Source organism: Papio anubis, chromosome Y, assembly GCF_008728515.1.
Source record: "Papio anubis isolate 15944 chromosome Y, Panubis1.0, whole genome shotgun sequence".
NCBI classification, from domain to species: Eukaryota; Metazoa; Chordata; class Mammalia; order Primates; family Cercopithecidae; genus Papio; species Papio anubis.
In genome coordinates, this window is record NC_044997.1 from 1,086,162 (window position 1) to 1,157,946 (window position 71,785).

General features: G+C 42.7%; 1 protein-coding gene and 1 pseudogene across 1 annotated transcript; one reads left to right on the forward strand and one right to left on the reverse strand.

Moving 5' to 3' along the window:
• Positions 1 to 5,816: 5,816 nt before the first annotated feature.
• On the forward strand, positions 5,817 to 31,255 carry RPS4Y1 (ribosomal protein S4 Y-linked 1). Its single transcript, XM_031661094.1, has 7 exons — positions 5,817 to 5,933; positions 6,470 to 6,547; positions 8,366 to 8,546; positions 9,895 to 9,992; positions 19,030 to 19,201; positions 29,723 to 29,880; positions 31,098 to 31,255. The coding sequence occupies exons 1-7, from the start codon at positions 5,931 to 5,933 to the stop codon at positions 31,197 to 31,199; spliced, it is 792 nt and encodes a 263-aa protein (XP_031516954.1). The 5' UTR covers positions 5,817 to 5,930; the 3' UTR covers positions 31,200 to 31,255.
• Positions 31,256 to 53,182: 21,927 nt separating this feature from the next.
• Positions 53,183 to 56,115, reverse strand: LOC116272371 (annotated as a pseudogene).
• Positions 56,116 to 71,785: the final 15,670 nt, after the last annotated feature.

A 71,785-nucleotide genomic window follows, 5' to 3' on the forward strand; every position in this document is an offset into this window, starting at 1 on the left:
TTCTCCTTCATCAATAGAAAGCATGCAAACCAAAGACCATTTTGTTTTGGCTGAGTTTATAGTTTTATAACCTTCTATGCCAAACACTGACATGTCAAAATATCTAGCAAAGAGAAACATAAAATTCAAACAAAATGTATGTTGACAATTCAGAAAGCATTTCTATTTTTATTCTACCAATAAGTTGAAAACCAGCTTGTTCAGTAAAGTTATACTTGAGTCACATGAACTTGAAAATTGCTTATACTTATTTACTTAATTTATGAGCACTCTTTTTACTTATAAACCAGTTTGCCAGACACACCATATAATAATAAGTGTATATACTGATTAACACATTAGACCCGTATACACACACATAAACAAAGATCCAATAGCTTAGAACATTAGCCATGAGATAGCGACATAAGCTTGCTGATTTTACTCTGTTTGCCCTAACAGATAATTCAGTGAAATCTGTGAACCAATATTTCTGGTAAAGGAGTCTCCATGGCAGATTTTTAAAGGCCAAACCTCCCCAGACTTCAAAGAATACTGGGGCCAAACAACACCAAATGAGAGTGTCACACATTAACCAGGCACCTTGCTTAAGACAGCAGTACAAAAGCCTGGATACATGCAATGTCATCCCACTTTCCCATTCAACTGTGAGCTCCAGGTTCCAAACAATATTGGGGACGAGCAGTATCGCAACTCAGAAAATTTTAAGGAGGGCTTAGTACTAGACCTCTCTAGTACTCTGCCAAGAGTCTCTCCTTTGGAGATGTTGAGGTCTGAAGAATTCCCCTGCCTGTGCATCCCCCAGGGGGCTCCAATCTTAGAGTCAGACGTCTCTGACCTTAGGAGTATACCAGTGCCAGTTGCATGTTTTCCCTTTAGAGCGAGGGAGGAAGAGTTTTTATTTCTACAACCAGTTATAAGGAGAAGGCCTGGAAATTATTGCCAGGCCAACTCAAAATTACAAAGTTTTCCAGAGCTTTGATAGCTTCTAAGCTCTATATCTACATGTAAGTGTGCAGTCATCTAAAGACACACGTGATTACTTCTTTTAATCTATAAGCAAGGTCTGAGTCCTGAAGACCTTCCTCTGGAGTCTCAGCAAGTTTACTTAATCTCAGTGGGTATAGGTGCTGGGGTGATTACACTTGTTTCCTGCTAAATCATAAAGGTTTGGGAAGATCCTTCAGACCCCCTAATAAACTTGTTTGTGGAGGCCTGAGGAGTTTCTTCAGACTCCCATTAAGACCTGTTTAATTATGCTTTTAAGGTTCAGGAAAGGCCTGGGAAAAACTCTTGGTGGACTTTTGTTGCATTCCAGCCTTTGTATAAGGACATTGGTTTTTTCAGCTTTTAATATTTAACTTAACCCCTCAGTCAGTGCTGAAAGTGTGGTTATAGAGGCCTGTATTAGTGAGACGTGGCCTGCCACATTACCACACCCCTTAGCCTGTTTGGCTAAGGCTCTTTCAACACACTGAGGCCACGTGAAAAGTGAAAACGCATGCCTGGCACAGAATAAGTGCTCAGTAAACACATCAATTTGTTACTGTTTGGAAGGAAGCTTTATCATCCAATATCTGATTTAAGGTAAAAGCGTTTATTGCCAAGTTGTTACATTTTCTTATACCTTGATCATTTTGAAATTATGCATATGGCATTATTCAACTAAGAGAGTGTGAAAGGAAAAATAAATGTTGGAACCCCCAAATCACTAGGCCAAAGGGAAACGTCAAGCTGGGAACTGTGGCAGGCAAACCTGAGATGAGAATAAGACAGTTACAAAGCTAAAAAACGGCTACATAGGGCTGGGTGCAGTGGCTCGCGCCTGTAATCCCAGCACTTTGGGAGGCTGAGATGGGTGGATCACAAGGTGGGGAGATTGAGACCATCCTGGCTAACATGATAAAACCCCGTCTCCACTAAAAATACCAAAAAAAAAAAAAAAAAAAAAAAAATTAGCCGGGCATAGTGGCGGTGCCTGTAGTCCCCGCTATTTGGGAGGCTGAGGAAGGAGAGTGGCGTGAACCTGGGAGGCGGATCTTGCAGTGAGCCAAGATGGTACCACTGCACTCCAGCCTGGGTGACAGAGCAAGACAGACTGTCTCAAAAAAAAAAAAAAAAAAAAAAAAAGCTACATAGATTCCTCACAATTATGCCAAAAGAGAAATTCATTGTGGACCTCAAAGTCTTTTTTTCTGAGACGGAGTCTTGTTCTGTCACCCAGGCTGGAGTGCAGTGTTGTGATCTTGGCTCACTGCAACCTCTACCTCCCACGTTCAAGCAATCATCCTGCCTCAGCCTCCTGAGTAGCTGTGACTACAGGCGTGTGCCACCATGCCTGGCTACTTTTTTGTATTTTCAGTAGAGACAGGGTTTCACCGTGTTAGCCAGGATTGTCTCGATCTCCTGACCTCATGATCTGCCAGCCTCTGCTATGAGCTTTCATTTTTGTCACTACATGAAGGCCTTGACTGCTAGCATCCTTATAATTTGATAAGGCCATGATTTCCCACGCTTCCCATTCCATGAACTTTAATGATGAACTGGAGGCTGGGTTGGGTTTTTGTCCTTAGCCGGTTTAGTAGGATAACGGGAGAATAAGGAAAGGTTTACGCCTTCTGAAATATGCGCAAGTCTGCTTTGAGCTGCATCACACATAGGAATCAGAGACCACACCTGGAACAAATTTAAAAAAAAAGTCCTTCCCCCTTCTGGGCAGTACAATTATTCCCATTCACTCCTTGGCATTCAGGTAACACCAGGGAGTGATCCTAGCCAATTGCCCTCAATTTCCAAGGAGCTACTAGGAAACAGCCACTGAAAGACTGAAAAAAGAAAAGGAAAAAAAATCTGAAAAAGACCCAGATACCTTAAACAAACTGAGCAGTGGTGATTTGGTGCCTCCACAGGGAAACCCCTAGTTTCACTGCCCACAGCCAGAAACCTGCAGTTGACTCTGTGTTTAGGCGCTGCCCACCAAGGGTCACATATTGGAAAGGGCAGAGGTTCTGAGGTCTAGTACTAAGCCCTCCTTAGAATTTTCCCAAAGTGCTGGGATTACAGGCATGAGCCACCATGCCCAGCCATGCACCTCAAGATATTTACTCCAAAGCAGTTCTGTTTAATTTCACCATGGCAATGTAGCTCATCTTCATAGATGTAGGACAGAAAGTCCTCCATCTTCACATCTGCAACAAATGCGTATCTTATTGCTTCCTCTGCTACACTGTTTATGTAAAAATGTAGACTCACTGAGCCAGACTATGATAGTAACTGAGTATTCCTCTACCCCTCCTGTGTGTTTTTTTTTTTTTTTTTTGAGACAGAGTTTTCCAAGTGATTCTCCTGCCTCAGCCTCCTGAGTAGCTGGGATTACAGGCATATGCCACCATGCCGGGCTAATTTTTGCATTTTTAGTAGAAAAAGGGTTTCTCCATGTTGGTCAGGCTGGTCTCGAACTCCCAACCTCAGGTGATCCATCTGCCTTGGCTTCCCAAAGTGCTGGGATTACAGGTGTGAGCCACCTACCCGGCGTCTACCCTTTCTCTTACACTTAAATTGTGTATTTAGTGAAAGACTGATCAGAGACCCAAAAGAATGCAACCATTCATCTCTTATGACATCAAACTCTACCTCCCCACTGCCCCAACCCCCCACCAACCCACCCCAAACTCCTGCACCATATACATCTTGCATACATTTACTGAAGTCTCTTGTCTTCCTAAAATGTATGAAATCAACCTGTGCACCGGCCACCTCAGGCACATTTTGTCAGGACCTGGTGTGGCATCCTTAACCTTGCAAAATAAGCTTTCTAAATTGAGACCTGTGTCAGGTACTTTGAGTTCACCAGAGACACAAAGCAAACTGGGTTAATATATTTAACTTACTCCTACTAAGTGTTCAAAGCCTTCTCATTCTCAAAAGCTCCGAGGAGCAGCAGACAGTCAGGAACCCTCTCTGTTTAACAGAAGTGTAAACAAATTCTCACAGTAGAGTTTGGTGTAAGCCTGGATAGAGAGGATTTCATACAAATATCTATGAAAACTCACCGTCATCTGAGACACTTCATCTATCCCCATGCCCACATATGTATTTGACTAAGAATATTCTGAAAATGATCCAGTCAGAAAAGTCTGTATTAGTCAGAAAGCAGTATTCTGCACTATTCTATCTGGATGAGTGAATGCATTATTTGGGAGAACAACAAGAATGGAAAAGAATAGAAAACTGAGTGTGGAGCTGTCTGCTACCAAGAGTGGGAGGAACCAGCCCAATTAAGTGTAAGGGCTCTCCTTGGGCTGTCCAGAACAAGAACTGAAATCAGCAAGGAGACCTGAGAAATGGCAAAAGGAATCTAGGAATTTTGGAATAGAAGAGGTGAATCCTGTTACAGCACAAATAGTATGGAGTCCAAATCTATTCCAGCCTGCTCTCAGGACAGCTGGCACATACACTACCTGAAGCCTTGAGTCAAGGAATTGAATGCAAAAACAAACAAAACAAAACAAAAAAACACTTCAGGTACTGTTATGTGCTTACAAATTGGTAAAGACGATGGATCTTATGTTGTGTTCTTGCAACAGTTAAAGGAAAAGCAAAGCCAGGAAGTGATGACAGTCCCAGCACTGTGGGAGGCTGAGGTGGGAGAATTCCCTCGAGCCCCGGGAAGTCGAGGCTGCAGGGAAGCTGGGCGACACAGCGAGACCCTGCCTCATTCAAAAAGACAAGAAAAGAAAGAAAAGAAAAGGAAAAGGAAAAGAAACACTCAGAAAGGAACACAAGAAACTTTTGGAGGTGATGGAGATGTTCATTACCTCGATTGTGATGGTGGTATCGTGGGTTTTACGCCTACGTCCAAACTCGTCAAATTGTACGCATTGAGGAAATGCAGCTTCATTTGGCTGTTTTTAAATTTTATTTTTTATTATTATTATTATTGAGAAGGCGTCTCACTCTGTCACCCAGGTTGGAGTGCAGTGGTGCGATCTCGGCTCATGGCAAGCTCCGCCTCCCGGGTTCACGCCATTCTCCTGCCTCAGCCTCCCGAGTAGCTGGGACTACAGGCGCCGCCACCGCACCCGGCTAGTTTTCTTGTGGTTTTAGTGTTAGCCAGGATGGTCTTGATCTCCTGACTTCATGATCTGCCCACCTCTGCCTCCCAAAGTGCTGGGATTACAGGCGTGAGCCACAGCTTCCGGCTTGGCAGGTTGTGTTTTGTATATCAATTCTGTCAGGCGGACGCGCGGGGAAAATTCCACCTCAATAAAGCTGTGACTACACACACGCGTCCGCAGTGCAACTTACATAGCCGACTGTGAATTGTTTTGGAGGTTTTACGACATGCACAGAGCTGTGCATCCATCATGACGAGCTAATCCAAAGCAAGGTATTCAACTTAAAATTCACATGCCGTAAAATCTATCCTTTCAATGTTTACAATACAGACGATTTTAGTACATTCCCAAACCTGTGAAACTGGCCCCAATCCAGAACAACGAATGATTTGTCTCTGACCCAAATCATGATTTTGCAGTCACAGCATGTCACAGTCACAAAAGGACTCATATACGTTATTTCTTACCATTGGCATTTTTTTAAGGCTCCTAAATCGTGCTCTTTCAGGGCTTTTGCTAAATATTTTGAAGGTCGGTGACAGATAAGTTAAAGAGTGCAAACTGCGTCCTCCCAACTCAGCCGACCTGACGCAGGGGAGGCACAACAAAAAGTCCTGCGGCATAACTGGCACCTGTAAATCAGTATCAGAAACTTAAAATACTAAAAAGTGCAGTTCCAGGCTGTGAACTCTATAGCGGAAGAATAAGAAACCGGAACTGAACTTCTCACTCATCTAACTTCCTGCGGGTTACGACCACAGAGTTTCGTTGCACCGGAAAGGAAGAGGTTCTCTTCCGTTGCAGGCTTTCGCCATGGTAAGACTGATACGCCCCAACTCCGAATATATCTGCCTCCATCCTTTGAAAAAGGGCCGTTCCACCTTGGCAGTGTTTCGCTTTTTGGTCGCCCCTACTTGGTGGGTGGGAATGGTGCTGGTACTGCTTCAGGAAACCCAATTTGGAGAGCGGAGGTCTCAGAAGTGTGCGTCTAGTTGTCCTCGGCCTGGGGGCCGGCACAAGAGTCCCTCCTTGGCGCAGCCCGGCAGTGGCTTTTTCCCGTATTAGCTTATTTCCACACGTTGAAGCAGTCTCAGATTCGCTTGGAGGTCACTGTGGATGTTTTCGACGTGTGATAGGGAGACGCGCGGTTTTCAAAGGTCTGTACTTTACGCGGTCTGTGTTCTGGGGTCTGGCAGGAAGTAATATTGGCTCAAAACGGGGCGTTGAGTATGGGCTGGGCGATCTTTTTTCCTTGGATGAGGTATTACCCGTTAGCGGTTCCTGCAGCTGAAAATGAGGACGTTTTACTGTCAGCGGAGACGAATTTCTCTTGAGTTTGGTGTCCTTTTCAGGCCCGGGGCCCCAAGAAGCACTTGAAGCGTGTTGCAGCGCCGAAGCATTGGATGCTTGACAAACTAACGGGTGTATATGTGAGTATAACTTCATTTTTTTTTTTTTTTTTTTTTACTCGAGTACATGCTAAATACCTGTGGCTTGGTATTTCTTGGGAGCGGGGTTTGCTTATTTGTTATGTGGAATTTTCGTTGGTAAAGACTTCCTGCACCCGGAACTTGTCCTTGCACTTTTCTGTGCAACAAAGGGCCAGAATATCACGTCCTGGTGGTCTCCTTTGCTGTTTGAGCTCCCCACTTTAGAGGGCACTTGCTGAGCCCAGAGCCGGGTGGGTTAATGAATGTGTCCAATTTCACGTAAGAAAGGAGTTCAGTGAGAGTCCACTGAGTCCCCATTAATAAATGTTTAATTTAAAGTTACCCTTGGTTTTAGAGAGTGGAGTAACTGCTTTTTACGTTGAGCCCGAGTTACTGGTTTAGCAGTAAAGGCTACAGGAGCCACCGAAACAAGGGCAAGAAATTGTGTGAGAAACGCTGGATGCTCTTGAAGTGAACGTGAAGACCTGGCAGGATGAGGGCAGTATTCTCAGATGCACGGGGGGCAAGCATCTCACAAGGAGACTAGGCGATTTCCACATTGGTGGTGTGGTGACATTGGGAGAGAGTGGTTGAAGCCATAAAGTCTTGGTCTTCTGAGACTGAGAGGAGTCAGTGTGAAGAAGACAGAACCGAGGTGCCTAAGATGCCAACGGTTTTTTTGATTGGGAATAAATGTGGGGCATCCTTAAGAGACTGTATCTTCCCCTGAGGATCTACAGCCACATAGGAGGCACTTGGTAACTAGCTTGATTTGGCCTCTTCTTCGTACAGTTTGAACTCTGAACACAGTAGTAGAAGCTTGTCTTCCTTATCCTGATATTTTCGGAGACAACCTAGGCCATGTGTTGGCTGGGGACCTGGATTTGCAACCTGTCCTTGTCAGTTTCTGCTTCCAAGTGCTGCCTCTGCTACTGTCCACTACTATCTGACCTCCCTGGTTGGGCCATTGTTTTCTCTATTGTTATGTGGATGAGCAAGGCACTTTAAGAAGACTTGTTGGGAACTTAGTCCCTTAGTCTTGTGGGCTCCTCTCGTTTTCTCCTTGGCATTGATGAATGTGTGTGGTTAATGATTGCTAGTCCCTTTTAAGAGGGACAAAACTAAAGAGGGATCTGTAGAAGCAGCTTGAAGAACAGTCTCCATTAGAAGGGATTCCTGTGTGATCCAAGCTTAAGAGATAATTGGGGAGTGATGTTCAAGACAGACCTTGATTGAGGCTTTTGTAGGTACTGGCAGTAGATATCCAAAGGACAGTATAACACTGAAATTGCAAGAGTATAGGTTACAGGATTTGTTGCAGTGTGATTTTGATGACACTTAAGCCAGCAAGCAGCCAAGAAAGGAAGAACGCACATTGGGTGTTATGGGGTAGTCCAGCAACATCGGCAGGACTTGTGTGGAACTTTGAAGCCTGGAATGGTGAGAGAGTAGTAGAATATGTCTTAGTAGGGTTTTGGGTAAAGTATAAGTTACACTCGAGATACATGGGGTGTAGTGTTGTGTTCAAGGGAGGTTTGAGGAGGCAGTACCAGTGGCAGTGGTGCTTGGGGCAGGGCAAAATGGGGAGATTGTTGTGAGGCTGGATTTGGGGAAGGAAGGGGCATGAAATGGAATTTCCATGATTGGAGACATGACCTTCCTAACAAGACAGACCTCTCTAAATTGATGAAATAATTGCCCTCTTGTATTCCTCTTCCCCGCAAGAAGTTAAGTTCAGCTGAACTTATGCAGAGCTAAGATCTGATTCCCTAAGGACTTGGTTACATAGATCAGGTTACCTGCCCTTGTTTTCTACAGGCACCTCGTCCATCGACAGGTCCCCACAAGCTGAGGGAATGTCTTCCCCTGATCATCTTCCTCAGGAATAGACTCAAGTATGCGTTGACTGGAGATGAGGTAAAGAAGATATGTATGCAACGCTTCATCAAAATTGATGGCAAGGTTCGAGTGGATGTCACATACCCTGCTGGATTCATGGGTAAGGAAAGAGCTCTTTGTTTTGAAGAAGGAATGGGTTGAGAGAAAGACAAGGTGTAGGGCTTTCATGTTGCCAGTGATAAAACCGGACACTGAACTTTTGATTTGTACAGAAGTTACTGCTGATCCTTTCAGAAGGAGAATGAGGGATAGGGAGAGGAGTGGCAAGCCTGAAGTGAAAAGCAGGAAAGGGGTGGTCACTGTAAATGGGATGAGACAAGCAGTGGCTGCTAGCTGGTGCGTTATCAAAGTTAGGCTCCTACCCTCGCGTGAGAGATTGGGAGACAGAGCAGCTGTCCTTAGGTGTTGACTGGAACAAACAGTAAATTCTTGTGGCAGCCTTGAGTTTTCTCAGGTAGGCACTTTGAGGGGGATTGGGCTCCTCTTGAGCTTTTAGAAGCCGTGTTAGTGTTGAGGTCTTCATAGGCCAAGGTTGAAGCTTAGCCAAGAAGAGGGCCCAGAGGAATCTGGCTAATGATTGGTCGAGGAGAGACTCTGTCAGTCAACAGAGTTTTGGCTCTGTCTTCCCACTTTGTTGATGACTTAAGTATTCTGCATCTCCAAGGATGGATTTGCAGCTTGGTTTCGGGGGAGAGTGGAGGAGGGGCAGAAGGGTCACACACCTCTAGGGAAAAAGTGTACTGAGAGGGGAGGTAGGGAAAGGCGCTAAGGAATTCTGACCTAGTGGTTTGTTCACCCTTTTAATGGTGAAAGGCTCAATTTAGCCTCGTATTGTTCCAAAAGCAGGGGGATGATTAGTTTATCAGATGTGGATGCTACCAAGTGGATGGGGTTCCAGGCCAGACTTTCCCAGGATGCAGCCACTGAATTAGAAAAGACAGACCTTCCTTTTCTTACTTTCCTTCCTTCTTTTTTTTCCCCCCCATCTTGCTTTCTTCCTCAAAACCCCAAATCCCAAGTGAGGCAGGACTCCTGATAAGTCATAGAGGGAGTAAAGGGGGCCAGGCCATTGACTGCTGACCCTTGAGTCTTGCTTGCTTAAATGTGAGTTCTGCTTGTTCATTTGGTTTCCTGGTATGTGTGGGTGTGCTCATGTGTGTTTTCTCCTCAGGATCCTAAGTGCATTAACCCAGAACACAGTCTCAAGTAGCCATTGCATAAGAACATAGGAAGCGGTAGAGCAGCCTTAATTGTATTCACTTTCTTTTGCTGGATGACATGTATCGGGACAGGAGCAGGCTTTGGTTTCGTTCAAGCACCCCCATCAAGTGCTGGGTACTCCTAGCCTGCTAAAATGTTCTCAGGTTCAACCTGGCATAGAGTGTTCCTGCTGTGCAGGCAAAAGAAACTTTGTGTTAACAATGTTCTGTATACCTCTTTGTGATCAGATGTCATCAGCATCGAGAAGACAGGTGAACATTTCCGCCTGGTCTATGACACCAAGGGCCGTTTTGCTGTTCACCGCATCACAGTGGAAGAGGCAAAGGTATGTTGTACAAATTAAGTGAGGTTTGTAATTTCCAGACGCTAGGTCTGTTACCACGGTTGTCAGAGGGTGTTTAGGCCAGATTCTGGGAGTATTTCCTATCTCTGCTTGTTCATCTGGTTTTTTAATCCAGGCATGTAGGTGCCACTGATGGAAGGTAATGGATTTTTCACATGAGACTGTTTTAGAAGCAGGATACGAGTAAGCAGTTCTCTGAAGGACAAGGTGTTTCTGTACAGGAACGGTCTGTGATATTGGAACCAGGAAGGCCTGGGTACAAATCCAGACCTTTGTCATTCATTCATTATGTAACTGCAGGCAATAGTCCATAGAACCCTTTTTAAGTCTTTTGTTTTCTTTGTAAACAGTGATAATAATGCTTTCTTGCCAGCTTTCTGTGACTATGTTAGTAGTAGTGCTGCCTCGCACTTATTAGACATAGAAGATTATTGACTCCCTAATGTCTACCTCAGCCCTTAAAACTCCCTCTTCCCTCCCCAGATTTAATGGCTGAAGTTTCAAGGAAACTTTCACAGGAGCTCCTTTCTGTCTGTATAGGACTTTCCATTTTTCTGTGTAGGGAAGACCTCTTTGGAAACCACAATCACCCCTCAGTCATCCATTCCTCTTTTTCCTGAATTTAGGGTCGTGGGATGACTTTGTTTTTCACATAACCAAATCACCTTTACAGTGACTAGATGCCATCTGAATATGAGATGCATTCTGTAAGTGAATCACAACATGTTTTATTGGATATTGTTTCCACTTAGTTTAACCGGCTTGCCTTTTTCTCTGTATACTTCTTTGGAACACATTAGAGTCCCTACAGGAATTGACAAATACTTTCATCTCTGAATAGTTACTTAATTGATCAGTTGTTTGGTTGTTTCTGACTTCTTTGGTCATGTCCCTTGATAGAGTCTATCCTGTTTTTGTGGATTGCTCCCATAGGCGGTGCTTTGTTTTAGCTGGTAGTAGTAGGCCTTGAATCCTGCAGGGTGTTCAGTCGCGTAGGCTGTCACGTTCTGTTGTACATAAAAGCTAGAAAGCACGGGGGAAATCTTAAATCTGATGACCGGTTTCTGCTTTTGTAAGGAATTTGGATCTCAAGAGACAACGCACATTGGTAGTCCCTGTGAATTTTTAAGTAGGGAGAGGTGGAGTGGGACAAGGAGATACTTGTGGGACAAGGAGTGTTGTCATACCTAGTGCTTGCCCTAACGGATTGGCCAGCCACTGTGTAAAAATGGTTACCCTGGGTTAGGGTACGGGCCTTACCCTTGTATAACAGGTGAGAGACTTGGGGAAGTTTTAGTTGAGCTTACTTGTTTGCTGATTGTTTCTTTGAGCACCTGGAAGGGAGCATTCCTTATTACAAACCCAGGTTAGCTTGGCTTGAGCCAAGAGTTGAAGGACACAGTGAGTTCACAGTGGAGAATCACAGGCTCCTGGTTGTCAGTTATGTCAGGGACACACCAGGGAGCCTTTTCGTAGTTTATTAGTTCACCAGGTAGCATAGGTTAGTGGAGAGACAGAACATCCAAATAGCCCTCCACCCTTGAAAATAAGACAGAAAAGGGGTATTTTGTGGGTCTTGGGAAAACAGCCCGATGGATTTCAGACATAATTTTTCCCTTTAACAACTTGGTATTTGTTGAAGACCAAGGAAATAGAAGTCACTGGATTTAGGAGTGGGAGATTACATCTGTTTCTGTGGGTGATTGCCACTACAGTGGATGGGAGAAAAAGAAAGATTTTGGGTGAGCCCATGATGAGCCTGCACAAGAATAATGGGAACTAAGGCAGTGCCTGTTCCCATTGCGAGTAGGGGTAGAGAGCACAAGTATCACCTGGGAGATGCAAAGAAGACGGGGGTTTAGGATATATATCCCCTGCTGTGGTATGGAGGAAGCACATGTGGAACAGGGTGATTGAATATTTGGTGGTAGGATAAGGAGATGGTAGCTCCAGATCTTGACGAAATACACGGATGCTTGAGAGAGTTGTGGATGGAAGGACAGTACCATAATGCTTTCGGTTCAGCTTGCCTTGTAGCTTGCAAGTACATAATAAGACAGAAAAAAGTAGGAGCTGACTGAAATAGAGGACTGAAACACTGCTCAAAGGAGTTACAGTAGATGCTGTCTGAATAGTTGGCATAGTATCCTCATTGATGTTGGGCAGCTTGTGTTCAGTGATAGGTGTGTATAAGGAGAGGGAGATTTTGTATTGCAGAAGGTTTATGAACAGGATCTAGGTGGTGCAGGTTCTTTTTCCTGAAAAGTGGAAAACACTGGTTAAAGAAATCGAAAACAGGAAATCAGAGAGTAACCAACCAACCAGAGACTTGGGTTTATGTATTACCATTCTTGAATGTTGAGAAGACTGAATCTCATAAAGGTGACCGTTATTCTCAAAGTAGAAGATACAGGACAGTGGCTAGAAAGAGGCAGAAAAAGGGAGTTTCTTTTAAGATAGTGGGTAATGTTTGCTCATTTGTTTTAGAAAATTGGAGACTAGTGCAAAAGGAGGTGTTCAAGACCATGAGTGTGGAGACTAGTGCTTTTTTTGGTGGGCAAGGAAGAAGACATGTGGGAGGGAATAGGCAGTTGAAGTTTAAGTTTCAGAAAAGATGGAACCTGGGCAGTTAGATTTATTTCTAAGGGAGGCCAGCTGAGAAAGATTTCATATTGGTTTGTGTACGTGTTGTACAAAGGGCAGTGGAAACGTGAAGCCAAGAGTTAATCTTGGTTCGAGAGGGACAGGGTAGAATGCTCTCAGTGGAGCCTCACATTTGACATTCATTTTGGAGAATGACAGGAAGCCTCACCTTGCAGTCAAGATTGTATGGAAAGGGTGTCAGTGGGGCAGGCATGTTGCAGTAGGTGGTGATGTGATTACAAGTTATGACTGGGAGTCAAGATTGCTGAGCAGAGAGAAGGCAGAGTTGAGGTTTTCTTGTGGTAGAGCGCTATTCAACAGTTAAGAATAAACTCTTTTTCTCTGTAGTTCTTTTAAAAAAAAGAAATTTGAAAATATTCAGTAACTTTTTGGATACAAGTGTTTTTTGGGTTACATGGATGAATTATCTGGTGGTTAATTCTGAGATTGTAGTGCACCCATCACTGTAATAGTGTACATTGTACCTAATATGTATTATTTTTATCTCTGGCCCCCTCCCAACCTTCAGATACTCGAGAGTATCTGAAGTATCTGAGTATCTGAAGCCCGTTGTATCACTCTGTATGTGTTTGCATACTCATAGCCTGGCTCCCACTTACAGGTGAGAACATAGGGGTTTTGGTTTTCCACTCCTGTGTTATTTCACTTTGAATAATGGCTTCCTGGTCCCTTCATGTTGCTGCAAAAGACATTATTTTGTTCCTTTCAATGGCTGTTTTTCTCCAAATGTCTGTCTCTGTGAGTGCTCAGAAACTGACATGTTCTGGAGACTACCCTGTCTAAGCATTTTGCTTAGATACGCCCGTGGCTTACATATACCTAGGCTCAACTGCTTTTTATTTCCCTGGCTCCCACCCCTCTCCTTTTCTGTCAGACATTTCCATTTGTCTTAGACATTTTATTATAAGCAGTTGGTTTGTTGTACTCCAACTCATACTGTCTTGTTTTCATCCATTATATCCTTGCCTTCATGGCTTTTAGGCTGCCTCCTTGGAGGACTCAATGCGAACTCTGATTCCTGTTCTGGAATCATGCCACACAGAGGCTGAGCCCCATGCTAGGAACTGAGGATTGAACCCAGAGCAGTCTCCTGTTTGCTGTCATTGTTGTGCTTTGCTCACTGGCCGGTGGTGACCCAGAGGGCCCTACAGTCGTTGGGGCTGGAGGGAAGTCTTGGGGCTGGAGGACAGAAGGTGATGGGGGTATCACATCTTTAAAATCTGAAGTCAGTCTTTTCAGCCGTGGGACAAAGGAAAAATAATTGGTTTTCTGCAGATGTTGAGCTACCCCTGTGGTAAGAGGTTTAGCTCAACTGAAAGTTCCCCTCATGATACCGCCAGCCTTATCCTTAGTGAACCTCTAGTTTTCTCACAGGATGGGCCTCTACCAAGCAAGAGTACCCAAGATCTAAATCCTGAACGGTTTTGGCCACATAAAGGTTTGGTGCACAGGTAATAAAAGTCGTTTGAGGTGGATATGAGGAAAGCGTGCTGAGGTTGGCTTTTGCAGGAACTCTCCACCTAATAAAAGTGTTCAAAAGTTTTGAGCCTACTTTAGTCCTGGTCTTGAAGCACTGCAAACCTGGTCAGGCAGCTCTGTATAGAGATTAGACATGGAACTGTTACCTGTTAATGTGCTAGCATGCTTACAGGCATTTCGCTCACTCATGCATAGTTGCTCTCTGTCATCTCTATTTCACAGTCATCTCTGGATCCTTCAGGGACAGACGTGCATCGTGAAGTTTGGGTTAATGGTTCCAGAGGGAACCATCTGACAGGATGGAGGGGGAGGCCCCTTGGAAGTGGAGGCACCCGGAGAGGCCATGTCTTTTTCAGAGGGTGTTTCACGTGTGCAGTTAAAGGCAAAGGACCTTTGGGCCCAAGGGTTCAAGTTTGTTGCTGTGATGTAGCAGTGAACAGCATGGTGCTGTTGCTGTCTATGTAGATACTTGGTTAGTGAGAGGATCTGTGGAGGATACAGGAAAATAAAATGTTTTTACTTGTTTTGTTGTTGCTTTCTTTCCTTTCTCCTCACTGTCAGCAGTACCTGATGACTATTGTGACTCCCTTAGCACCATTCTCAGCTCAGCTGAGACAGTACACTGCCCAGGATGTATGTGAAAAGTAGAGGGCAGCAGGTAGGCTTTGAGGTGTGAATAGGCTTTCTGTGAGTTCGTAGCCATAGAACTTAGTTGGACTTGTCTTACCTGGGATATTTGGGGCTAATGAGCAAGGGTGGAAAGGGGAAGGGTTAACTTTGACTGGGAACATTTTAGAATCACCCAAGAAGGTTTAGGATGTCATGTACAAAAAATGTGGAGGGCAGTTGGGTGGCAAGAATGCATTCAGCAGGCCATGATGCAAAGACTTGCCTTGTGAAGTTGGAGGGGCAGAGGTAGAGAGGGCCAGATTTTATTCTGAACAGGGAGCAGTGATTGTAATAGGGGTGTCAGTAATAGTGACCTCAGTAACTGTGTGTAGAGCCATTTCAGAACTGGAGCTTGCATTTCAGTTCTTCCTCTGGTTATCAAAGACAGTGGGTTTCTTAAATCTAGCATGGAGGAGAGCTGGAGAGATTGAAAATTCCCCTAGTAGCCTTAGGTTGATTAAAGTAACACTGCATTAGTAAGTAGTCAGTGGGTTGGTACTGGATTGAATAGTACATTTTAAAGGTGAAGTGCAAGTTGCACTTCTAAGTGGGGATGGAAGAGTGAAGTCAACAGATTGTTTTCAAGTCTGGCTCCACTGGTTGCAGAATGTATGCTGTGTGTTGTAATCTTTCTTATGCTTTGGTCCCAGGGCCTTTGGAGGTATAAGGGGAAAAAGTGTTTTCTGTCTCTGCATACCCAGCTTTACTTACCCTGGACTGAAACAAGCTTAGATTCTTCACCCACTGCTTTAGTGCTTATGGACTATAGCTTGGTAGTTTTCCACTTTGTTTTTTTTTTTTTTTTTTTTTTTTTTTTTTTTTATTCGGAGCCTGGCTCTATCGCCCAGGCTGGAGTGCGATGGCCGGATCTCAGCTCACTGCAAGCTCCGCCTCCCGGGTTCACGCCATTCTCCTGCCTCAGCCTCCCGAGTAGCTGGGACCACAGGCGCCCGCCACTTCGCCCGGCTAGTTTTTTGTATTTTTTAGTAGAGACGGGGTTTCACCGTGTTAGCCAGGATGGTCTCGATCTCCTGACCTCGTGATCCACCCGTCTCGGCCTCCCAAAGTGCTGGGATTACAGGCTTGAGCCACCGCGCCCGGCTAGTTTTCCACTTTGAAATAGAGGGCAAAGAGAAGAATGGACTTTGATAGTCATATTATACCTCATCCACATGTATTCACCCTGAAGTTCGGCAGGTTAGTAACCCTCTGTGCCTGTGGTATACCATTTATTGTCTGAGGCAATTCTGCTTGGCTCCTCAGTGAACCTCAAAGACCTCCTTTCAGTACCCTGGACACTCTATGTCTGTGTCCATATTCTCCCTCTGCCTCATCACACTTAAGTATTTTGCCTACTGTAACACAATAGCTTGATGATTTTCTGTTCTGGCACATAATCTTATCAGCTGAATTTGGTTGTTTATTGGATCTGTCTTCTCTTATGGGGATATTATACCTGGTTGGAAGGAATGTGCCAAGTTGTATTCAGTATCTTAATGACAGCACCCCCTACCCTGCCTCTGCACACATTACCTTCATTACACTTGCTTATGGATGGCCAAGTACTTACATCCCTGGGTGGTGGGGCCATTCCTGTAGTCACCTTGGTTTGCACTGTGTTTGTTTTGCTTTCCTTCTGCCACCATTCGTTCTTTCCAAGTCCCATCCATACGTTCAAAGGGCTTCTGTCCTGCTGTGCCTTGCTGTGACAGGCAATAGAACAAAAGTTTTAAACACTGCAGGCTTTTTGTGTGTGTGCAAGCAGGTTTCTGATGTCTTGTCCTTTAGGGCCAAGTTCTGGACCCAAAGGCATTCCTAAAGTTAATTTGGGCGTGGTGCACACACTGGCAGGGCAGCAGGAAAGGAGAATGTGATTTTCCTTTTCCTTTTGAAGTAAGAGGGCTCAATCAGCCTAATTGTCCCTTGGAGTGCTTCCGACTTTTCTTTAAGAGCTTCAATTGGTATGTTTGCATGCAGCATCTGGGTGTTTCTTAAATTTCTACATTTATGTGTAACTTCTGTATTACAGTCTCTAAGGTTTTCAGTTGGTTGGTCCAGTAGGCAGCTCTGATTGGGGAGCTAGGCAGCTTTTGATTCTTTGCTTAATTCACTGGCCAGGAAAGCTGGAAATGATCTTGAGTTTGTATTTGTAGTGGTGGTAAATGTGAAGTGGTGGTGGTAAACAAACTGAACACTCAACTGAAGAATGCCTAGAGGAATGTGTCAACTGTGAAGTTTTGAGTTGAAGAGAGTGCTCTCATTAGATTGACTGCATAGGTTCTAGGCCTTAACATGGATAAGTGGGGTTGGATATGCCAGGCTGGTGAATTCCAGATTTACTTTAACTGATGGAGTTAATGTGGCCTAAGTTCCACATGTGGAATAAAAGTCTTTTGTCACCTTCTTGGACTGCTGGCTTATATTAAATGGTTTCACATCTCCATAGCACCTTGAATGGCGCTGGATCTATAGTAGCAGCAGGAATAATATTAGCTGACATTTAGTGCTTTGCCAGGTCCTTTATGTTCCATTATCTCATAAACATTAGATGTAGTAGTGTGCAATAATTATTCCCATCCTACACCTGTGAAGCCTAAGGGGACAGTATTTCAACTTGCACCTTTTTTATAGAAGAGTGAGCCCAAGCTCTGGTTACTTTACTTACTTTGCTTCTCTTTCCACTCCTAGGCAGGTCAAAAGCAATGATAGAGAGAAGCTGGCAAACCTAGTTAGTCCTGAGAGCCCAAATATAGGGGAGAGAGTTGAAATATCTGTAGAGGAAATGCAGGAGCTGATTAAAAAAAAAACAAAAAACAGTGGCTCCTTCAGTTCATTCATTGTACAGTTTTTGGACTGTTTCTGTCATCTTCAGGGGGCTCTTTCTGTCATCTGGCAGTCTGCATTTGTCCTTGTTATTTTTACATTTACCCAGAGAGTTTGTCCTGAGACTTCAGAGGACTGTACTCAGTTTAATTGTGGGGTTTTTAATATCTTTTAACTTTCTATAAGCCTTTTCTTCCAACAAAACTGAAAGAAAACCCACTTTGTCACTTCTGAGCAGTGACACTCTGTGGGGAGCCTGGATGTGGGGAGCCTGGTACGTAGGATGAGCATTGGCAACCACAAATGGATTATGTTTGTTTGAATTACATAGTGTACCATTTGAAGCTCCTGAAAATTGCTTCTAGAACAAAATGGGGCTTGGATAACTCTTGGGCTGATACTTGTATTTGGTATGAGACATTTTGAACTGCTCCTGCTGGTAGATGTCACAAGCAACACCAGAGTGGTAAATGTTAACAAGGAAATAAAGCAAGTATATAATGGGTTGTGCCATTTAAAAGTGAGATGAGGAAGAGCAGCATTGTGTACTGAAAGCATGTAGCTGGCTGGCACAGCTGTTTTTACCTAACCTGGTCATAAAAGCCTCATGTTTTTCTTTTCTTTTTTTTTTCTTTGAGACAGAGTTTCGCTCTTGTTGCCCAGGCTGGAGTGCAGTGGCGCAATCTTGGCTCACCGCAACCTCCACTTCCCAGGTTCAAGCAATTCTCCTGCCTCAGCCTCCCGAGTAGCTGAGATTACAGGCATGCGCCACTACCCTGGCTAATTTAGTATTTTTAGTAGAGACAGGGTTTCTCCGTGTTGGTCAGGCTGGTCTTGAACTCTCAACCTTAGGTGGTCTGCCTGCCTTGGTCTCCCAAAGTGCTGGGATTACAGGCCTGAGCCACTGCGCCCAGCAAAAGCCACACATGTTCTTAGCAGTTCTTAGTAGTGGTAGAGTTAGGTTTGTCTCTGGGGCTCTTTATTACCACCACTCCAGAGTTGCTGGATGAGAACTATCAATTGGAAATATGTCCCTGAGGAGGAAATGATATACCAGTTGACTGTGTGTTACCACTCAGATACACAGGCAACAAGCTTTTAGGGTGTGATAAAGGACCAGAGGTTAGTTCAGCTGAGCACTCTTCCAGTAGCCACTAGAGAGTTCTGAAACAGATTCCTTCTTGGTGAGATTTCCCAGATGTCTAAATTACTAAATCAGTATGGGAGATCATCAGCTCTGTGACTGGTTAATGTAGTTTTTCCCAGGAGCTTTCCTCTGTCTGAGGACATGCTGGAAATCGATGGGATAGGAAATATTTGGGTGACTGCTTTAGGCTGGCTTTGTGTTTACATATTAAATTGGTTTTCCTTGCTGTGTTTATAGTACAAGTTGTGCAAAGTGAGGAAGATCACTATGGGAATGAAGGGAATCCCTCACCTGGTGACTCATGATGCTCGTACCATCCGCTACCCAGATCCTCTCATTAAGGTGAATGATACTGTGCAGATTGATTTAGGGACTGGCAAGATAATCAACTTTATCAAATTTGAGACGGGTAAGTTTTTTTTTCCCTTGTGTTGTCTGCTACCTCTCTCCTTGTCTTTTCTTTTTCTATCTTTCTATTTTATTCTATTTTGTCTGTACAACCATTATGATTAGAGAGAACTAAATAAAACACATTTGGTTCTCCCTAAGAGAGAGCATATTGTGTCATGGTCTCCTGGGTTTGCAGTGGGTTCTTGATGTTGAGTAGGGGTGTGATGTCCCTTTGGGCTATCTGCAATAGCCTAGCGTCATTCAAGAATGTAAACCATAGCTGTGTAAACTCTGTGTCCATTCTGTCACCAGAGGGGAACTGTTTTAAATGAGATAAACTTTAAGTGTGTTCCTTGAGGTGAAGGGCTGAAGTTGTCCAGATAACCTTAAACTAGTTATGAGGAAAAGATGTGTCTACAGCTTTGTTTCTCCTCTCTACACCACAGGCTCCGTCTCCTGACAGGTGTACACCCAAGTGCTTGGTAATACCTGATCAGCTAAGGAAGTAAAATATTTTGCTCTACTTGTTTTAACGGAAATTTCTAGAAATGCAGAAACACTGAAAAAACAGGACAGGGACAACAAACAGTGGCAACTCCTTTTGTGCCAACCTTCAGTGACTTTGCATTTTGTTATGTTGCCTATCTGCCCTCCCTGTTTACCTGCTTATGGCACCCCCACAGTCCCCACTTGGACCGTGATTTAAGACCTAGCCAAAGTCCTCAAGTTGCGTTGGTGTTTGAGCCCAGGCTGGCTGTCTTGAATTCAGTACTGCACAGGCTGGGGTTGTCTGATTGTTTGACCACTATGACCTTCTACCTGCGCTGCCTGCACTTCTGTTATTTACTGTTGACCTGGAAATTTTAGCCAAGAATGTTTCTTGGCTGTGAAAGTTGAGAGGCCTTCTCATTAGGGGAAAACATTGAGAGAGGGGATATTTAACGGGATGTGTCATGCTTGTGATACCTAAACCTGTTGTTTGATGTCATTGTGACCACAAAAGAGATAACTAGACATCTTGCATCTCCTAGTAATAGCAGGAAGTAATAGCAGGGATACTTCCATTCAGGAAGTATTCTTGTGAAAGAATCAAGACAAACTTGGATAAAGGGACAAAGGAAAGCATGTATATATTGGAACACACTTAAGACACCTAGAAATAATTTGCAGAGTTACTTAGATTTTCAAGTGGCTTGCCAGATACTTCAGATTCAAATGATTTGGTACTGCCCATTTGTTTCTAAGTGATCCAGCGAAGGACTGCAGGAGTTTAAAAATGTTACGAAGCTGGAGAGTGTAGCTAGGGTCATATTGTGCTTGTGTCCCAACTTTTGCATACCTTTGAGAATAATTTTTTAAATGGGTGTGGACTTCTTATCTCCAATTAAATGATAATGTTCTTTCTCATTTATTAAATCAAATTCTAAGTTAAAATTCAACAGATTTTTTTCTCCCCCACTTGTTTTTTGTTTTGTTTTTTTTGGGGGGTTTTGTTTTGTTTTGAGACAAGAGTCTTGCCCCATTGCCCAGGCTGATGTGCAGTGGTGTAGTCTCAGCTGACTGCAAGCTCTGCCTCCTGAGTTCAAGTGATTCTCCTGCCTCAGCCTCCCAGGTAAAGACAGGGTTTCACCATGTTGACCAGGCTGGTTTCAAACTTCTGACCTCAGGTGATCCACTGCCGTGGCTTCCCACAGTGCTGGGATTACAGGCGTGAGCCATTGCCCTTGGCCCTAACTTTGTTTATTTGAAATATATATCCCTTTGTCTTACACAAACATGCTTGGTATTAATTTGTTTGCTTATTTGCTTATTACTTGTTTATTAGTTTACTTAGTTTACTCCTGGGAGTTTACATAAAATCTCAGAATGACAAAGCCAATATTCCTAGTAATAAGAAACCAAGTGAGGGCAAAGGTTTCTGTGTGGTTCTTGGTTTGTTTGGTTTTAAATGCTTAACGAATTTTTAATTGTGGTTTAAAAACAAAAAACAAGATAACTTCCGAAATTTAGCACCTTAACCGTTTTTAAGTGTACAGTTCATTAGTGTTGTTAACTATATTCACATTTTTGTGTGGCAGATCTCCAGAACTCCCTCATCTGCTTTAACCAACTCCGCCACTTTCTGCTTTCTGTAACCTCTGACAACCACCATATCACTCTTTGCTTCTGTGAATTTGACTTTTTTGAGTGGTTTCTTTTTTTTTTTTTTTTTTTTTTTGAGACGGAGTCTCGCTCTGCTGCCCAGGCTAGAGTGCAGTGGCCGGATCTCAGCTCACTGCAAGCTCCGCCTCCCGGGTTTACGCCATTCTCCTGCCTCAGCCTCCCAAGTAGCTGGGACTACAGGCGCCCACCACCTCGCCCGGCTAGTTTTTTGTATTTTTTAGTAGAGACGGGGTTTCACCGTGTTAGCCAGGATGGTCTCGATCTCCTGACCTCGCGATCCGCCCGTCTCGGCTTCCCAAAGTGCTGGGATTACAGGCCTGAGCCACCGCGCCCGGCCGAGTGGTTTCTTAATAAGTGGAAATGATAGTGTTTGTCCTTTTTGACCAGTTAACTTTACTTGGCCTAATGTCCTCAGGCTTCATGCATGTTGTGGCATGTGAAAGTATTTCTTTCCTCTTTTTTTGAGACAGTTTCACTCTTGTCGCCCAGGCTGGCATGCAGTGATGCTATCTCCACTCACTGCAGCCTCCATCTCCTGGTGTCAAGTGATTCTCCTGCCTCAGCCTCCTGAGTAGTTGAGATTTCTGGCAGCTGTCACAACACCCAGTTAATTTTTGTATTTTTAGTAGAGATGGGGTTTCGCCATGTTGGCCAGGCTGGACTCAAAACTCTTGACCTTAGGTGATCCACCTGCTTTAACCTCCCAAAGTGCTGGTATTATAGGCGTGAGCCACTGCACTTGGCCAGTGTTTCCTTCCTCTTTAAAGGCGGAGTAATACTCAGTTGTGTATATATACCACATTTTGTTTATCCATTCCTCTGTGGATGGACCTTTAGGTTGTCTCTACTTCTTGCCTATTGTGAGTAGTGCTGCTAGGAACACGGCTGTGCAGACAGCTCTCCCAGATCCTGCTGGATATTTCTGTGTACATACTCAGAAGTGGCATTGCTGGACCATATGTGATAGTTTTGAAATTTTTGAGAAACCTTTGTGCTGTTTTTTTTATAGCAGCCTTGCCGTTTTACATTCTCACCAACAGTGCAGAAGAATTTCAGTTTCTTCACATTCCTTCCCACACTTTGCTGTTGTTTGCTTTTGATATTTTTTCTTTTTTTTCTTGTGGCTATCCTGATAGGTATGAGGTCATATCTCATTATTATTTTTTTAATTTGGAGTTCTGTGATGAGTAGACACATTGAACATCTTTTTTTTTTTTTTTTTTTTTGAGACGGAGTCTCGCTCTGTCACCCAGGCTGGAGTGCAGTGGCCGGATCTCAGCTCACTGCAAGCTCCGCCTCCCGGGTTCCCGCCATTCTCCTGCCTCAGCCTCCCGAGTAGCTGGGACTACAGGCGCCCGCCACATCGCCCGGCTAGTTTCTTGTATTTTTTTTTTTTAGTAGAGACGGGGTTTCACCGTGTTAGCCCGGATGGTCTCGATCTCCTGACCTCGTGATCCACCCGTCTCGGCCTCCCAAAGTGCTGGGATTACAGGCTTGAGCCACCGCGCCCGGCCTTGAACATCTTTTTGAGTGCTTGTATGTTTTTGGAGAAAGGTCTTATGTCCTTTGTCCAGTATTTAGCCAGGTTGTTTCTGGTATTGTTGAGTTGTAGGACATCTTTAAATTGTATCAAATGTAAGATTTGTGGATGTTTTTTCCCATTCCATAGGTCGCCTTTTCACCATTACTGATTGTTTCTTTTGGTTGACAGGCTTTTTAAAATTTGTCTGTTTTTGCTTTTGCTGTCCTGTCCAGGAAATCGTATCTCTTATGTCACTTGTGGTTTCTGTGTGTGTCTTGGGAGCTTTACAGTTTGAGGCCTTACTTTTAATCTGTTTAGAGCTGGTTTTTGTATATGGTGTAATGTAAGGTATTCTCCTTGTTGTTCATTTATGTGGGGACCTAGTTTTACCAACACCACTTGTTGAAGTGACTGTCTTTTCTCCATTGAGAGGTCTGGGCACCCTTGTTGAAGATCATTTGGCATATACGCTTGGGTTTATTTCTGGGCTCTGTTTTCTTCGTTTGGTCTGTTTGCCCGTGTTTTATGCCAGTATCACACTGTTGGATTGCTGTCATTTTGTATTTCGTTTTCAAATTAGGAAGTGTGTTATCCAAGTTTGTGTTTATTTTTCAGAATTGTTTTGGCTGTCTTTGGTGCTTGTAGAGGAGGTGTGTCCCTTGAGATTCCATATGAATTTTAGTGATTTTTTATTTCTGCAAAAAGAAAAAATGCTATTGGTATTTTCATGGTGATTACATTAAATCTATAGGTTGCTTTGGGTTATATGGACTTCTAAAAGATACTAAGTTTCTGCATCAGTGGAGATGACTGAGTGGTTTTTGTCTTTTGTTCTGTTAATGTAACACTGATTTTTTTATGTTTCATCATTCCGTGCATTCCAGGAGTAAATCCTACTTGATTGTGGTTATGTATTGCTGTTGAATTTGATTTGCCAGCATTTTGGTCACAATTTCTGCATTGTATTTATTAAGGACAGTGGCATGTAGTTTTCATTGTGGTATGCTTGTCTAGGTTTTATATCAGGTTGATGCTGGCCTCACAGAATGTACTTGAAAGTGTTACCTCCTTCCCAGCCACAGAATGTACTTGAAAGTGTTACCTCCTTCCCAGCCTTTTCAGGAGGATTGGTGGTAATTATTATTCTGATGTTCTCAGGTCCTGGGCTTTTATTTATGGCGAGGTTTTTGGTTACTGATTCAAACTGCAAGTCTAGCTATAGGTCTGTTCAGATTTTTTTAAAGTTTTAAATTTTTGTTTTTTTTTTTTACTTTTGAGACAGTCTGACTCTGTCGCTCAGACTCTAGATCTTGGCTCACTGCAACCTCTGCCTCCCAGGTTCGAGCGATTCTCCTGCCTCAGCATCCCGAGTTGCTGGGATTAGACGGCAGTGCCACCACGCCTGGCTAATTTTTGTGTTTTTGTTAGAGACAGGGTTTCATTTCACCCTGTTGGCCAGGCCGGTGTTGAACTCCTGACCTCAGTTGATCTGCCCGCCTTGCCTCCTGAAGTACTCAGATTACAAAGGTGTGAGCGAGCCACTGTGCTTGGCCTCAATTTTTTTTTACTTCTTAACGAGTCAGTCTTGGTCCATTGTATGTTTTTAGGAATTTTCCTCAGTTTCTTCTAGGTTCTCCCAATTTGTTGGTGTATTCATGGTATTCTTATGATACTTTTATTTCTATGACATTGGTTGTAATATCTTCTCTTTCATTTCTGATTTTAATTTTTTTGAATCTTTTTCTTAATTTGGCTAAACTTTTGTCAAGGTTCTTTTTTTGTTTTTTTTTGGGAACAGGGCCTCACTCTGTCATCCAGCCTGGAATGCAGTGGTGTGATCACTGCTTACTGCAGCTCAACCTCCTTGGGCTTGGATAATCTTCCTGCCTTACCTTCCCGAGTAGCTGGGATCACAGGCACGCACCACCACACCTGGCTAATCTTTGTAATTTTTTATAGAGATGGGGTTTCACCATGTTGCTTAGGCTGATCTTGAGCTCCTGGGATAAAGCGATCCTGTTTGTTTTTGCCTACCAAAGCAGAGTCAACCACGCTCAACTTTGGTTTTGTCAGTTTTGTTAATCTGTTTTAAGAAATCAACCCTTAGTTTTTTTTCTTTTTTCTTACTGTTTTTTCTTATGTCTGCTCCGGTCTTTCTTTAATTTCCTTCCTTCTGCCAACCTTGAGTTTATTCTGTTCTTTTTCTAGTTTCTTGTAGTGTAGTTAGGCTATTCATTTGAGGTCATTCTTCTTTTGTAACATAAGCATTTTTGAGCTGCCTTGTCTTGTGTGAAAATTTTTGACTTACAGTTTGTTTTGTCTGACCCAAGTTTGGTCAGCCCTGCTGTCTTCTGGTTACCATTTGCTTGGAACATCAACTTCAGCCTTTCACTTTCAGCCTGTATGTGTCCTTAAATCTGAAACTAGTCTTTTGTTAACAGCATATAGTTATAACTTGTTTGGTTGGTTATATGGTTTTATTCCTTTAGCTAGTCTTTGTCCTTAGATTGGGGTGAGGAGTTAATCTATTTTACAGTCAAAATAGTTAACTGTTAAGGAAGGTGTTAGTATAGCTCTGTTGATTATTTTCAGTATGTTCTGTAGCTATTTTATACCAATTTTTTCTCCCTTAATTACCTGCCTTTTTGTGTTTTGCTGCTCTTTACTTTTTGTAGTGACAAGGAATAAAATAATGCTTTGAATTCTTTCTGTTTTTGTTTTGTGTGTCTTCCATGGTTTTTTTCTTTGTAGTTACCAAGGGGATTACATAAATTATCTTAAAGTGAAAACAGTCTGTTTTCAACTGTTACCTGCAGTTGCATTGCCATATTCTCTCAGACCAATTTTGTTATTGATGGCATACATGAATTTTTTTTATTGTGTATCCTTTTACATTGGTTTGTGGTTATATACATGCTTTTGTGATTTAAGTTCTATACCAGATTTAAAAGTGATTTATACACTTTTGTGATCCAGGATTCTCTTTATTTCTTTGTATATTTACCTTTATCAGAAAGCTTTATGTTTTCTTTTTTTTCTCCTTTTTTTTAGAGAAGGGGTCTCGCTGTGTTGCCCAGGCTAGAGTACAGTGACACCATCTCAGCTCACTGCAACCGAGGCCTCCCGGATTCTAGGAGTTTTCCTTCCTCAGCCTCCCAAGTGACTGGGACTACAGGCACATGCCGCCACACCTGACCAATTTTTTTGTATTTTAGTAGAGACGGGTTTTCACTGTTGCCTAGGCTGGTCTCGAACTCCTGAGCTCAGGCAGTCCCCTCTCAAAATGCTAGGATTATAGGCGTAAGCCACCATGCCCAGCCAAACTTTATATTTTCATATGGTTTTGTGTCTGACATTCTTTTGTTTCATCTTGTAGGACTTCTTTCCGCATTTCTTGCAGGGCAAGCCTAGTGGCTTTGCTTACCTCGGAAGGTCTTATCTTTTTCTTTAATTTTGAAAGATACGGTATTCTTGTGAGGAGTAAACCCTGATTATTATCTTGTCCCAATCTCTATCTAAAGGATCTGGGAGTTATGCCCTACAAATGGGCATGACTAATCATCAGATGAGTTTTATTTAACCCTATATTTCACGACTGACTTTCCAGTCTGACTCTGGGATAACATTACGAGACAATGAAGAAAATAAAAATATTGTACTCCAAAACATTTTTGTTTGCTGTATTTTGAAATGACCCTTTGAAGCTCTTCTTTGTGGGAATGGGGGAAATCTGCATCTGTAAAGAATCTCTGTTAAAATTGTTACATCTTTTTCTTCCAGACCCTCCCATTCCTAAAGAGATAAACTAAAATCTGAATAAGAAACATTGATCATCTATTGTCTCTAAGGGCAGCCACTTTAAGACTTCAGAAGAACTTTGGTCTACATCATCTTTTATCTTAACCTGAGCATTCCGTTTCCCTTCTTACCAATCCCAGGCAAACTCAGACTTCAACCAGAAAAATATTTAAATTCACCAATAGACTAGACCCGATAACCCCCACAACCCTGCTTTTTCTGGACCAAACCAGTGTATTTCTTAAATGTATTTGATTGATGCCTCATGCTTCTCTAAAATGTATAAAACCAAGCTGTGTGCCCTGACCACCTTGGTTACATGTTCTCAGGGCCTCCTCCTAAGGGTTATGTCATGGGCCATGATGACTCATATTTGGCTGTTTGATAGCCTCTTTTAGTTGTCACTTGGTTGACAGTTTGTTCCTTTGAGCACGTTGAATATGTCATCCCACTGTCCTCTGGATTGCAGAGTTACAGCTTATCTAGCAGGAGTTCCCCCGTAAATCATGAGTCACTTTTTACCTGCTGCTTCTAAGATGCTTTCTTTGTGACTCTTGACAGTTTGATTATATTGTCTCTTGATGTGTATCTCTTTGGGCTTGTCCTAGTTGGAGTTCAGCTTCTTGAATTTGTATGTCTGTCTTCTCACAATTGGGGAGCTTGGGCCATTATTCTTTTCTAGTAGGCTTTTTGCCCCTCCCTGTCTTCCCCCCAAATGTCGTTCTCATTTTCTCTGTTTCTGTCTATTCTCTTTCTGGGACTCTTGTAATTTGTATATTGTTCCTCTTGATAGTGTCTCCTCCTCCCTGTCTTAGGCTTACCTTTATTATTACTTTTTCCTTTTTGCGCCTCTGACTTGTTAATTTCAATGGCCTGTCTTCAAGTTTGCAGATTCTTTCTGGATCTGTGAATTTTTAAATTCAGTTCAGTTGTATTCAGCTCCAGAGTTCGATCCTTTTTTTGTGGGTTTCCTTTACGTTGTTGATAATTCTTACGTTGTTTATGGGTTGTTTTCTGATTTTGTTTGTATCTGTGTTTCCTTAGTTTGATGTGCATCTTTAAGATGGTTAGTTTGAATTCTTTGATAATCATTTCTTTAGGCTCATTTTTCTAAAGAAATATAGTCACCTCTTCCAGTCTTCACCAAGTATCTTCATACAGGGAGTATAACCTTCACCACTCAGCCAGGCTAGAGGTTTTAGGGCTCTCAACTCAGGGCTTGCATGTGTACTTCCTTGGCTGTGCTTTTCTGAAGCCCCTAACATCTTGCTTTGCCTGATGCCTGTCTGTGATACTATGGCCTCTCTGCTATTGTAAAAACTGTCTTGTACACCCAGCTCCCACCCCAATCCCTGCATGTCTTTTTTTTTTTTTTTTGAGATGGGGTTTCATTCTTGTTGCCTGGGCAGTACTGCAATGGTGTCATCTCGGCTCACTGCAACCATCGCCTTTCAGGTTGAAGCGATTCTCCTGCCTCAGCCTCCTGAGTAGCTGGGATTATAGGCATGTGCCACCATCCCCGGCTAATTTTGTACTTTCAGTAGAGATGGGATTTCTCCATATTGGTCAGGCTGGTCTTGAACTCCCAACCTCAGGTGATCCTCCCACCTCAGCCTTCCAAAGTGATGGGATTACAGGCGTGAGCCACAGTGCCTGCCAATTTTTGTAATTTGTAGTAGAGACAGTTTCATCATGTTAGCCAGGCTGGTGTTGAACTCCTGACCTCAGGTGATCTGCCTGCCTTGGCCTCCCAAAGTGCTAGGATTACAGGCATGAGCCACCATGCCTGGCTTTTTTTTTTTTTTCCGAGACAAGAGTTTTGCTCTGTCACCCAGGCTGGAGAGCAGCGGCATGATCTCGGCTCATTGCAACCCCTGCCTCTGAGGTTCAAGCATTCTACTTCAGCCTCCCAAGTAGCTGGGGTTACCAGGTGTGTGCCACCATGCCTAGCTGTGATCCATTGCAGTAGAACATGTTGTTTTCACATACTGCTTTGTCCATAACCTTCATGTCACTTCAGTGTTTGGGACTTGTATTAGAGCTTTTCACAGTAGACCCACTCGTCCAGTCTTCTCTGTTTTTCATCTTTTTATCTTTCTATAGTGCATCATGAACAGTTCTTTTCAGCACCTTCTGTTTTTCTCATTCTCTCTTCAACCAACTGTAGACATGTTTCTTTAAACCCATTCCTTTCCATTCTTAATTTTGGTAACCACATTTTTCATTATTTGTTTGTTTTTCAAATCCAGTAGGTTACTCTGCAAAGGTGGGCTTCTTGTTGATTTGCGTTAGTTTTATTATGTTTTGTTTTTGCTCTTACCCTTGTAGACCCTTTCAGGACAGTTACAAGTTCTGCATTTGGTTTGATGCTGTGTTGAGGGTGGTGGTCTTTATCATGATGTCTTAGTTCCTTCCATGCTAGATACTACATGTAAAGTACTGACACATACAAGAATAGTATGTGGTCAAGACAAGGTAGCCGGTGCCCTATATAGTTTGCTTATAATAGATGGTTATGTCCCACAAAAATAACTCTAGATATCTGAAACAAATGTATTCTTCCTGGGGCCGCCTGAGAGCCCTTAGAACATTGGAAGATTCCCCCTCGAAAGACTGGATTAGCTAGCCATCCAGTTAAAGGCCTTTCGTTGTTGTCTAGTGCCTTTCTTATAGCCTGAATTTCTCCAGTTCTCCCTCCCTCTCAGTCATCCTCACTATCTCTCCACCCACCCACCTACCCAGTGCTGCTCTATGCTGTCTTTGTCAACCCCAAAATGATTATTTATTCAACCTTTGAAGAATTATTGTTGGACAAACAATGCAGGGAAAGCTTATGATTTGAAAAATCCTTAGGGGCTTGCCTTTAAATGATGACTGCAGTGTAATTCACAAATAGCATTCATTTACAGTGACAAGAGTTCTTGAAATTACAATTTTGGGGTGATGCTCCATTTTTGTTGCCTGGTGAGCCCATCTGTGTTAATTGGTTTTAAAGGCAGCAGGCTTCTGTCTGGTTTTAAAATGACTCCTCTTCTGTTTATTTTCCTTTCCCTCTAGGCAATGTGTGTATGGTGATTGGTGGAGCTAACCTCGGTCGTGTTGGTGTGATCACAAACAGGGAAAGACATCCTGGTTCTTTCGATGTGGTGCATGTGAAGGATGCCAATGGCAACAGCTTTGCCACGAGGCTTTCCAACATTTTTGTCATTGGCAATGTAAGACTTCCACTATCTTTACTTCTTTCTAAGAAGACTCACCCTAAAAAGCATAAAGACCTGCATCCGCTACTGGTGTTTGTCTGTCTGTTGTTGTTCTTGTGTTAAGGTTCACAGAGTGCAGCAAGCTTTCTATTTAGAGTCTCAGAGAAGAAACAAGATTAGATCTAGAGCCTTACGCCTGCCTCTTCAGGTGGTCTATGTGAGATGCCAGCAGTGTCATGCAGTAAATTAAGTTAAACTCAGCCTTGCAACTTTTGCAGGGCTACACCACTGGTATGGGCTGGATTAAGGCCACTGGCTGCAATCCTGGTAGTACCATGCCCCCTTACTTTTGTAACTAAGTCTGCTAAACCCCTCTGAGACTCCCATGATATAGCTCATCAGAGAACATGGTGGAGTTTGATGCAAGGGGGCTATGAATGAGTTCCTAATTTGAGAATAAGAGCATTTACAAGGCATATAACACTCGTTAGTTTCCTTTACTTGTTCAAGATGATCTTGCTCTCGGATCTTTTGAGACCTTTTCAGTGAAGGAGCACCTGTAAAGTCACGCAGTATCCTTACATGGGAGTCAGTTACCCCAAGACTTAAGGAAAGGGCAAGGGACGTAATTTAAAAGCTTTTCATCAAGCTATTCAGCCATGGGAGCAGCATCTTTCACTTGTACCCTGGCAGTCCTTAGAATATTTGAGAGGTGGTACAGAGGCGAAGCCTGCTGTTGTTTTTTTGGCTATGCCAGCAGCTCTATAGTTGGTCCATTCCTTTTCTCAGTATTGAATTATGACACCTCAGTTTGTATCTTTGAAAGCAAGGGATCAGGGAAGTGAGTAAATGCATGTAAAAGTTCTTTAAAGCTGATGATGGGGTGCTGACAGTTCATGACTTCAAAACTATGAGAACCTGAAGTTAGTGTCCTTGCCTTTAAAGATGCTTATGAAAAACTTGTTGGCTGGTTGCTTCATATAAAATAGAAGCAGGAAGACCTTTATTTAGCAGCTCAGCAGTGAGGAGTGGGAGGGAATGTGAGAGGCAGATAACCTCTCAGGAGACATGTATAAGGAAATCTTTTATTTTGTTTCAAATTTTGTTTGGCGGTGTTCTGTTAGCTGGCTCTTAATGTAAAGGAAGGTATGAGGCGTGTGTGTTTTGGTGGGATGTTGTTTTTCTCTCCTCCCTCTCTTTCTGTACTTATTTTATCTCCTTCTCAATTACAGGGCAATAAACCTTGGATTTCTCTGCCCAAGGGAAAGGGTGTTCGACTTACTATTGCTGAAGAGAGAGACAAGAGGCTGGCCACCAAACAGAGCAGTGGCTAAATTGCAGTAGCAGTGTATCTTTTTTCTTTGCCAAAATAAACAGTGAATTCTCGTTTCCTAATGTGTTTTTTTCCCCCTGTGGATAATAGTAGGGTTTGAATTTGCGTATGGTTTTGGCACTATCTTAAGATCTCTAGGAATACCACCTATACTTCCTCTGACCCTCCAGTAAGTAAACCTTTACTTCCCTCATACATGTTACCCACACCATGTCTGTGGGCAGAGTGATGGAGTAGCATTACAAACCAAGTACAAAAAGCATATGACGTTTCTGGTGCCTCAGAGAATGAGCATTAGTCGAAATCTTAGAAGAAACAAGTGTTTGTAAATTAGGGAGTTTAATTTTTCTTTACCAGGGACATGCTTTCCGTACCTCCCCCTCCCCCACCCCAGTTCTTTAGGTCAGAAGTCCAGCCTGTCTCAGAAAGGATGGCATTCTTTTGTGGAAGCTGTGGGCGATGGTCTTAGTTTCCTTGGTTGTTCACATTATTGGCAGAAATTAAATCCCATGGCTGTAGGACTGAGGTCCCTTTTTCCTTGCTGACTGGCAATCTGAGGGCTTTTCTCAGCTTCTGGAGGCCATGTGCATTCTTTGCCTAATGGTCCCATTTCTCCATCTTGTTCAAAGTCAGCAGTGGCAGGTCAGGTCCTTCATGTACAGAGTGTTTGGTCTTTGACCCAGTCAGGAATGTTTCTCCACTTAAGGCACCATTAGAGTAACCTCTTATTCTCATGGATTGTCACTTTAATGTCATATTTATAGGATCTTTGGATACTGCTTTTCTTACCTGAAACCTCTATGGCTGGTGGCGCCTTTGCCTGAGTTTTATTTTGGCTTGCTGGGCTCGTTCTGCCCACTTGGCATGGCAGGCTAAGCTTTGTCCTATAATATTATCTGAGATCCCATGCCTGCCAAGGGCAAGTCAGGCGTGGAACAGTTAGGGGTGTATGAGCAAGCATGGGGTCTGGCCATTGTGCAGTCCCACATGCTGGCTGCTGCCGCAGGGCAGGCAGCTCTAGGTGCCAGGATGGGCGCTGGCTCTCTGCAGAGCTCCAGCTGGTGCACCGCAACAGCTTCCACAGCTGGCTCTGGGGAACACGGTAGCACTCAGAAACTTGGAGATGCCAGAACTGCACAGCCTCAAATGGGGAGCTCAGCCCTGGCTCAGGGAGCTCCCAGGTCTTGGCTCCCGGAAGTACTGCAGGGCTTCTTTCCTCATCACCTGCAATGTGGCAACCAAGGGGAATGTGTCAGCTCTTTTTGTGTTACAGGTATTTTAGAATTCACATTTGGTGGGTCCTGAGTGCTTGTCCTGTGTCCAGGAAGAATGAGGTACGTGGATAAGTGGAGGGTGAGGAAGACAAAGAGGAGCTTTATTGAGCAACAAGACAGCTCAGAGGAGACCCACGGGCAACTTCAGTCCTCACCCAAGATTGGAGCAGGCTTTGGGAGCCAGGAGAGGTCAGTGGGAGCAGACACCCTGATTCTGGGGAGCCAGGAGAGGTCAGTGGGAGCAGACACCCTGATTCTGGGGACCGGGGGTGCCTTCCGAGGCCCCCAAGGTTGCAGAGTGCAGAGACAGTGTTGGAAGCAGGGGTGATATATCTGGCAAGTCGTTCTGTAGCTCCAGTGCTCCCCTCTGACAGGCCCCTGACCCTGGAGGGGAGTGGGGGTGTAGGGGGACCAGGGTGCCTCCAGGAGCGGATCACCATTGCTTGATGGTCACCCCTTGGGCCCCAGAGACAGCCTTAGGAGGCCGTGGCAGAGCCAGGTGTATGTGTGCATACACCTGTGATAATCAGATTTTTTTTTTGGGCGGAGTCTCACTCTTTCCCAGGCTGCAGTGCAGTGGTGTGATCTTGGCTTACTGCAACCTCCCCTTCTTGGTTTCAAGCGATTCTTGTACCTCTCAACCTCCCAGGTAACTGGGACTACAGGCACATACCACCATGCCTGGCTGATTTTTGTATTTTTAGTATACAAAATTGGCCAGTGTGGTCTCAAAACTCCTGACCTCAAGTGATCCACCCATTTTGGCTTCCCAAAGTACTGGGATTACAGGCATGAGCCGTTGTGCCTGGCTGATAATCAAAATTTTGACTCAAGTACAGCAAAGATACTACACTGGAAAGAAGTGGGATAATAATTCCCTTGAGTACTGTGTTTATTGTAGTCTCATAGACACATCTATTTCAGTGTCCCTTCATCTCCTTATGACTGACTAATGCAAAACTGAGTATGATGCTCAAAAATGTTTTCTCTTACCAGCCCTTCCTCCCTGATGTAAGGACATCTTATTCCTCATCACACTTGAGAACCTACGGTTATTGTTACCTTATTTCTCACCTTCATGTCGTCATCTCCCTCAAATCCTTTCTGTAAGTGGGTGAATTTTAAATGATGTTAGTAAAACTAATCAGCTACCAAACATTACCAGCTGGTGTAACTCTCTTTCTATCCATTGCCACTGTCACTCCTTGGGAGGATTTTATCCCAGAAATATTTCTATGACTTCTCCCCCTCCAACCACTGCCTGTTACTTGAGTTTGGTCTTCCTGTATTTAACTAGGTGGTGAGCTCAAAGAGCTACAGTGTGAATCCCTGACTTTGTTTCTGAGCCTCTTTCAGGTTTGCCCTGGGGCTCAAAGGCAGGAAGTCTTGCCCTCACAAAATACCGCTCCTTGGTTATTTGGTATCTTAAACTCTCAAGTAGATGGCTGCGCATTGGTGCTTATCTTTGCCTTACACAGGCCCAGCACCTGACAGCCTCTTTCTGCAGATATTAAGCCCTCAGGCCTTTGTGCTCAGGCTTTGAAGGTCTAATTTTCCTCCCAACTCTTTCCTACCAGGAGGGGTGGTAGAGCAGGAATAAGAACTCACCTTCTGGCAACTGAGACAAACTGAAACAAAAACACACTCATCAGTATCTGGGAAAATCGAACTCAGTCCCGTGACTCTTCATGCAGTAAGTCCAAATACTTAATCACAGAGACAGATGAAAGGGAAGAAGGGAGGAAAAGTGGAGTAAGAAAGGAGTGAGCACCATCAGTGTCAAAAACACTTGACCATACAAAAAAATCTGTATTCCTGAATTAAACATTAGTTTCTCATATCTATTCTTGAGATGTTTTTTGAGTACCTACTGTTTGACATGGGCTGAACAGAATAGACAGAAAACACTAAAGCTTGAACTCAGGTGTGGGAAATTGATGATTTAAAAAGTTAGCAGCGCTGAGCAAGGTTGTGTCAGTGACAAGTCTGTGAATGAATAAAATAGAATTGGGATAGAGACCTGTTGAGGCAGTCCACAAGGCCTCTCTGAGCATTGACATTTGTGAGTCAGTAGAATAAAGAGTCGACCAATAATGCAAATTAAGGGCACATTGATAGATTTCCTCTATAAAAAAACAGTAGATGCATGCTTCCCATTTGTATTATTAGTTTGCTGAGCCACGAAATGGGTAAGACAAATGAAGGACCGGTGTGGTGAACACTTGTCATCCCAGCACTTTGGGAGGCAAAGGTGGGTGGATCATGAGGCCAGGGGTTCAAGACCAGTCTGGTCAACATGATGAAACTCCATCGCTATTAAAAACCAAAAAATTAGCCAGGCATGGTGGCAGGCACCTGTAATCCCAGCTACTCGGGAGGCTAAGGCAGGAAAATCGCTTGAAAGTCGCTTGAACCCGCGAGGGAGAGGTTGTAGTGAGCCGAGATCATGCCACTGCACTCTAGCCTGGGCAACAGAGCAAGACTCCATCTCAAAAATAAATACAGAAATTAGTTGTCTCCTAATTCTAGATGCAAGAAGTCTCCTAATTCTTGACAGGACCATGCTCCCTCAATGGATAGGAGGGATCTGTTCTAGGCCTCTCCTATTTCTGGTAGTTCCTTGGCTAGTGGCAGCATAACTAGCCTTCACATGGCATTCTCCCTGTGTGCTGGAGATACACTTAAGTGAAACTTAAACTTGTTTTGTTTTGTTCTGTTTTGAGACAGTCTGGTTCTGTCGCCCAGGCTGCAGCGCGATGACACGGTCTGGACTCACTGCAAGCTCCGCCACCCGGGCTCACGCCATTTTCCTGCCTCAGCCTCTGGAGTAGCTGGGACTACAGGCGCCTGCCACTGCCCGCGCTAATTTTTTGTGTTTTTAGTAGTGACGGGGTTTCATCTGTCAGTCAGGATAGTTTCAATCTCCTGACCTCGTGATCCGCCCACCTCGGCCTCCCAAAGTGCTAGGATTACAGGTGTGAGCCACCACGCCTGGCGCTATTTACTTTTAGGGGAGCTTGTATGGTCTTAAAGATTACAAATGACTTCAGTTTGGTACTACTGCCTTGATCCATTCGTGGTAGGAAGCCAGGAGTCTCAACCACCACTGCCTTTGCATCTTCAGTGCAAACATCAGCATGGTGAAAAGGGCAGATAATGTTTGCATGTGAAAATAATTGTGACTTTTTAAGTATTCCTGGAAAGAGTCCTGGGACCTTGATTTTAGGGATGGCTATGTTGAAACAGGCATTGGAAACTCCTATAAATTGATGATCTTCAATAGTTCGTTTTCTAGTAAGAAAGTCAACCAAATACCATATACCTACCAGTGCACAATGTCACTTATGAAGAATTTGTGTGTGTGTATCCATATAGTTACATATATGGATATGTTCTGAATACAGTCAGGCAGATCTAACAGTATATATGAGAAAATCAAGAGAAGTAGTTTAAAGGGTATAATATGGCATAAACAAACGACACAAGCAATAAAAAGGAAAGCACTTCTAAAACACTGAGCAACATAAAAGAGTATCACTAAGTGGTTTAGAGGAAAGGAATATAACTCAAAAAGTTCTAATTTATATGTTACCCAAGAACATAACACCTGTGATACCCAGGTGTGAGCCACTGCTCTCGGCCTTGTTTTTTGATGTACCTTCATTGCTATGGAATTCCCTCTTAGGAGTGTGTTTGCTGTAACTCTTGTTTTCTCAAAGAGATTATGTAGAACTGATTATGTTCTTAAAGATATGTGGTAGATTCTCTTATATTTTTTATAGAATTAGGTAGAATTGATGTTATTTCTTTAGATGGTATCTTTTGAGTTGAGTTTTTTTTTTTTAGGTGTCAAAATTTTGCATTATACATTTAATTCTGTGAATAGTTACGGGACAATTTAAAGTATTTTATATCGATGGGTTGAAGTGCTGTGTCTGTTGTTGGTTTTTGTTTTGTTTTGAGACAAAGTCTCAGTCTGTCATTCAGTCTGAACTGTGGTGGTACAGTCATGGCTCTCAATAGCCTCAAACTCCTGATCTCAAGTGAGCTTCCTGTCTCAGTCGCCGGAGTAGCTGGGACCACAGCCACACACCACCATGCCAGGCTAATTTTTTTTTAAGTTATTTGTAGAGGTGGTGTCTCACCATTTTGCCCCGGGTGGTTTTGAACTGGACTGAAGCAGTCTTGCCTCAGCCTCCCAAAGTGTTGGGGTTACAAGGGTGAGCCACTGTGCCCGGCAGTTGTGTGTTTTCTGAGAAATTTGTCCATTTTGTCAAATATTCAAATTTATGTGTGTATAATTGTTTATAGTATTCCCTTATTGTGTGTATATGTATGTGTGTGTAAGGTGTGAGGGTCTGTAAAACAGAATACCCTGTTTTATCCTGATCATGATAATTTATTTTTTCTTTTTGTCAGTCTTACTAGAAAAAGGTTGGTTAATTTTGTCGATCTTTACACAGAACCATTCTTTGTTTCACTGACTTTTTTTTTTTTTTTTAAAAGATGATCTCACTCTGGCTGCAGCGCAGTGGCACATTCTTGGCTCACTGCAACCTCCGCGTCCCCAGTTCAAGTGATTCTCCTGCTTCAGCCTCCCAAGTAGCTGGGATTACAGGTGCCCACCTTCACCCCAGCTAATTTTTGTGTTTATTTTTAGTAGAGATGGGGTTTCACCATGTTGACCAGGCTAGCCTCGAACTCCTGAACTCAAGTGATCCACTTGCGTTGGATCAAAGTGCTACGGTTGCAGGTGTGACCCACCGTGCCCAGCCTGTTTCATTGATTATTATCTATTGTTTCTCTTTTCTATTTGATGGATTTGTGTACTTTATTGTTTTTTTCCTTTTGCTTGCTTTGGGTTATTTTTGCCCTTCTCTATACAAGTTACTAAAATGGAAGTGTACATTATTGAAAGGTATTATCTTTTCTCATGTTTTAATTTAATGCCATAATTTTACCTGTCAGCACTCCTTCTCCTTTTACCTTCATCTGATCTGAAATGTATTTTCACATTTATCCAGCTCAATGTATTATTTTATTTTTTGTTGACACTTTTCCTTTAACCCTCTGTTTATTTGAAGTATTCTTGCTTGACCCAGCGATGATCTTCCCAGTGTATGGAGATTTTCCTGTTACCGTTTTCTTATTGATTTCTACTTTACTTCTGTTGTGGTTTGGGAGCACACTGGATTATTGTAATTCTTTTTTATTTGTTGAGTTTTGTTTGATCACACAGGAACCTTGAAAATAATATGTATTTTGCATTTAGCAGAGTGTTCCATAAATGTTCATTAGATTGTTTTGGTTGATGGTGTTACTGAGAGGTCTCTTTGTTGATTTTCTTTCTAGTTGTCCTGTCAATTGATAAAGGATGTTGGCCTTTCAAACTGTAATAGATTTGTATTTTTCTTTTATATTTTTAGGTTTTGCTTGACATATTTTCAGTTTTGTTTCTTTCTGCATGGACAGTTCAGACTGCTCTTCTAGATTAATTGTTCATTTAGCATTATATAATATCCTTTACATAGCTGGTAATTTTATCTTCTCTCGTTTACTTTATCTGGTAATATATCTATCCACTCCTGTTTTCCTTTTCACTTTTGAACTTTTCAGCCTGTCTGTACTTTTATATGAAAGTGAATTTCTTGTTGTAAATATGTGGGGCAGGTTGTTAAATCTACACTGCTAGTCTCCATATTTTAGTTGGTGCATTTAAACTATTTAGTGTTTACATTTAGTATTAATTTTTGATATGTTCATAGTGTACTTGGAACCAAGCGAGGTCTGGCTGCATTTTCTCATGGCCTAATAACTAGAAGCAGACAAACTACATAAGAAGGGAATTTATTGCTGTAACTAGATACAGGGAGAAGACTAGAGATACTTCCAGGAGACCAACTGAAAGTGTTAAAATTTTTTGGTGGTTATATAGGTTGGGCTTATGTGCCTACATGCAGTACACCTTTTGCCTAAGTCTATTGGCAGCTTATTTTGTTTCACCTAAGTCAGAGGCTAAAAGAAAAAAAGGCTTGTTAAGTCCGATTCAAAGGGCCCCGGTGCCTTCAAGGGCTGTCTACTGTGATATAGCAGTGATTACTTGTAGCTTATGTCCTTTAGAGCTTGATCTGGAGAGCTGCCTTTGACTCTCCGGTGAATCCATTCAAACAGCTGCCTCTATTACCTTGACTCTTCTCAGGTTTTGTTGACCCGAGATGGGTCCTGGCACTAGGAATGTAGGGCTGTCTCTATTATTTTGGTTGGCTCCACGTTAGGGAGAGACCCATGCAAGGCTCCTAATGACCATGTTTCATTTCTAGCTTTGATGTCTGGACACTGATTTCTGTAGGTTTAACTTTGCTCACTGTTAAGGCAGCGCTGTGGAAATTTGTCTGTAACTGGGTTGTTGCACAGGCCTGTGTAAGAACTGTCATGCCATAATAACCATTCATTTTCTCTCTGCTGGTTTTTTTTTTTCTTCCGGGTTTTATTTTTTGTCCTTTGGGCGGGTTATTTGAAGAGATTTGAGATACTCATTTTGACGTATTTGTTATCTTTTTCAGTGTACCTGAAGAGATATAAAGATATGCCTTTTTTGGTTGTCTTTTTGGTGTTACATTCTATAAACATAATTTGTCACAGTCTACTGACATAATTTTACCTTACCTCCTGTTAGTCCCTTTTAATTTCCCTTTTTATACTTGCCTTATATATTTTCTCTACATACATTTAGGATGAGCTCAGACTGTTACATAATTTTTGTTATAGATTTTAGTTTTAAAATGTCCTTTTCTTTGTTGAAACCTGTAATTTTTGTGCTTTATACTTACTAGTTTTAAGCATGTTCATAATTCTTCATTTAATTATTTTTATGATGGCAGTTTAGGAATCTTTCTCCCATATTCCTGATAACATTGATATTTCTGTATTAACATTTATCGTGTTGTTTCTTTGAGGTGGAGGCCTTCCTATTGCTTGATTTTTATTTGAAATGAAACTTGAACTTTTCAGGCACTGTTAGGAGACTCTGGACCTTATTATGATGTTCATTTTTATCTGGCTTTGTCTAATACCACCCTAACAGAGGAAAGGGTGTGCTTGTCTAGTAGGGGCACAATTCCAAATTCCCTTCTTCATTTCCTTTGACACCCAAGGCAGGGCTCCTCATTACTGATAAATAAATATGTAGTTTCCAGTGTCACACAAAGCCTTACTTGCACCTCCTAGGGCAGGGTGTCTTGTTAACACATGAAAACTCTAGCTGTCTACTCTGCCTTCTCTGATTCCACTCCAGCAGAGGATTGGAGTGCTTCATTACTCTCTATACAATGGATGCTCACACTTGGACTTTGTTGACCTGGGTAGGTTTTTTGTTTTGCCTTGTTTTTGTCATGCGTGTCATGTGAAGAGACCACCAAACAGGCTTTGTGTGAGCAACATGGCTGTTTATTTCACCTGGGTGCAGGTGGGCTGAGTCCGAAAACAGAGTCAGCGAAGGGAGGTAAGGGTGGGGCCGAAGGGAGGTAAGGGTAGGGCCGTTTTATAGGATTTGGGTAGGTAAGGGAAAATTACAGTCAGAGGGGGGTTGTTCTTTGGCAGGCAGGAGTGGGGGTCACAAGGTGCTCAGTAGGGGAGTTTTTGAGCCAGGATGAGCCAGGAAAAGGAGTTTCACAAGATAATATTGCTTAAGGCAAGGACCGGCCATTTTCACTTCTTTTGTGGTGGAATATCATCAGTTAAGGGGAGGCAGGGCATTTGCACTTCTTTTGTGATTCTTCAGTTACTTCAGGCCATCTAGATGTATATGTGCAAGTCACAGGGGAAGGGATGGCTTGGCTTGGGCTCAAGAGGCCTGACAGTTTTGTGTTGTGTTGTGTTGTGTTGTTTGGCTAAAGTAGGGTGACTGTTGTATAAAAGCTTTTTGTCTTAGCAAGATGTCTTTTTCCTAACCCTGTGGCTAGAGAAGGCGGGCTTGGGAGAACATTTTTGTCTGTGCCTATTTACATTTTTGCAGAACATTTGTACTCCTTTTGGGCAGAAAATTCAAAGTAATTTTTGCATCAAAACGTTTTCAACGAATTTAACCTCAATAGAGACAGACTACTTTACAAGGTACAGTGTCAGTTGGGCACAGTGGGTCATGGCTCTAATCCCAGCAGTTTGGGAGGCCGAGGCAGGTGGATCACTCAAGGTCATGGTCATGTTGAGACCAGCCTGGTCAACATGGTGAAATCCCATCTCTACTAAAAATACACACACAAAAAATTAACTGGCCGTTGTGGTGCAGACCTGTAATCCCAGCTATTTGGGAAGTTGAGGCAGGAGAATCACTTGAACCCGGGAGGTGGAGGTTGCAGTGAGACAGGATCGCACCACTGAACTCCAGCCTGGATGACAGAGCAAGACTCCATCTAAAAAAAAAAAAAAAAAAGAGGTACAGTGTCTTTGAATCTTAGAGGAAGCTAGGATAGTTTCTAGGTTAAGTTGCTCAGAACATAAAGAGTTTGCAGAGCATGGGGACACAAATTCTAATCATGTTGACCACTTTATTTTTTGCATTTGTTTACTCCTTGCTCCTTCCCCCTCTGTCTTCCCCTCCCTGCATTTGTTTCATTGTTGCTGTTGTTGTTTGTGTGACACTTGCCTTATTTTGGCCTTAACTTTACAATGTTGTATTCCACATTTAACCTTTTTCCATCCTCTTGTTACCTTTTCCTGCTTCTTCTAAAATTTAATTTTCTTTTCCTTTGTTCCCCTAGTATTTACCCAAGTTAGTCTGTTCACTTTTCATCCTTTTAGGCGTCGTACTTTTTTTTGTTTAAAAAAAAAAAATCATGTTCAACATTTAATCATGTTTACCACACTACCCTATGAAAATACAGCTTGAAAACTAAAAAGTGGGCCAGGCATAGTGGCTAATGCCTGTGATTCCAGCATTTTGGGAGGCTGATGTGGGTGGATCACCTAAGGTCAGGAGTTCAAAAAGCCTGGCCAACATGGTGAAACCCCGTCTCTAAAAATATAAAAATTAGCCAGTGGCTCGTACATGTAGTTTCAGCTATTTGGGAGGCTGAGGCAGTAGAATTGCTTGAACCTGAGAGGCAGAGGTTTCAGTAAGCAGAGATGGCATCACTATACTCCAGCCTGGGCAACAGAGCAAGACTCTGTTAAGGGAGGAGACCACCCTTCTTATCGTCGTATGCCCAATTTCTGCCTCCAAAGAAAGAAGAAGTAAAAACTAAAAGGCAGAAATGATATCCACAGGCAGACAGCCTGGCGCTGCACCCTGGGCCTGGTAGTTAAAGATCGACCCCTGATCTAATTGGTTATGTTATCTATGGATTACAGACATTGTATAGAAATGCACTGTGAAAATCCCTATCTTGTTTTGTTCCAGTCTAATTACTGGTGCATGCAGCCCCCAGTCACGTACCCCCTTGCTTGCTCAATCAATCACGACCCTCTCATATGCACCCCTTTAGAGTTGTGAGCCCTTAAAAAGGGCAGGAATTGCTCCCTCAGGGAGCTCGGCTCTTGAGACAGAAGTCTTGCCAATGCCCCCGGCTGAATAAACCCCTTCCTTTTTTAACTGGGTGTCTGAGGAGTTTTGTCTGACGCTTGTCCTGCTACATTTCTTGGTTCCCTGACCGGGAAGTGAGGTGAATGGTGGATGGTCAAAGCAGCTCCTTAGGCGGCTTAAGCCTGCCCTGTGGAACATCCCTGCTGGGGACTCCGACCAGCCTGAGCGACAGGGATCCTGAGAGCACTCCCGGATGGGCATTTGCCCTGGTGGGACACCTTGCCAGAGCAGTGTGTGGCAGGCCGCCGTGGAGGATCAGCGCAGTGGGTGAACACCAGGAAGGAATGGACACTTGGAGTCTGGACATCTAAAACTTGGTAAGACTAGTTTTTGAAACTTGCCCACTCTGTTTGAGTGGGAGCGTGGCCTGATCACCCATGGCGTGCCTTTATGGGCACTTTGGTTTTGGTTTTGACTTGAATTGCTTGACAGGATTGGTCTCGGGAACTTGCCTACTCCATCTGAGTGGAAATGTGGTCTGATCACCCATGGCGTGCCTTTATGGGCACTTTGGTTTTGGTTTTGATTTGGTTTGAATTGCTTGACGGGACCGGTCTTGGGATCTTGCCCACTTTGTTTGAGTGGAAGCGTGGCCTGAACACCCACGGTGTGCTTTTAGCGGCACTTTGGTTTTGGTTTTGGTTTTGACTTGAATTGCTTGACAGGATTGGTCTTGGGAACTTGCCCACTCCATTTGAGTGGAAGCGTGGCCTGATCCCCCATGGTGTGCCTCTACCGGCACTTTGGTTTTTGTTTTTGACTTCATTTGGATTGCTTGATATTTTGGTTTTGGTTTTGACCTGGCTTGGATTTCTGGACACTCTTGATTTTGGTTTTGATTTTGGTTTGGTATAAACTACCAAGTGTATATGTGCCCTTTCTACCTGTTCTTTTTGTGGTGTGCATCTGGTGTGAGCGTGGTGTTTTGTCTAGAGGATACATGGGTGAGGCACATAGTAAGCCCACCCCACTAGGAACTATGTTGAAAATGTTCAAAAAAAAAAAGGATTTAAGGGAGACTATGGATTACTGTGACACCAGGAAAACTTAAAACTTTGTGTAAGATAGACTGGCCAGGATTAGAAGTAGGTTGGTCATTAGAGGGAAACCTGGACAGGTCCCTTGTTTCAAAGGTATAGCACAAGGTAACATGTAAGCCAGGGAATCCAGACCAGTTCCTAGATATAGACACTTGGTTACAGCTTGTTTTAGACCCCCTGCGACCAACACACAGTGGTTGAAAGAACAGCAGCATAAGCGGCTGACAGAGGCAAGGAAAAACCAGCAGAGAGAGAGAAAGGAAAGAGACAGGAAAAGAGGCAAAGAGAGAGAGAGGAAGAGACAAAGAGGGAGTCAAGGAGAGAGAGAAAGACAGAGGCAGAGAGAGAAAGGAAGAGACCAAGGCAAAAGGAAAGTCAGAGAGTGACAAAGTCAGAGAAAGAGAGAAATATACAAGTAGTTAAGAAAAAAAGTGTACCCTATTGCTTTAAAAGCCATTATACCAATTCTAATTTGTACAAAACAAGGTCTTATTAATAGCAAAGGATAATTAAAAACCCAAACTTACAAGGTTTTCAACAAAAGTAAAGTTGGCTAAAAGTAAAGTTGGCTAAAAGTTAACAGTGTAACATGTATAATAGTAACTTTTTTTTTTTTTTTTTTTTTTTTTTTTGAGACGGAGTCTCGCTCTGTCACCCAGGCTGGAGTAGTGCAGTGGCCAGATCTCAGCTCACTGCAAGCTCTGCCTCCCAGGTTTATGCCATTCTCCTGCCTCAGCCTCCCGAGTAGCTGGGACCACAGACGCCCACCACCTCGCCCGGCTAGTTTTTTGTATTTTTTAGTAGAAACAGGGTTTCACCGTGTTAGCCAGGATGGTCTCGATCTCCTGACCTTGTGATCCACCCATCTCGGCCTCCCAAAGTGCTGGGATTACAGGCTTGAGCCACCGCACCCGGCCAATAGTAACTTCTATTCTTGTGGACTTAGACAGTCTAGTCCACAAACATAAAGAAAGGTTCGCTTTGGAAAAGAATGGTTATCATCTTCGAAAAAAAAAGAACGAAAAAAAAAAACGGGGGGTGGAATTTTTATCAAAAGAGTGTTATATGGTAAATTCTTGTCCTGAAATAAATTAACTGGTTGTTTAAAGAAAGAAATGTTTGCAATAAGTCAGAAAGTTAAGGCATGTTGAAAAATTGCCTGTAAAAGTCGTGGAAGAAAAATAAAAAAGATTTTTAAAAAAGTGTGTTAAAAAAAGAATTTATGCAAAAAATGTTGTGTAATTTAAAAGTAATTAGGCCTCTTGAATGTAAAACTATTAAAAAAAACCAGTTTATATGCAAAGGGTATAAGAAAAGCAAAATATACCTTTGGTAAAAAGATTATAAGGAGGCATAACACTGTACATTTTTACCTACATTAAAAAGTTAAAAATTATTGTTTTGAAGGTTTCAGCAATTTTTAAAAATGTTAATTTGTAAAGAACATTCTGTGTGTAAACATATTAGCTAAAGTTAAAGAAGTATCATCCAGTTTTTCTGTGAACTGGACATTAAAGTAAAAGCATAACAGGTTTTTCTTAAAGCACCAACCTGCTCTTTAGCAAAAACTGTAAAAGGTTAAAAAGAGTCTATAAAATCTTATCTAATGGTCAGACATTAAAAATTAAATATGTCTACATGGTTTTGTTAAAATTAGGTTTACATTAATAACACACCAATTATATTATAACATTTAGCTTATCTGGTATAAAAATCATACGAGAAGCATTCTTAAATCTAAAATGGTATTTGGCTTTCTTTGGTTTAAAAACTAATAAAAATAGGTGCTAAAGGAAATTTCTCAGTGAAAAGGCACTAACGACCATAAAGTCCACTGCCAAGGTCCCCACATTTAAAACAAAAGGTCAGTTTCTTAAAAATTATATACTTGGTTTATCTTCCACTTTCCTTTCTCGCAAAAAAAAAAAAAAGAAAACAACAACTAAAAATCTTTTAGCACATGTACCACCCCTAGAATTTCCAGTAAAGCAGCACCAGCCTGAAGACCACGTTCTCATCGAAAGGTGGAAAGAAGAAAAACTTGAGCCAGCCTGGGAAGGACCCTACCTTGTACTGCTAACCACTAAGACTGCTGTTAGTACAGCAAAAAAAGGGATGGACTCATCACACCCAAGTCAAGAAAACGCCACCCCCTCCAGTGTCATGGGCCATAGTCCCAGGGGAAAACCCTACCAAACTAAAGCTAAGAGAAATTTAACTCTTTTAATCTATTCTGTTACTCTTTCTTCTTTCCTTGTTCTATTGCTGACCATCTAGTTATTAATATAACCAAGTCAATTTCGCCTCAAACTATTGCATTTAATGCTTGCCTTGTTATACCGTGCGGGGACTTGCCAAGTCAAAGATAAGCTTTCTACTTCAGAAAAGTACTTCTGTCGCTCCTGACTCTCCTCAGACTGGGCATTAGCAAACTAGAACCATTTAATCCGGGGCGATTTCGATAAAGACCCCAGTGCCAACCAGGAGTGTTGCCCCCTGACGTACAGCTTTCATGCCATAGTTGGTCCAACATTCTGTGGACCACTACAGAGAGAGGATGGACTGCCCCAACTAGTTTTTGTAATTTCCTAAAACCATACATTCATTTTACTAGAGGATCATAGAAATTAAGGAACTTAAGTTTAGCAATTAACACAGGATACCAAGATGCAAATATACCTGGTTAAAATGGATCAAATGTTCCATCTGCATGTTTAAAAAGCAATTGTTAGGCTTATGCACATGGCAGGCCAGAGGCCTAGATTGTCCCTCTTCCACTAGGGTGGTCCTCCAGTCGATCAGGCGTAGGCTGTATGGTAGCTCTTTTCCAGGATTCTTTTTTTTTTTTTTTTTTTTTTTTTTTTTTTTTTTTTGAGACTGGAGTCTGGCTCTGTCGCCCAGGCTGGAGTGCAGTGGCGGATCTCAGCTCACTGCAAGCTCCGCCCCTCCCGGGTTTCACGCCATTCTCCTGCCTCCAGCCTCGGAGTAGCTGGGACCACAGGCGCCCGCCACCTACGCCCGGCTAGTTTTTTGTATTTTTTAGTAGAGGCAGGGGTTTCACCGTGTTAGCCAGGATGGTCGATCTCCTGACCTTGTGATCCACCCCGTCTCAGCCTCCCGAGTGCGGGATTACAGGCAGGCCACCGCGCCCGGCCTTTTCCAGGATTCTATAGCCTGGAGTAACAAGTCATGCCAAGCTCTCTCTGCTATATCCCAAAGTCCCTGCGGGTCAGTCCCCGACGGCCATCCAGCTTCTGTCTCCCAACACTAAGTTCACTTCGTGTCTCTCACAACAGGGAGGAAACTTAGCATTCCTTGGAGACCTGAAAGAATTCAGTGAGCTTAAGAATTTTCAAGAGCTTATCAATTAGCCCTTGTTCATCCCTGAGCGGATGTGTGGTAGTATTGTGGTGGACCTTTACTGGGCACTCTGCTGAATAACTGGAGTGGCACTTGTATTTTAGTCCAATTGGCTATCCTTTTCACCCTGGCATTTCATCAACCGGAAGGAGAAAAAATAAATCATAAAGTGAGGGAAGCCCCTTATGGGTCTTTCGACTCTCATGCCTATTTAGATGCAATTGGAGTCCCACAAGGAATACCAGATCAATTTAAAGCTGTAAATCAAATAGCTGCAGGATGTAAGTCAATTATTTTGGTGGGTGACAGTTAATAAAAATCTAGATTAAATAAACTACATCTATTACAACCAACAGCAACAAGCTTTTCATGAGTTAAAAGAAAAACTCATGTTGGCCCCAGCCCTGAGGCTTGCTGACCTGACAAAACTCTTTACACTCTGTGTGTCAGAAAGAAAAAAATGGCAGTTGAAGTTTTAACCCAGACTGTGGGATCCTGGCCAAGGCTAGTGGCCTATCTCTCAAAACAACTAGACAGGGTTTCCAAAGACTGGCCCCTAGGTCTAAGGGCCCTGGCAGCAATGCCCTATTAGCACAAGAAGCAGGTAAACTAACCCTAGGCAGAACCTGAATATAAAGCCCCCCTATGGCCGGGCGCGGTGGCTCAAGCCTGTAATCCCAGCACTTTGGGAGGCCGAGACGGGTGGATCACAAGGTCAGGAGATCGAGACCATCCTGGCTAACACCGTGAAACCCCATCTCTACTAAAAATACAAAAAACTAGCCGGGCGAGGTGGCGGGCGCCTGTAGTCCCAGCTACTTGGGAGGCTGAGCCAGGAGAATGGCGTAAACCCGGGAGGCGGAGCTTGCAGTGAGCTGAGATCCGGCCACTGCACTCCAGCCCGGGCTACCGAGCAAGACTCCGTCTCAAAAGAAAAAATAAATAAATAAAAAAATAAAGCCCCCCTATGCTGTGGTAACTTTAATAAATACCAAAGGACATCATTGGTTAACAAATGCTAGATTAACCGAGTACCAAAGCTTGCTATGTGAAAATCCCTACATAACCACTAAAGTTTGCAACATCCTAAACCCCACGACCTTGCTCCTGGTATCAGAGAGCCCAATTGAACATAACTATGTAGAGGTGTTGAACTCAGTTTATTCTAGCAGGCCCAACCTCTAATACCATCCTTAAACATCAGTAGGTTGTGAGTAGTATGTGGATGGGAGCAGCTTCACCAGTCCTTGCAAAGTGACTCTGAAGAAGATGACAAGCCCTGCTCCAGTCACATCCGGAAGCTGACTGGAGCACGCACAGCCGAAGCATGAGGAAACTCATCATGGGACTCATTTTTCTTAAAATTTGGACTTGTGCAGTAAGGACTTCAACTGACCTTCCTCAGACTGAGGGCTGTTCCCAGTGTATACATCAAGTCACTGAGGTAGGACAAAAGGTTGCTACGGTCCTATTTTATGGTTATTATAAATGTACTGGAATTCTAAAAAGAACTTTTTGTATAATGTTATTCTATACAAGGTATGTAGCCCAGGAAATGACCAACCTGATGTGTGTGATGACCCATCTGAGCCTCCCATGACCACAGTTTTAAAAATAAGATTAAGGACTGAGGACTGGTGGGGGCTCATAAACGATACGAGTAAAGTGTTAGCCAAAACAGAAGAAAAAGGGGTGCCCAAACAAGTCACCTTAAAATTTGATGCATGTGCTGTCATTAATAGTAATAAGTTAGGAATAGGTGTAGTTCTCTTAATTAGAAAAGAGGCTATATGGCAGAAAATAAGTACATCTATCATAAATTAGGACTGTGTGGAAATAAATGTAAATACTGATCTTGTGTCATTTAGGCCACTTGGATTAAAAAAAAAAAAAAAAGGAAAGGATCCAGTCCACCTTCAGAAAGGAAAAAAATGGCCATTCTTGTACTAAGGGACAGTGTAGCCCCTTAGAGCTAGTAATAACCAATCCCCTTGATCCTCACTGGAAAAAAAGGGGAACGTGTGACCCTAAAAATTGATGGGCTTGAGACTGGATCTTCAAGTAAACTCTCGTGGTTTGAAAAAGTTTATAAATGCTCTCCCTGAGCCAGTATTTCAAACCTTCTTTTTTTTTTTGAGGCGGAGTCTGCGCTTTGTTGCCAGGCTAGAGTGCAGTGGCGGATCTCAGCTCACTGTAGCTCCACCTCCCGGGTTTCGCCATTCTCCTGCCTCAGCCTCCCCAAGTAGCTGGACTGCAAGGCCCACCACCCCTGCGCCCGGCTAGCTTTTTGTATTTTTTAGTAGAGACGGGGTTTCACCGGGTTAGCTAGGATGGTCTCGATCTCCTGACCTTGTGATCCGCCCGTCTCGGCCTCCCAAAGTGCTGGGATTACAGGCTTGAGCCACCGCGCCCGGCCTCAAACCTTCTATGATAAACTAAAAGTGCCAGTACCAGAAATTCCAGGAAAATCAAGAAATTTGTTTTTGCAATTAATCGAGCATGTAGCCCAGTCTCTCAGTGTCACTTCCTGTTATGTATGTGGAGGAATTGTAATGGGAGATCAACGGCCATGGGAAGGCCAAGAATTAGTACCGATGGATCCAGTTCCTGATGAATTCCTGGCTCAGAAGAATCACCCTGATAATTTCTGGGTCCTAAAAGCCTCAATTATTGGACAATATTGCATAGCTAGAGAAGGAAAAGAATTCACTCACCCGGTAGGATGACTTAGTTGTCTGAGACAGAAACTGTATAATGGTACCACAAAAACAGTCACTTGGTGGAGTTCAAATCACACAGAGAGGAATCCATTTAGTAAATTCCCAAAGTTGTCCCACTCCAAATGTGGACCCACCTGGAGTTCCACTGGGACTGGACAGCCCTCACTGGATTATACTGGATATGTGGGCATAGAGCTTATGCCAAATTACCTGACCAGTGGGCAGGTCGTTGTGTTATTGGCACTATTAAACCGTCTTTCTTCCTACTGCCCATAAAAGCAGGCGAACTCCTGGGCTTCCCTGTCTATGCTTCCCGCAAAAAGAGAAGTGTAGCTATAAGAAATTGAAAAAATGATAAATAGCCCCCTGAGAGAATCATACAATATTATAGGCCTGCTGCTTAGGCACAAGACGGCTCGTGGGGAAACTGGACCGCCATTTACATGATCAACCGAATCACACGGTTACAAGCTGTCTTAGAAATAATCACTTCACGAGGTCAGGAGATCGAGACCATCCTGGCTAACACCGTGAAACGCCGTCTCTACTGAAAAATACAAAACACTAGCCGGGCATGGTGGCGGGCGCCTGTAGTCCCAGCTACTCAGGAGGCTGAGGCAGGAGAATGACGTGAACCTGGGGGGCGGAGCTTGCAGTGAGCCGAGATTGCGCCACTGCAGTGCAGCCTGGGGCACAGAGCAAGACTCCGTCTTAAAAAAAAAAAGAAAAGAAATAATCACTAATAAAACCAGCAGAGCCTTGACTATTCTGGCCCAGGAAGAAAGATGAGAAATTCTATCAAAATAGATTAGGTCTCAACTACTTGCTAGCAGCTGAAGAAGAGGTCTGTAGGAAATTTAACCTTACTAATAGCTGCCTACACATAGATAATCAAGGGCAAGTAGTTGAAGACAGAGATATGACAAAACTGGCACATGTGCCCGTGCAAGTGTGGCATGGCTTCGATCCTGGGGCCATGTTTAGAAAATGGTTCCTAGCGTTAGGAGAATTTAAAACTTATAAAAAGAGTTATAATAGTAATAGGAACCTGCCTACTACTCCCTTGTTTGCTACCTGTACTTCTTCAAACAATTAAAAGCTTCATCGCTACCTTAGTTCACCAAAATGCTTAGCACAAGTGTACTATATGAATCAATATTGATCTCTCTTGCAAGAAGACATGGGTAGTGAGGATGAAAGTGAGAACTCCCACTAATGAGTGAGAGCCTCAAAAGGGGGGAATAAGGGAGGAGACCACCCTTTATATCATCTTATGCCCAATTTCTGCCTCCAAAGAAAGAAGAAGTAAAAACTAAAAGGCAGAAATGAAATCCACAAGCAGACAGTCCAGTGCCACATCCTGGGCCTGGTAGTTAAAGATCAACCCCTGACCTAATGGGTTATATTATCTATAGATTATAGACATCGTATAGAAATGCACTGTGAAAATCCCAATCTTATTTTGTTCTGATCTAATTACCGGTGCATGCAGCCCCCATTCAGGTACCCCCTGCTTGCTCAGTCAATCACGACCCTCTCACACGCACCCTCTTAAGAGTTGTAAGCTGTTAAAAGGGACAGGAATTGCCCACTAGGGGAGCTCAGCTCTTGAGACAGAAGTCTTGCCGATGTCCCCGTCCAAATAAATCCCTTCCTTCTTTAACTTGATGTCTGAGGAGTTTTGTCTGCTGTATGTCCTGCTACACATCTCAAAAAAACAATAACAAAAAAGAAAACTAAAAAGTGGTATTATATTTTAATGGCATGTGGACATAGGTGAAATGGCCATTGTTTTGTGTCATAGTATGCCAGCATAAGGAATCAGGATTCCCTGTATAGATCATGGGTTATTCATTCCAAACTTTTCCTACTTAGGCACAATTTGAAAATATATGTATATGGTCAAGTGGCAGCAGTAAGTTTCCAGCCTGAGAAATCTTGACTGTACAAATCCATACACCATCTCAACTTCAGCTTTCCCAGAAAACTGAGTGATGAATCTTGTCAGGTTTTAGCTTGTGACACCAGCAGATTTATAGTATACAAAATCCACTGTGAATTCTGCTTCTGAACTGTTGCATAGCTGGGATCCCCAGTGTAATCCATTTCAGCACAACAACTGGGAATCCCTGCCGCAAATAAAGGAAGACATGGTAAGTATGCAGCTGGTTCTTTCAGGCAAGGACCTGGCAGTTAAAGCAGAAGATAGAAAAGAAATTTTAGAAGAGGCAGGGGAAAATCAGCACATTTCAGTGAGATAAAAGGAAAGAAGCCTTTATGGTGGTATTGCTGAAAGTATGCAGATTTGCATAGTGGTCAGATAACTGGAAGCTAAAAAGAAAGCATGATAGTGGAATTGATAACCAGTGACAGTTTCAGTAAGTCAAAATTGTTCCAACTCTAGTGAAAACTGCTTTGGCCTACCCCTTAAAGGTTGTGGAGAAGAGCAATGAGGAAAATTAATGCCTAAACACCATGAATGTTTGTTTTTGACAATGAAAGTAGATTTTAATGGATTTCAGTCCATAGTCAATATTAACTGATTCACACACACACATATATATAAACATACATACATATATCAGACACTGTTAGGTCTCTGCTGGGTGTCCAAGACAGATAAGAAAATTAATGTGATAGATAAGAAACATCTCCTGGAAGGAGTGATATCTGTGCTCTAGGAGTCTTAAGTAGTTAAAGAGAGAGAGGGCCTTTTATGTCCAGGAAAGAAATGGGGCAAAAAGTACAATATGGGAAAGGGCGTGGCTGAAAGTGGTTTGTTTGAATCTTGCTCCAGAAAAACAGAAAGACATGAAGCTGAAAGGCAGACAAATATCAGATGTTGAAGTGATTTATTCAGCCATCCTGAGGACCTGGGCTTAGAATCTAGAAGGTATTAAATGCCAACCCAAGAAATTGAGTATTTGGGTGGAGCATGAAACCAGTGTGATGAAAGTGTGCATTAGAGGCTAGGTGTGGTGATTCATGGCTGTTATCCCAGCACTTTGGGAGGCAAAGGCGAGTGGATCACCTAAGGTCAGGAGAGCCTGGCCAACATGGCAAAACCCCATCTCTAATAAAAATACAAAAATTAGCCCAGTTGGCCGGGCGCGGTGGCTCAAGCCTGTAATCCCAGCACTTTGGGAGGCCGAGGCAGGCGGATCACGAGGTCAGGAGATCAAGACCATCCTGGCTAACATGGTGAAACCCCGTCTCTACTAAAAATACAAAAAACTAGCCGGGCGTGGTGGCGGGCGCCTGTGGTCCCAGCTACTCGGAGGCTGAGGCAGGAGAATGGCCTGAACCTGGGAGGCGGAGCTTGCAGTGAGCCGAGATCGCGCCACTGCACTCCAGCCTGGGTGACACAGTGCGAGACTCCGTCTCAAAAAAAAAAAAAAAAAAAAAAAAAAAAATTAGCCCAGCGTAGTGCTGCACCTCTGTAACCCTAGCTACTTGGGAGGCTGAGGCATGAGAATCACTTGAACCCAGAGGTGGAGGATGCAGTGAGCTGAGATCACTCCACTGCACTCTGGCCTGATGACACCGTGAGACTGTCTCAAAAAATAAATAAAAAAAAATAAAATGTGCACTAGAAAAGGTGAAAGGTGGACTCTTACAGGAGGTAATTAAAGTCACAAGCCTGTTGGAATGCTTTGACAGAACGTCAAAAATGGCCATTGCTGATGCCAGCTGTGAAATTCCAGCATGTCCTGACAGTGATGCAATCCATGAGCAAAATATCATGTGAAGTTTATTACCCAAGTGATGACACAAATAATTGTGATCATGGTTACTGAGCTCACTAGGTACGAACTGTAATGAAGATGATCTTTGCCATCTAAAATCCAAGTTTAAAATAACTAGGGAAATGTAACAAAATACTGAAGTAAATAATATGTATTAACCTTTCTCTGGAGTTTTTGTATGTGCATGTGTGTGTAGGTGTGTGTGTGCATCTGTTTCCTCCTTTGTGCCATCCTAATTTAGACCCTCATTTGATTTAGGCCAGATTTTGAGAAGTTGCTTATTACCTTTTCCTAACTCCACTTCCTTTTTTTGCCCTTGCTCAATGCCATGGTTTTGAACGCCCCCTCCACATCTCACACTGAAATTCTGTGGCCATTGTAATAGTGTTGGGAGATGGGACCTTTAAGAAATGACTAGCTGTGAGGGTGCAACCTATCATGACTGGATTGATGGCATTATGTTGAGAATAAGTTAGTTATTGTGCAAGTGGACTTTGGATCAAAGGATGAGTTTGGCCCTTATTTTCTGTTTTTCACGTCTTTTACCATATGATGCGCTCCTGCCATGTTATAACATAGAAAGAAGGCCTCGCCAGATGCAGCCCCTTGGACTTCCCCAGCCTCCAGAAACATGAGTATAATGAGTCTTTTTACAAATTACCCAGTCAATGGTATTCTGTTGTTGCAGCAGTGAATGGACTAAAGCACTTTATTTTTTTTTCCTCTTTAGAGAACGAAATAAACTTACAAAGAGACATGTCAAATTTCCTGTCAAATGATCAAAAAGGCCATATAGGTTTTAAAAATTGTACAATAGCCCACCACTGAAATAAAGCACCATTTTTCTCTTCACCTAGTTTTTAGAAATAAGGGAAAAGCAACCATAAATGTAAACATGTAATTGTATTGTTTAATAGAATTACAGGAATTTAAAAATTTTTTATCAATGCAAATTTCAGTCCCTGTTGTCCTGCCTAATCTGTTACCTCTTTGGTGGAAGATCAGTTGTGATTAGGGTGATGTTTGTCCAGTGAAGATGATTGATCAGATGGCCTGCAAAGACAGGCAGCCGATGTATCAAATGTCATAGGCATTTGGAACCACTGGTTGCCTGCTGGTAGCAGGTTAGGATAAGGAGCCTCACTGACTGATACCTCAAAATATCTGGTTGGAAAAATAGATGGTTCCACGGTCAGCCCCCAAAAACTATTCTGTAAGGGAGGTGATATGGTATTGAGAAGTTGTGGTGATAACAAAATTCACATATGTCCATTTGTTTGCATGTAGGTGCTATGAAAGTGCATATGAATGTTGGTCAATTGATTTAAATGTTGATCTGTGGCAATTGGTCTGACGGTCCAACTGAAGTTGAAGATGGAGGAGGAAAACCGCTTCTGATTGGGTCAGTTGAACTAGCAGTTCTCTAGCTGACACAATATTTCCTTGTTAGAGGCATATTTAAATTTGTAGAGGGTGGAAATAAACTTTCTTCACTAGGTTTAGCAGCTAAGCCAGAATTACAATTACCCATGTTACCCCCTGCTCTGAAGTGCTTCTTGTTGAAATCTTCAGCAAATAAAGTAGATACAGGAGAAGGATTTTTAATCGCAACTTTTCATTCTTACTGAAAGTTGGGGACAGTCACATTTGAAATTTGGATTATGAGAACTGTAACTAAAACCAAAGGAGAAGTTGATTTAGTGCCATTTTAACCAAGAGGCAAGCGACTATCACAAATCTGACATGTAAAGTCTCAGATTTCTGTTGTACCACACAAAGTTAATGTTATCAACTAATAAATGCACATTGTTGACTATTTTTAAGAATGCACTTTTTGGGAAAAAAGCATTCAATTAGTAAAGCCCTCAAGTGAAAACATGTTATACATTGACAGTGACATTTCACTAGTGGCTTTGGTATCTTTATTTGGAGTTCACTGATAAGATTCAAAGTTGTTGGCAAAGTTTTTTCACACGCTGAAAGTTTAATGCTTAAGCTGCACTCAATGATTTCAAAAAATTAAATAATTTTTACCTTAATATTTTATATAATTTTTAAAATCTGGTCTTACTTCATATATTAGTGTGTTTACTGATGTACAAAATAAAATTATATATATACTCTACATAAAGTGGTAACTGAAAATATTTTGAATTCCTTGCTTGAAACAGAGACTTGTTTTTCTTCTGCCAGAAAGTTGGCCAAAGAAGCAGATCTTTGAAAATTCTGTCGAATTTTACTAAATCCATAAAGGTTGAGCTGTCGAACTAAACTTTTGATACTGTCAGTTTGAAATATTCTGTAAGGAGCCTTTCTTTCCAAAATTTCTTTCTTGAAGAGTTCTTCATTAATCATCATGCAAGTTCCATTCTCATCCCATGAAATAGACTTGAATTGGTCACTTTCAACTATTTTCCAAAGTTTTCTGGGAAAGGTCAGAGAAAGAAAATCATTATCTTTATCTGGCTCAGAGTCACAAACTGTGTAACGTGGCCTTTTTATCAAGGATCCTTGTGACAAAACCTGAAAAGCATTTTCTTCAATCATTGACCTTAAGTCTGAGTCGCCAGGGAATGTGTGTTCACACAATGGAGACCTAGTGGAGGCTTCTGAACCAGTTAATTCATCTTTGGAGAAACATCTTGAGTTTCTGAAGAAACATGTGCCATCTCAAGTAAATATTTCTTTAGCTACTCTTCCAGGCTGCATGGTTTTCAAGACTGCAGCTTCAAATGCTGCTTCAGAAGGCCTAGGCAGGTAAAGTAATCTAGACCATCACAGTGGTTCCCAAGCTGAGTAGCAATGACATCACAAGAGGACTTTGGTCTCCTAGTAACATATGTAAAAAATTCAGCCAAGTATGAGAAATGAAAATTCTTCCCAGAAATGTATCCAGTAAAAACGAAATGTGAACTTACTACTTATACAATGTGATCTCCAGAATCTCATTCCTGCAGAATCTTTTAAGTAAACAAGGAAATAAATGAATAATGTCCTCAATCCCTGAAATAAAAGTGATTTTCTCCGTTACACATACACACATACTATATTGGTGCCAGGAGTGTAGGGCCTGGTAATTGGACAATGCAAAAAAACAACAATAACAAAAAAAGATTTTAAAAGCTGTGTCAGTTTGGCATGTTGGATTGGAAATTGATGCAGTGTAGAACCTATATGTTAAAAATCCTGTCTCTACTAAGATACAAAAAATTAGCTGAGCATGATGGGGCATGCACTCAGGTGGCTGAGGCAAGGGAATCGCTTGAACCTGGGAGGTGGAGACTGTGGTGAGCCAAGATCACACCACTGCACTCCAGCCTGGTGACAGAGCAAGACTCTCAAAACAAAACACAACACAACAAAACAAAAAAATGCATGGCCTTAGAGATAAAAAGTAGGTTACCGGTTGCTGGGGAGGGGCGGGGGAATACAAAGAACTGTTTAGTAGATAAGAGGTTTCCTATTGGGTGATAGAAATGTTTAAGAACTAGAGTGAGGTGATAATTGTACAACATCATAAGCATATGAAATTCCATTGAATTGTACACTTTAAAATAATTTTATATTATGTGAAACTTGCTTTAAAAAATTAAGGGCCGGGTGCAGTGAGTCACGCTTGTAATCCCAGCACTTTGGGAGGCTGAGGCAGGCAGATCACGAGGTCAGGAGATCCACACCACCCTGGCTAACACAGTGAAACCCCATCTCTACTAAAAAAACCAAAAAATTAGCCGGGCGTGGTGGCAGGCACCTGTAGTCCCAGCTACTCAGGAGGCTAAGGCAGGAGAATGGCGTGAACCCAGGAGGTGGAGCTTGCAGTGAGCCAAGATCACACCACTGCACTCCAGCCTGGGTGACAGAGCAAGGCTCCGTCTCAACAACAACAACAACGGCAAAAAAAAACTACTTGAATTTCTCCCTCATAATCAGAGTCAACAACTTCTGGGACTACAGTAATGCCCTGTAAGTTAAGATGGCTTTTGCCTAAATTTAGTCCTGTGTATCCTGTTGGTAAAGGTCCCCAAAAACCAGTGGGAACTTTGATGGGTTTGTATCCCACAACTAACTTGATTCTTTCTCTTGGGGGGTAGATCTAATCTTGCACTTCCTGGTGTTCCTGGGGTGGGGGAATCAATGTGCCTTTAGGAACCCAAGCCTGAAACAGTGTTGAGGACTGAACTGGGAACGCCCTTATTGTTTGAGGGGCCTGGGTCCCGGCCCCCATCCCGTTTCCCGACAGCGGGGTGCCATTCTGATGAAATCTTGAGTGGCACTGATTAGCCCAGTGATATCCTTTGTTACAGTGAGGACAAAGTCCTGGCACTTTTTCTGCTGGGTGGGATAATGCATTGTAAGGTCCTTTCTGTCTTGAGGTCTGGCGGCATTCCTTTTTAAAATGTCGTTTTTCCACAATTACAACATTTTCCCATTTTAGGGTTTGATTCTTGGCTCCTTTTAGATTTGACTGTCAGGCCTCTGAGCCCAAGCCAAGCCATCGCATCCCCTGTGACTTGCACGTATAGGCCCAGATGGCCTGAAGTAACTGAAGAGTCACAAAAGAGGTGAAAACACCCTGCCCCTGCCTTAACTGATGACATTCCACCACAAAACAAATGAAAATGACTGGTCCTTGCCTTCAGTGATGACGTTACCTTGTGAAATTCCCTTTCCTGGCTCATCCTGGCACAGAAAGCTCCCCCACTGAACACCTTGTGACCCCCCACTCCTGCCCTCCAGAGAACAACCCCCCTTTGACTGTAATTTCCCTTTACCTACCCAAATATGATAAAGGCCGAGCTAGGTCCCAATTTTTCCTCAGCCTCCACTTCCCCACCCTATAATCCTTTTATCACCTTCCCTCCTCACACCCAGTCTGGCTTCCAGTTTTGTTCCACGACTAGCTCTCCCCAACATGCCCAGCAATTTCCTCTTAAAAAGGTGACTTCAGCTAAAGACATAGTCAAGGTTAATGCTCCTTTTTCTTTATCCGACTTCTCCCAAATCAGTTAGCGTTTAGGCTCTTTTTCATCAAATATGAAAAACCCAGCCCATTTCATGGCTCATTTGGCGGCAATCCCGAGACGCTTTACAGCCCTAGACCCTAAAAGGTCAAAAGGCCATCTTAATGTACATCTTGTTCCCAATCTGCTCCCGACATTAAATAAAGCCCCCAAAATGAAATTCTGGCCCTCAAACCCCACAACAGAACTTAATTAACCCGCCTTCAGGGTGTACCATAATAAAGTAGAGGCAGCCAAGTAGCAATGTATTTTTGAGTTGCAATTCCTTGCTTCCACTGTGAGACAAACCCCAGCCACATCTCCAGCGCACAAGAACTTCCAAATGCCTGAACCACAGCAGCCGGGTGTTCCTCCAGGACTGCCTCCCCCAGGAGCTTGCTACAAGTGCCAGAAATCTGGCAATGAGGCCAAGGAATATCTGCAGTCCAGGATTCCTCCTAAGCCATGTCCCATCTGTGTGGGACCCCACTAAAAATTAGATTGTTCAACTCACCTGGCAGCCACTTCCAGAGCCCCTGGAACTCTGGCCCAAGGCTCTTGACTGACTTCTTCCCAGATCTCAGCTTAGCAGCTGAAGGCTGACACTGCCCAATTGCCTTGGAAGCCTACAGGACCATCACAGACGCTCTGGTTAACTCTCACAGTGGAGAGTAAGTTCGTCCCCTTAATCAATACGGAGGCTACCAACTCCACATTACCTTCTTTTCAAGAGTCTGTTTCCCATTGCCTCCATAACTGTTGTGGGTATTGACAGCCAGGGTTCTAAACCTCTTAAAACTCCCCAACTCTGGTGCCAACTTTGACAACATTCTTAATGCACTCCATTTTAGTTATCCCCACCTGCCCAATTCCCTTATTAGGCTGACACATTTTAACTAAATTATCTGCTTCCCTGACGATTCCTAGGCTATAGTCACACCTCTTCGCCACCTTTTCCGCCAGTTCAAAGCTTCCTTCACATGGCACACGTCGTTGTCACCTTTTCCCCCAGTTCAAAGCCTCCTTCGCATCCTCTGCTTGTATCGCCCCCACCTTAACCCACAAGTATAGGATACCTCTACTCCCTTCTTGGCGACTGATCATCTACCCCTTACCATCTCATTAAAACTTAATCACCCTTACACCATCAATGCCAATATCCCATCCCACAGCATGATTTAAAAGGATTAAAGCCTGTTATCACCAACCTGTTAGACCATGGCCTTTTAAAGCCTGTAAACTCCTTTTACAATTCCCCCACCTGTCCTAAAACCAGACAAGGCTTGCAAGTTAGTTCAGGATCTGCACGTTATCAACCAAATTGTTTTGCCTATCCACCCCGGGGTGCCAAAGCCATATACTCTCCTATCCTCCATATCTCCCTCCACAACCTATTATTCTGTTCTAGATCTCAAACATACTTTTCTTTACTATTCCTTTGCACCCTTCATCCTATCTTCACTTTCACTTGGACTGACCCTGGCACCCAACAGGCTCAGCACATTACCTGGGCTGTACTGCTGGAGGTTTTGCCCCCGGCCCAGGACGGGCAAATTGACTTTACTCACATGCTTTTAGGCTTCAGACAACCCCTATTACTAAAAGTTAGCTTAAAAAGCAGCTAGCGTTCCAACTTCTATTCCTTATGGCAGTTTTCCTGCTTCACATCAGTCACATGCCACAAGGCTTCAGACAGCCCCCATTACTTCAGTCAAGCCCAGATTTCTTCCTCATCTGTTACCTATCCCTCGACATAATTCTCATAAAAACACATGTCCCTGCTGATCATGTCTGGCTAATCTCTTTAATACTGTTAGAGTCTCTAAAAAATCACAAGCTGTGCTCAACTCACTCTCTACAGTTCTCATAACTTCCAAAATCTATTTTCTTTCCCCCACCATTGCTCAAGACAACGCTTTTTCTGATAAATTAGCTAAAAAAGCAGCCATCAAAAGGCATCAGATCCCATCGCTGAGGACAATGCTTATGCTGATAAGTTAGCTAAAAAAGCAGCTAGCATTCCAACTTGTATTCCTCATGGCAGTGTTCCTCCTTAACATCGGTCACTCCCACCTACTCCCCATCTGAAACTTCCACCTATCAATCTCTTCCCACACAAGGCAAATGGTTCTTGGACCAAGGAAAATATCTCCTTCCAGCCTCACAGGCCCATTCTATTCTGTCGTCATTTCATAACCTCTTGCATGTAAGTTATAAGCTGCTAGCCCACCTCGTAGAACCTCTCATTTCCTTTCCATAGTAGAAATCTATCCTCAAGGAAATCACTTATCAGTGTTCCATCTGCTATTCTACTACTACTCAGGAATTTCTCAGGCCCCCTCCCTTCCCTACACATCAAGCTGGAGGTTTTGCCCCCAGCCCAGGATGGGCAAATTGACTTTACTCACATGCCTTTAGTCAGGAAACTAAAATACCTCTTGGTCTAGGTAGACACTTTCAATGGATAGGTAGAGGCCCTTCCCACAGGGTCTGAGAAGGTCACCATGGTCATTTCTTCCCTTCTGTCAGACACAGTTCCTCGGTTTGACCTTCCACCTCTATACAGTCTGATAATGGACCAGCCTTTACTAGTCAAATTACCCAAGCAGTTTTTCAGGCTCTTGGTATTCAGTGAAACCTTTATATCCTTTACCGTTCTCAATCTTCAGGAAAGGTAAAACAGATAATAGTCTGTTAAAAATACACCTCAGCAAGCTCAGTCACCAATTTAAAAAAGACTGGACAACACTTTTACCACTTTCCCTTCTCAGAATTCAGCCCGTTCCTTGGAATGCTACAGGGTACAGCCCATTTGAGCTGTATAGACGCTCCTTTTTATTAGGCCCTGATCTCATTCCATACACCAGCCCAACTTGAATTGCACCCCAAAAACTTAGAGCCTAAAAACTCACCAACCAAGCAAGTAATTATGCAGAACCCCCTTAGGCTCTCTCTAATTAGATGTCCTGGGTCCTCCCAATTCTTAGTCCTTTAATACCTGTTTTTTCTCTTTCTCTTATTCAGACTTTGTGTCTTCCATTTAGTTTCTCAATTCATACAAAACTGCATCCAGGTCATCACCAATCATTGTATACGACAAATGTTCCTTCTAACAACTCCACAATATCGCCTGTTACCACAAAATCTTCCTTCAGCTTAATCTTTCCCACTCTAGGTTCCCATGCCACCCCTAATCCCCCTTGAAGCAGCCCTGAGAAACATCACCCATTATCTCTCCATGCCACCCCCCAAAAATTTTCGCCATCCCAACACTTCAACACTATTTTATTTTTCTTATTAATATAAAAAGGCAGGAATGTTAGGCCTCTGAGCCCAAGCCAAGCCATTGCATCCCCTGTGACTTGCATGTATACACCCAGATGGCCTGAAGTACCTGAAGAATCACAGAAGTGAAAATGCCCTGCCCCTGCCATAACTGATGAAATTCCATCACACAAGAAGTGAAAATTTCCGGTCCTTGCCGTAAGCGATGACATTACCTTGTGAAATTTCCTTTCCTGGCTCATCGTGGCTCAAAAAACTCCCCCACTGAGCACCTTGTGACCCCCACACCTGCCTGGCAGAGAACAACCCCCCTTTGACTATAATTTTCCTTTACCTACCCAAATCGTATAAAACAGCCCCCCCCTTACCTCCCTTAGCTGACTCTTTTTCGGACTCAGCCCACCTGCACCCAGGTGATTAAAAGGCTTTACTGCTCACACAAAGCCTGTTTGGTGGCCTCTTCACACAAACGCACATGACATTGACAATTCTGAATTAGCCATTGCTTGCGCTAACATTGCAGATGGATGGAGCTCAGTTCCTATATCCCGACAAGCTCTGAGAAAATTTCCCAAGTTTTTTGTACACCTTGCTGGTGCTAGTGCATGTTTATAATCCTTGTTTGCATTCTCAAAATCTAGAGTTAAGGTTAGCACTTCTGCAGCTGCAGTATGAGGAATCTGATGCTTCGTTGCCTCTTGTAATCTTGTAAGAAATTGTGAATAGGACTTCTGTGACCCTTGCATGATATGTAAAAAGGATTGTACTGGGACTTCTTCTTCAGGAATTGTGGCCCAGCACATTTAGTGGCCTATGCACACTGCTGATAAGCAGAGTGTGGGAGTGCCATTTGTCACTCCAGGTCTGAATAATGGCCATTACCTAACAGCATATCCTCTGTAAAGTCTCCGTGTCCAGCAACATTATTTTATCTAGCCTGTGTCTGCACACGTCTTGCCAATTTAAATTCCATGTAAGATATGCGCTAGCAGACAGATAAGTTTGTGCCAAGTGTTTTACATCAAAGGGTAAAAGACGCATAGCACCAAACACAGATTCTAGCAATCCTAAAGTGAATGGACTCTGTTTGCCATTATTTATCACACTTGCTTTTTATTTTTTTTATTTTTTTTTTATTTTTATTTTTTTTGAGACGGAGTCTCGCTCTGTCGCCCAGGCTGGAGTGCAGTGGCGGATCTCAGCTCACTGCAAGCTCCGCCTCCCGGGTTCACGCCATTCTCCGGCCTCAGCCTCCCGAGTAGCTGAGACTACAGGCGCCCACCACCTCGCCTGGCTAGTTTTTTGTATTTCTTAATAGAGACGGGGTTTCACCGTGTTAGCCAGGATGGTCTCGATCTCCTGACCTCGTGATCCGCCCGTCTCGGCCTCCCAAAGTGCTGGGATTACAGGCTTGAGCCACCGCGCCCGGCCTGCCATTATTTATCACACTTGCTTTTTAATTCCTTCAACAACTTAAACTCTAGTGGAGTGTGTTCATGAATAACTTGCTGTGGATCAGGCCTTATGGAAATAGGAAAAGCACAAGGTCCTAAGGGCTCTCCACCTATGGCAGCAGAGCATAAAATTCTTTGTATTGGGGTTTCTATTTCTGCTACTGAAGGAGGCCGTACAGATGTTTCTGCAATTGGAGGAGGTGGTATAGGCCAATTTTTATCCTCCCTGTCATGTTTTTTATTTTCAATCGATGCTGTGGGCGGGACAACAGATTCAGATTTTTAGACTCAGCATACTGTCCTGTAGCATAATAAAAAGATAATGATAGAATTACAGTATGAATTAAACTCCAAGTGGAAAAAACAGAAGAATCAACTTTAAGACTTTTTTGATGAGCCCATTTTAATTCTTTTCCTGGTCTGTCCCAATTTTCCATATCAAGAGTGCCTGCTTGGCCGGGCGCGGTGGCTCAAGCCTGTAATCCCAGCACTTTGGGAGGCCGAGACGGGCGGATCACGAGGTCAGGAGATCGAGACCATCCTGGCTAACACGGTGAAACCCCGTCTCTACTAAAAAATGCAAAAAAAAACTAGCCGGGCGAGGTGGCGGGCGCCTGTAGTCCCAGCCATCGGAGGCTGAGGCAGAGAATGGCGAACTCCGGAGGCGTGGAGGCTTGCAGTGAGCTGAGATCCCACGCACTCCAGCCTGGGTGACAGAGCAAAGACTACCTCAAAAAAAAAAAAAAAAAAAGAGTGCCTGCCTGTGGAAACCATGAATTACGCCTAGTAACCTCCTGCAGCATCTTAGTTAATGTCTGAGAACTAATCTGAGCATCAGTTTGTTTCAACAGAACTTTAAGCAACTGCACATAATGTTTTCCTTCAGTAGACAAATTCTGCCCTATGTTACCCTGATTCAGAAAACTTCCCATTCCCAGTATTTCTTTAAAGCACTGCTCCCAGTACCTCTTTAGGGCACTGACCTTATACCCACTAACGGCAGACTTGTCCTGGGTCCCCCTTCACCTTGTCAATTTCAGTTCCTCTGCTCCAGCAGATCTTCTTCATTCACATCCTTGAAGTCCTGTGTCTGGATGCCACTTGTAACCTGCACAGACCTTGCAGGACTGAACAAAGGAGGATGAATGTGGGGATGAAAGACAAAGACAAAAGAGTATATTTGGAAGAAGGGGTTGGGGGAACCTTGCCTCTAGTGGAGATGGGCCCAGAGCTTTTTCAGCCCTCTGAATTTATTAAGTTAGCAAGAAAGTGGTGGGCGGGGAGGGGGGAGGTGTTGGGTAGTGATTGTTGGGTAATTGTCAGTCAGCCATTTGGTTCACAGCAGGCTTGCAAGACGGCATCCTTGAAACAATAGGTGATAGATTTCCCAGCAGATAACTTCCAGGAGCCTGGTGCCAGGGAGTGTCTGCCCTCAGCAAACCTTTCGGTAGCAGGCACAGTGTGAGTTTGCCCATATCCTGCATTCATGATAAACAGTTTGCTATTTGATCATATATCCTCCAGTGGAATGCTGATTTGGTGAGCATTCCTTTGCTGGCTCTCTACAGAAGCTACTTTAATGATTTTCTGCATAGGACCCATGCTGTATTACACAAGAAAATTAGACATTTCTATTTGAGGGTTTGGGAGTCAAAGTTGTCTCAATGCTTTAGAATATTGCCAAGAGGTGAGTATGAAGGAATAGACGGGCTTTGTCCCATGGTGGGACTGGAAAACACACTGCTCAGGAGCTTTCATGAATTGCAGTTTTCTTGAGTTTGCTGCCAAGATGAAAAGTGTTTCACTTGTGTCTGCTCAGAGACTTGGGTACATTTCCTAAAAGGGCATTCCACCTATTAGAAAATACCTCTTGGCTGCTCAGGAGGCTTATGCTGGGTAATTGGTGAGGAAAATGGGTACACAGAATAGTCAGTCTGCGCTAGGTCAGCAGATGGGGTGGGTGAGGGAAGACTCATTGTTTGGAGGTTGTCTGACATCACCTGATCTAGCAGCGTCCACAGCAGGATGGCTGAACAACTCAAGAAGATAATTCAGAATGAGAAAGAGAGTCTGAGTTACCTAAAACAACTCTGAATGAGCTTCTGCTGTCAGTCATATCCGATGTGGGGATTAGGGACCTTCTACTACAAAAGATAGAATAGAGTTTTAGTTCTTTTTAGGCAAGGCAGTTAGCCCTGTTCACACTTCGGCCTTCATGCAACAACAGAACACAGGGCAGTTACCAGAGTTGCCAGAGGGATACTGGAAGCCAGCTGTTGCAAGACTTAAACAGAAAATAAACTTAGGTCCTTCACCTGCATGAATGGTCATTGGTGGTCAGATGCTTCCACATGAACATTTTTCAGTACTACTGGAATGTAGTTTCAGCCAGAGATGTTCACTTGTCTCTGTGCTTAGGTGCTGTTCACTGAGGATCCTGAGTTGGGAAAGAGAAAGGCAAGTGGGTTCCCCATAAGGAGAGTCCCTGTATGGACTCCCAAAATGTCATTGCTTATCAGCTACTGTCTATGGCTGGTATCACACAGGTAGTAAGAAGAATTTACCAGAATAGTTTTAAAGAAAGGCAGATTTATTAGGAAAAGTACGGAGCTATGTTTCAAGGATGCAACAAGCAGGGCAGCAAAAAGGATCCTACTGTAAGGAAACAAAGGCTTGCTGAGAATTTTATGGAAGAGTGTTTATGTTGTGTACTGAAGAGGGCTTTGTGCAGTATTGATAACACCACAACCAAAGTTGCACTGAGCTAACTTGCATTTTCCTATCAGCTGAGGGTTTGGTCATAGCTGCAGAAAGCTGCAGAAAGACTTATTTGTCCAGGAGGGCTGTGTATCCTGAAACAATGAAGAAAGGTAGACTTATAGCTTATTTGCCTTCTTTTTTTGCCTTTCTTCTGTCCCACTGGCTAGAATAATCCTTCCTTATTAGGACTTGGCAATTTCTTCATACTATGCTTAATAATTTATAATAGTTCCTCACCTCCTCCATAGTATTTCAGGCCCTTATAAAAGAAGTCTGATTCAACCTAACCTTTTTTTTTTTCGTGTTTTTTTTCCCCCCAATATAAGCCCCTCGTTGAACTTTTCTATGTTTTCATTATTCCAGAATCATTCAGGTTACACTTGGCTCTCTGCCTGTTCTTTCTTCCTTCCCACCCCTCTTCTCCCCTCGCCCTCCCTCCCTCCCTCCCTTTTCTTTCTCCCTTCCTTCTCTTCCTTCCTTCTTTCTTTCCTTTTTCTTCCTTTCTTTCTTTTCTTCATTTTAATAGGGATGGAATCTTTGTCACCTAGGCTGTGATAACAGTTGTGCCATCACAGTTTGCTGCAGACTTGATTTTCCAAGCTCAAGCAATCTTCCCACCTTGGCCTCCCAAGTAGATTGGACCACAGGTAGGAACCAGCATGCTAGGCTAAAATTATTTTTTGTAGAGACAGGGTCTCACTCTATTACCCAGGCTGGCCTCAGACAGACTCCAGGCAGTCCTCCCACCTCAACCTCCCAAAATGCTGGGATTACAGGCATGAACCACTGTGCTTGGCCTCTGTTCTTTTCTTACTGTCTGCCTCCTTATGAAGCCTTCCATGAATACTTTGCCCCAAGATCTGTCATCATTTATCATCAGCTACATTAGTATAAGTATCTAATTTATACTAATAATTAAAAGGTTAAGTTTCATTGCCTTTTGAGAAAATAATCTGGCTTTGTGGTGGTTTTATACCTACTTGATTTTATTATTTCCTCTTTTATGATCTTAGTGTTTCCAGTGTGTTTAAAAATAAGTATAAATAGGCCAGGCGTGGTGGCTCACACCTGTAATCCAAGATTTTGGGAGGCTGAGGCAGGCGGATCAGGAGGTCAGGAGTTCAAGACCAGCCTGGCCAACATGGTGAAACCCCATGTCTACTAAAAATAAAAAAATTAGCCAGGCATGCTGGTGGGTGCCTGTAATCCCAGCTACTGGGGAGGCTGAAGCAGGGAATTGCTTGAACCCAGGAGGTGGAGGTTGCAGTGCATAGAGATCATGCCACTGCACTCCAACCTGGGTGACAGAGTGATATTTCATTTCAAAAAGAAAAAAAATAGATTATGCGCAGTGGCTGACACCTGTAATCCTACACTTTGGGAGGCTGAGTGGGGCAGATCACTTGAGCCTAGGAGTTTGAGATCAGCCTGGCCAACATGGAGAAATCCCATTTCTACAAAAAATTTAAAAATTAGCAAGACGTGATGGGGCATACCTGTAATTCCAGCCACTTGGGAGGCTGAGGTGGAAAGATTGCTTGGGCCTAGTAGGTTAAGGCTACAGTGAGCAGTCATCAGGCCACTGTACTGCAGCTTGGGCAACAGTGTGAGACCCTGCCTCAAAAAATAATAAGTCTCTTTGTGAGGCTGAGGAGAGTGGATCTCTTGAGGTCAGGTGTTCGAGACCAGCCTGTGCAACATGGCAAAACTCTGTCTGTACAAAAAGTACAAAAATTAGTTGGGTGTGGTGGCATGTGCCTGTAGTCCCAGGTACTTGGAAGGCTAGGGTGAGAGGATTACTTGAGCCCAGGAGGTGAAGGTTGCAATGATCTGAGATTGTGCCACTGCACCATAGCCTGGGTGACAGAGCCAGACCTTTTCTCAAAAAAAAAAAAAGAAAAAGGAGAAGGGGCAAGAGGAAGGAAGAAGGAAGAGGGAGGAAAAGCGAGAAGAAGCAGGAGAAGAAAGAAGGAGGAGGAGGAAGAGGAGGAGGAGCAAGAAGAAAAAGAAGAGGGGAAAGCAGCATAAATAATATCAAGCCTTCAAAGACCTTTACAATGGAATATATTACTCAGCATGAATGGACATTTTCTGCATTAGAACCCATTTTTAAAACAAAGGATCTTTAGGCCAGGCATGGTGGCTCATGTCTAATCTCAGCAATTTGAGAGGCCTGGGTAGAAGGATCACTTGAGTCTAGGAGTTTGAGACCAGCCGGAGCAACACAGCAAGAACTCATCTTAATTTTTAAAACATAGTAATAATAAGAAAATAAGGATTTTTTGTCTTCTCACTATTATGAGAGAATTCTTTTCAAATGAAATTTTAGACCTTGAACATTTTTAAATGTTACATAGGCCAGGCGTGATGGCTTGTGCCTATAATCCCAGTCCTTTGGGAGACTGAGGTGGGAGGATCACCAGGTCAGGAGTTCCAGACAAGCCAGGCCAACATGGTGAAACCCTGTGTCTACTGAAAATACAAAAATTAGCCAGGCCTGGTGGCACCCGCTTGTAATCCCAGCTACTCAGGAGGCTGAAGCAGGAGAATTGCGGCACTGCACTCCAGCCTGAGTGACAAAGCGAGATTCTATCTTAAAAAAAAAAAATAATAAAATAAAATAAAAATGTTACATAAAGGAATATCTGAATTATTGCTTTATAGTCTTAAAAAATTATATATATATAATGTGTGTGTGTGTGTATATATATATATATATAGAGAGAGAGAGAGACGGAATCTGGCTCTGTTGCCCAGGCTGGAGTGCAGTGGCGTCATCTTGACTCACTGCAAGCTCTGCCTCCCTGGTTCATGCCATTCTCCTGCCTCAGCCTCCCAAGTAGCTGGGACTACAGGTGTGCATCACCACACCTGGCTAATTTTTTGTATTTTTAGTAGAGATGGGGTTTCATCATATTAGCCAGGATGGTCTGGATCGCCTGACCTCGTGATCCACCCGCCTTGGCCTCCCAAAGTGCTGGGATTACAGGTCAAGAGCCACCACACAGGTGCAAAAGTTATATTGTATTGCTATGCAAACTATTGCTTTGTATTCATTGTTAAAATTATGCTAAAATACAAATAACATAAACTTGGTTATCTTAATCACTGTTTGTACAGTTCAGTAGTGTTGAATGCAATCACATTGTTGTACCATCACCACCATCCATCTTCAGAGCTTTTCGAAAAATCTCGTCAAAGTGAAAATTTACCCATTAAACGATAAGTCTACCTGCTTTTAACCCTGGCAGTCACTGGTTTCTGTGTCCTGTTTATGAATTTTACTACATTCAGCACCTGTTACAAGTAGAGTTATACTTTTGTCTTTTTGTTACTTGATTGTCACACTTAGCACAATGTGCTCAAGGTTCATGTTGCAACATGTAAAAAAATTCCCTTCCTTTCTTGGGAGGGTGAGGCAGGAGAATTGCTTGAACCTGGGAGGCAGAGGTTGCAGTGAGCTGAGATCACACAACTGCACTCCAGCCTGGGTGACAAAGTAAAACGATATATCAGAAAAACAAACAAAAAAATTTCCTTCCTTTTAAAAACTGAATAATATTAATATTCTATGTATATAACATATTTGGCTTATCCAGGTATCTGTCAGTGGACATGTGGGTTGCTTCTACCTTTCAACTTTTGTGAATAAAACTATTATGAGTGTGGGTATACAGGTATCTCTTGAAGACCCTGCTTTCAATGCTTTTGATGTATACCCTGGAATAGAATTGCTGGATTGTATGGGAATTGTATTAGCTGCTTCAGTATTATCTGCCCACAAATTTTGGTAGGTTGTGTTTCCATTTTCTTTTTGTCTCAAGATATTGTGTAATTTCTCATGATTTCTTCTATGATTTATTGATTGGTTAAGTGTATTGTTTAATTTTCACATATGTGTAGATTTTCTAATAGTTGTCCTATTGATTTTTTTGTAATCAGAAATAAAATTGTAAATTGTGCAATTTCCATCATTTTAAATTTATGAAAGTGATTTGTGGTCTGATTCATGGTGTGTACTGGAAAACGCTTAATTGACACTTGGAAAAATGCACATATAGATGTTGTTGGGTGGAGACTTATATAAGTCTTAGATCCATTTGGTGTGCAGTGTTTTTCATGATCCTATTTCCTTATTGATCTTTTGTCTGAACGTTGTACCTGTTATTGAAAGTTAGTTATAGAAGTCTCTTATTATAGAGCCATTTATCCCTTTGATTCTGTCATTATTTGCTTTGTGTATTTGATACCTCGGATGTTTGGTGTGTGTTTGTACTTCTTATATCTTTGTGGCAAATTGATCTCTTTATCATAATATAGTATCTTTCTTTGTGTCTTATAAGAGTTTTTATGCTAACATCCATGTTAGCATGTGATATCAGAATAGTTGTCCTATTCTGTTTTGGTTACTGTTTGAATGAAATGCCTTTTTCTGCTCTTTCATTTTCAACCTTTGTGTGTTTTTGCATCTAAAGTGAGTCTCTTTTAGACAGTATGCAGTTTTTTTCTTGATTTTTAATCTCTTTAGTAAATTCTTTTCATTAGCAAGTTACACAATTAATTACTATTATGAAGAACATATGATTGATGTTTTATTATTTGTTTTGTGTAAACAGATGGAATATTAATATTCAAAATGCTTGGGTTCAGAATGGTATTGGATTTCAAAATTTTTTTTGGTATTAGAATATTTCTGTTACACTTAATGCTTGATCATCCTAATTCAAAATTTGAAATACTCCAGTGAGCATATTTGAGCATCACATCAGCACTCAAAAAGTTGTAGATTGTACAGATTTTGAGTTTTGGATTTTTTTATTAGGGATATGCAATGTGTACTGTACACATTTTTTGCTCCTCATTTTTCTCCCCTCACTCTGGTTTAGCTCATTTTTTGTAGTGACTTTCAATTTTTCTATCACTTCCTTTTATGTATATTCTATAGATACTTTCTAGTTATCATGAACTTTACATACAACATCTTAAAAGTTAACAGCTTGTTTTATTTTTTTCAAGTTTTACTTAACGTTTAGTACAAGTTTGCTTTTAGTGTTTAGTTTTTCTGCTTTTTACTTATTTTATTTTATTTTTTAATCTTTAAAAACGAGGTCTCACTTGATCAGGTCTTACTCAGTGCCCAGGCAGGAGTGCAGCTGTGCAATCGTGGCTTACTGTAACTTCTACTTTGCAGGCTGAAGAGATCCTCCCACCTTGGCCTGCCAAGTGCTGAGTTTATAAGATGTGTCACTGCGCCCAGCCCTAACAACTTATTTTAAACTAAAACCTTTAATTACACACAAAAAACTTTTTTATAGCTTGCTGCTCCCCCTTGTTATTAAAGTCGCGAATTTTATATCCTTATCTATTATACACCAGTTAATATAGATTTATAATTTATATTCTGTCTTTTAAATACTATAGAAAATCAAAAGTGGGCCGGGTGCGGTGGCTCACGCCTGTAATCCCAGCACTTTGGGAGGCCGAGATGGGGGGAGCACTAGGTCAGGAGATCGAGACCATTCTGGCTAATGCGGTGAAACCCCATCTCTACTAAAAATACAAAAAAATTAGCTGGGTATGGCAGCGTGGGTCTGTAGTCCCAGCAACTCAGGAGGCTGAGGCAGGAGAATGGCGTGAACCTGGGAGGTGGAGCCTGCAGTGACAGAGCACTCCAGCCTGGGCCACAAAGGGAGACTCCATCTCAAAAGAAAAAAAAAGAAAAAAAAAAGAAAAGTGGAGTTATGAATCAAAATTCCAATAGTACTGTTTCTGATGTTTATGCACTTACTTTTACCAAAGAACTTCTAATTTTCATATGGCTCCAGGTTATTATCTAGCATCCTTTTGTTTTAACTTGAAGACTCCCTTTTAAGATTTCTTCTAGGACAGCTCTAGTGGGAATGAACCTTCCTCAGTTTTTATCTCTGAAAGTTGTTATCTTTCATTTTTGAGAATAACTTTGCTACGTACTGAACTCTCAGGTTTTTTTTTTTCTTTCAGCACTTAAAATAGTTTACCCTACTGCCTTCTGGCTTGCAAAGTTTCTCCTGAGAAATATCTGCTGATAATGCCTGTTTTGTTTCTGGTGTTCATAATCTTATTGAGAATTCTTTGTACATGATGAATCACTTTTCTTCTGACGCTTTGAAGATTTTCTGTGTCTGTGATTTTTCCCCTCCCTCTCCCTTCCCTTTCCTTCCCCTCCCCTCCTCTCCTTTCCTTTCTTCTTCTTTTTTTTTTTTTGACAGGGTGTCTCTCTGTTGCCCAGTCTGGACTGAAACTTTTGGCTCAACTAATCCTCCTGTCTCAGCCTATTGAGTAGCTGGGAATACAGTCATGTGCCATCACAGTCAATTCCTTGTTTATAA

What these genes read in the sequence shown, in the direction of transcription:
- RPS4Y1 (XM_031661094.1), top strand. An exon ending in ATACCCTGCTGGATTCATGG is followed by an intron (nt 8,547 to 9,894) that starts GTAAGGAAAGAG and finishes CTTTGTGATCAG; the next exon opens with ATGTCATCAGCATCGAGAAG. An exon ending in ACATTTTTGTCATTGGCAAT is followed by an intron (nt 29,881 to 31,097) that starts GTAAGACTTCCA and finishes TCTCAATTACAG; the next exon opens with GGCAATAAACCTTGGATTTC.